Below are 72,089 nucleotides of genomic sequence, written 5' to 3'. Positions count from 1 at the left end.
TTTAGAGACTTGTTTGGGCTCATGAGAGGAGTAGAAAAACATCAAAAATTTCAGTCCTGCATGATTCTACCAAGAAATGTGTGTTCATTGAAACCGCTGGTTTTTGATAGTTTGGGCCCTATTGAATAATGAATGTTTTGAATTTTCTCCAAAAGTAAAGTAGTTGCAAACTCATCCTTTTAGAAACTTGTTTGGGCTGTTGAGAGGAGTAAAAAAACATCAAAAATTTCAATCCTGCATGATTCTACCAAGAAATGTGATTCTTCATTCAAAACCTGATTTTTGCTATTGGGCTCTATTGAATAATGAATGTTTTGAATTTTCTCCAAAAGTAAAGTAGTTGCAAACTCATGCTTTTAGAGACTTGTTTGGGCTCATGAGAGGAGTAGAAAAACATCAAAAATTTCAGTCCTGCATGATTCTACCAAGAAATGTGTGTTCATTGAAACCGCTGGTTTTTGATAGTTTGGGCCCTATTGAATAATGAATGTTTTGAATTTTCTCCAAAAGTAAAGTAGTTGCAAACTCATCCTTTTAGAAACTTGTTTGGGCTGTTGAGAGGAGTAAAAAACCATCAAAAATTTCAATCCTGCATGATTCTACCAAGAAATGTGATTCTTCATTCAAAACCTGATTTTTGCTATTGGGCTCTATTGAATAATGAATGTTTTGAATTTTCTCCAAAAGTAAAGTAGTTGCAAACTCATGCTTTTAGAGACTTGTTTGGGCTCATGAGAGGAGTAGAAAAACATCAAAAATTTCAGTCCTGCATGATTGTACCAAGAAATGTGTGTTCATTGAAACCGCTGGTTTTTGATAGTTTGGGCCCTATTGAATAATGAATGTTTTGAATTTTCTCCAAAAGTAAAGTAGTTGCAAACTCATCCTTTTAGAAACTTGTTTGGGCTGTTGAGAGGAGTAAAAAACCATCAAAAATTTCAATCCTGCATGATTCTACCAAGAAATGTGATTCTTCATTCAAAACCTGATTTTTGCTATTGGGCTCTATTGAATAATGAATGTTTTGAATTTTCTCCAAAAGTAAAGTAGTTGCAAACTCATGCTTTTAGAGACTTGTTTGGGCTCATGAGAGGAGTAGAAAAACATCAAAAATTTCAGTCCTGCATGATTCTACCAAGAAATGTGTGTTCATTGAAACCGCTGGTTTTTGATAGTTTGGGCCCTATTGAATAATGAATGTTTTGAATTTTCTCCAAAAGTAAAGTAGTTGCAAACTCATTCTTTTAGAAACTTGTCTGGGCTGTTGAGAGGAGTAAAAAACCATCAAAAATTTCAATCCTGCATGATTTTACCAAGAAATGTGATTCTTCATTCAAAACCTGATTTTTGCTATTGGGCTCTATTGAATAATGAATGTTTTGAATTTTCTCCAAAAGTAAAGTAGTTGCAAACTCATGCTTTTAGAGACTTGTTTGGGCTCATGAGAGGAGTAGAAAAACATCAAAAATTTCAGTCCTGCATGATTCTACCAAGAAATGTGTGTTCAATGAAACTGCTGGTTTTTGATAGTTTGGGCCCTATTGAATAATGAATGTTTTGAATTTTCTCCAAAAGTAAAGTAGTTGCAAACTCATCCTTTTAGAAACTTGTTTGGGCTGTTGAGAGGAGTAAAAAACCATCAAAAATTTCAATCCTGCATGATTCTACCAAGAAATGTGATTCTTCATTCAAAACGCTGGTTTTTGCTATTGGGCTCTTTTGAGTAATGAATGTTTTGAATTTTCTCCAAAAGTAAAGTAGTTGCAAACTCATGCTTTTAGAGACTTGTTTGGGCTCATGAGAGGAGTAGAAAAACATCAAAAATTTCAGTACTGCATGATTCTACCAAGAAATGTGTGTTCATTGAAACCGCTGGTTTTTGATAGTTTGGGCCCTATTGAATAATGAATGTTTTGAATTTTCTCCAAAAGTAAAGTAGTTGCAAACTCATCCTTTTAGAAACTTGTTTGGGCTGTTGAGAGGAGTAAAAAACCATCAAAAATTTCAATCCTGCATGATTCTACCAAGAAATGTGATTCTTCATTCAAAACCTGATTTTTGCTATTGGGCTCTATTGAATAATGAATGTTTTGAATTTTCTCCAAAAGTAAAGTGGTTGCAAACTCATGCTTTTAGAGACTTGTTTGGGCTCATGAGAGGAGTAGAAAAACATCAAAAATTTCAGTCCTGCATGATTCTACCAAGAAATGTGTGTTCATTGAAACCGCTGGTTTTTGATAGTTTGGGCCCTATTGAATAATGAATGTTTTGAATTTTCTCCAAAAGTAAAGTAGTTGCAAACTCATCCTTTTAGAAACTTGTTTGGGCTGTTAAGAGGAGTAAAAAACCATCAAAAATTTCAATCCTGCATGATTCTACCAAGAAATGTGATTCTTCATTCAAAACGCTGGTTTTTGCTATTGGGCTCTTTTGAGTAATGAATGTTTTGAATTTTCTCCAAAAGTAAAGTAGTTGCAAACTCATGCTTTTAGAGACTTGTTTGGGCTCATGAGAGTAGAAAAACATCAAAAATTTCAGTCCTGCATGATTCTACCAAGAAATGTGTGTTCATTCAAACAGCTGGTTTTTGATAGTTTGGGCCCTATTGAATAATGAATGTTTTGAATTTTCTCCAAAAGTAAAGTAGTTGCAAACTCATCCTTTTAGAAACTTGTTTAGGCTGTTGAGAGGAGTAAAAAACCATCAAAAATTTCAATCCTGCATGATTTTACCAAGAAATGTGATTCTTCATTCAAAACCTGATTTTTGCTATTGGGCTCTATTGAATAATGAATGTTTTGAATTTTCTCCAAAAGTAAAGTAGTTGCAAACTCATGCTTTTAGAGACTTGTTTGGGCTCATGAGAGGAGTAGAAAAACATCAAAAATTTCAGTCCTGCATGATTCTACCAAGAAATGTGTGTTCATTGAAACCGCTGGTTTTTGATAGTTTGGGCCCTATTGAATAATGAATGTTTTGAATTTTCTCCAAAAGTAAAGTAGTTGCAAACTCATCCTTTTAGAAACTTGTTTGGGCTGTTGAGAGGAGTAAAAAACCATCAAAAATTTCAATCCTGCATGATTCTACCAAGAAATGTGATTCTTCATTCAAAACGCTGGTTTTTGCTATTGGGCTCTTTTGAGTAATGAATGTTTTGAATTTTCTCCAAAAGTAAAGTAGTTGCAAACTCATGCTTTTAGAGACTTGTTTGGGCTCATGAGAGGAGTAGAAAAACATCAAAAATTTCAGTCCTGCATGATTCTACCAAGAAATGTGTGTTCATTGAAACCGCTGGTTTTTGATAGTTTGGGCCCTATTGAATAATGAATGTTTTGAATTTTCTCCAAAAGTAAAGTAGTTGCAAACTCATCCTTTTAGAAACTTGTTTGGGCTGTTGAGAGGAGTAAAAAACCATCAAAAATTTCAATCCTGCATGATTCTACCAAGAAATGTGATTCTTCATTCAAAACGCTGGTTTTTGCTATTGGGCTCTTTTGAGTAATGAATGTTTTGAATTTTCTCCAAAAGTAAAGTAGTTGCAAACTCATGTTTTTAGAGACTTGTTTGGGCTCATGAGAGGAGTAGAAAAACATCAAAAATTTCAGTCCTGCATGATTCTACCAAGAAATGTGTGTTCATTGAAACCGCTGGTTTTTGATAGTTTGGGCCCTATTGAATAATGAATGTTTTGAATTTTCTCCAAAAGTAAAGTAGTTGCAAACTCATCCTTTTAGAAACTTGTTTGGGCTGTTGAGAGGAGTAAAAAACCATCAAAAATTTCAATCCTGCATGATTCTACCAAGAAATGTGATTCTTCATTCAAAACCTGATTTTTGCTATTGGGCTCTATTGAATAATGAATGTTTTGAATTTTCTCCAAAAGTAAAGTAGTTGCAAACTCATGCTTTTAGAGACTTGTTTGGGCTCATGAGAGGAGTAGAAAAACATCAAAAATTTCAGTCCTGCATGATTCTACCAAGAAATGTGTGTTCATTGAAACCGCTGGTTTTTGATAGTTTGGGCCCTATTGAATAATGAATGTTTTGAATTTTCTCCAAAAGTAAAGTAGTTGCAAACTCATTCTTTTAGAAACTTGTTTGGGCTGTTGAGAGGAGTAAAAAACCATCAAAAATTTCAATCCTGCATGATTTTACCAAGAAATGTGATTCTTCATTCAAAACCTGATTTTTGCTATTGGGCTCTATTGAATAATGAATGTTTTGAATTTTCTCCAAAAGTAAAGTAGTTGCAAACTCATGCTTTTAGAGACTTGTTTGGGCTCATGAGAGGAGTAGAAAAACATCAAAAATTTCAGTCCTGCATGATTCTACCAAGAAATGTGTGTTCAATGAAACCGCTGGTTTTTGATAGTTTGGGCCCTATTGAATAATGAATGTTTTGAATTTTCTCCAAAAGTAAAGTAGTTGCAAACTCATCCTTTTAGAAACTTGTTTGGGCTGTTGAGAGGAGTAAAAAACCATCAAAAATTTCAATCCTGCATGATTCTACCAAGAAATGTGATTCTTCATTCAAAACGCTGGTTTTTGCTATTGGGCTCTTTTGAGTAATGAATGTTTTGAATTTTCTCCAAAAGTAAAGTAGTTGCAAACTCATGCTTTTAGAGACTTGTTTGGGCTCATGAGAGGAGTAGAAAAACATCAAAAATTTCAGTCCTGCATGATTCTACCAAGAAATGTGTGTTCATTGAAACCGCTGGTTTTTGATAGTTTGGGCCCTATTGAATAATGAATGTTTTGAATTTTCTCCAAAAGTAAAGTAGTTGCAAACTCATCCTTTTAGAAACTTGTTTGGGCTGTTGAGAGGAGTAAAAAACCATCAAAAATTTCAATCCTGCATGATTCTACCAAGAAATGTGATTCTTCATTCAAAACGCTGGTTTTTGCTATTGGGCTCTTTTGAGTAATGAATGTTTTGAATTTTCTCCAAAAGTAAAGTAGTTGCAAACTCATGCTTTTAGAGACTTGTTTGGGCTCATGAGAGTAGAAAAACATCAAAAATTTCAGTCCTGCATGATTCTACCAAGAAATGTGTGTTCATTCAAACAGCTGGTTTTTGATAGTTTGGGCCCTATTGAATAATGAATGTTTTGAATTTTCTCCAAAAGTAAAGTAGTTGCAAACTCATCCTTTTAGAAACTTGTTTAGGCTGTTGAGAGGAGTAAAAAACCATCAAAAATTTCAATCCTGCATGATTTTACCAAGAAATGTGATTCTTCATTCAAAACCTGATTTTTGCTATTGGGCTCTATTGAATAATGAATGTTTTGAATTTTCTCCAAAAGTAAAGTAGTTGCAAACTCATGCTTTTAGAGACTTGTTTGGGCTCATGAGAGGAGTAGAAAAACATCAAAAATTTCAGTCCTGCATGATTCTACCAAGAAATGTGTGTTCATTCAAACCGCTGGTTTTTGATAGTTTGGGCCCTATTGAATAATGAATGTTTTGATTTTTCTCCAAAAGTAAAGTAGTTGCAAACTCATTCTTTTAGAAACTTGTTTGGGCTGTTGAGAGGAGTAAAAAACCATCAAAAATTTCAATCCTGCATGATTTTACCAAGAAATGTGATTCTTCATTCAAAACCTGATTTTTGCTATTGGGCTCTATTGAATAATGAATGTTTTGAATTTTCTCCAAAAGTAAAGTAGTTGCAAACTCATGCTTTTAGAGACTTGTTTGGGCTCATGAGAGGAGTAGAAAAACATCAAAAATTTCAGTCCTGCATGATTCTACCAAGAAATGTGTGTTCAATGAAACCGCTGGTTTTTGATAGTTTGGGCCCTATTGAATAATGAATGTTTTGAATTTTCTCCAAAAGTAAAGTAGTTGCAAACTCATCCTTTTAGAAACTTGTTTGGGCTGTTGAGAGGAGTAAAAAACCATCAAAAATTTCAATCCTGCATGATTCTACCAAGAAATGTGATTCTTCATTCAAAACGCTGGTTTTTGCTATTGGGCTCTTTTGAGTAATGAATGTTTTGAATTTTCTCCAAAAGTAAAGTAGTTGCAAACTCATGCTTTTAGAGACTTGTTTGGGCTCATGAGAGGAGTAGAAAAACATCAAAAATTTCAGTCCTGCATGATTCTACCAAGAAATGTGTGTTCATTGAAACCGCTGGTTTTTGATAGTTTGGGCCCTATTGAATAATGAATGTTTTGAATTTTCTCCAAAAGTAAAGTAGTTGCAAACTCATCCTTTTAGAAACTTGTTTGGGCTGTTGAGAGGAGTAAAAAACCATCAAAAATTTCAATCCTGCATGATTTTACCAAGAAATGTGATTCTTCATTCAAAACCTGATTTTTGCTATTGGGCTCTATTGAATAATGAATGTTTTGAATTTTCTCCAAAAGTAAAGTAGTTGCAAACTCATGCTTTTAGAGACTTGTTTGGGCTCATGAGAGGAGTAGAAAAACATCAAAAATTTCAGTCCTGCATGATTCTACCAAGAAATGTGTGTTCATTGAAACCGCTGGTTTTTGATAGTTTGGGCCCTATTGAATAATGAATGTTTTGAATTTTCTCCAAAAGTAAAGTAGTTGCAAACTCATCCTTTTAGAAACTTGTTTGGGCTGTTGAGAGGAGTAAAAAACCATCAAAAATTTCAATCCTGCATGATTCTACCAAGAAATGTGATTCTCCATTCAAAACGCTGGTTTTTGCTATTTGGCTCTTTTGAGTAATGAATGTTTTGAATTTTCTCCAAAAGTAAAGTAGTTGCAAACTCATGCTTTTAGAGACTTGTTTGGGCTCATGAGAGGAGTAGAAAAACATCAAAAATTTCAGTCCTGCATGATTCTACCAAGAAATGTGTGTTCATTCAAACCGCTGGTTTTTGATAGTTTGGGCCCTATTGAATAAAGAATGTTTTGAATTTTCTCCAAAAGTAAAGTAGTTGCAAACTCATTCTTTTAGAAACTTGTCTGGGCTGTTGAGAGGAGTAAAAAACCATCAAAAATTTCAATCCTGCATGATTTTACCAAGAAATGTGATTCTTCATTCAAAACCTGATTTTTGCTATTGGGCTCTATTGAATAATGAATGTTTTGAATTTTCTCCAAAAGTAAAGTAGTTGCAAACTCATGCTTTTAGAGACTTGTTTGGGCTCATGAGAGGAGTAGAAAAACATCAAAAATTTCAGTCCTGCATGATTCTACCAAGAAATGTGTGTTCAATGAAACTGCTGGTTTTTGATAGTTTGGGCCCTATTGAATAATGAATGTTTTGAATTTTCTCCAAAAGTAAAGTAGTTGCAAACTCATCCTTTTAGAAACTTGTTTGGGCTGTTGAGAGGAGTAAAAAACCATCAAAAATTTCAATCCTGCATGATTCTACCAAGAAATGTGATTCTTCATTCAAAACGCTGGTTTTTGCTATTGGGCTCTTTTGAGTAATGAATGTTTTGAATTTTCTCCAAAAGTAAAGTAGTTGCAAACTCATGCTTTTAGAGACTTGTTTGGGCTCATGAGAGGAGTAGAAAAACATCAAAAATTTCAGTACTGCATGATTCTACCAAGAAATGTGTGTTCATTGAAACCGCTGGTTTTTGATAGTTTGGGCCCTATTGAATAATGAATGTTTTGAATTTTCTCCAAAAGTAAAGTAGTTGCAAACTCATCCTTTTAGAAACTTGTTTGGGCTGTTGAGAGGAGTAAAAAACCATCAAAAATTTCAATCCTGCATGATTCTACCAAGAAATGTGATTCTTCATTCAAAACCTGATTTTTGCTATTGGGCTCTATTGAATAATGAATGTTTTGAATTTTCTCCAAAAGTAAAGTAGTTGCAAACTCATGCTTTTAGAGACTTGTTTGGGCTCATGAGAGGAGTAGAAAAACATCAAAAATTTCAGTCCTGCATGATTCTACCAAGAAATGTGTGTTCATTGAAACCGCTGGTTTTTGATAGTTTGGGCCCTATTGAATAATGAATGTTTTGAATTTTCTCCAAAAGTAAAGTAGTTGCAAACTCATCCTTTTAGAAACTTGTTTGGGCTGTTGAGAGGAGTAAAAAACCATCAAAAATTTCAATCCTGCATGATTCTACCAAGAAATGTGATTCTTCATTCAAAACGCTGGTTTTTGCTATTGGGCTCTTTTGAGTAATGAATGTTTTGAATTTTCTCCAAAAGTAAAGTAGTTGCAAACTCATGCTTTTAGAGACTTGTTTGGGCTCATGAGAGTAGAAAAACATCAAAAATTTCAGTCCTGCATGATTCTACCAAGAAATGTGTGTTCATTCAAACAGCTGGTTTTTGATAGTTTGGGCCCTATTGAATAATGAATGTTTTGAATTTTCTCCAAAAGTAAAGTAGTTGCAAACTCATCCTTTTAGAAACTTGTTTAGGCTGTTGAGAGGAGTAAAAAACCATCAAAAATTTCAATCCTGCATGATTTTACCAAGAAATGTGATTCTTCATTCAAAACCTGATTTTTGCTATTGGGCTCTATTGAATAATGAATGTTTTGAATTTTCTCCAAAAGTAAAGTAGTTGCAAACTCATGCTTTTAGAGACTTGTTTGGGCTCATGAGAGGAGTAGAAAAACATCAAAAATTTCAGTCCTGCATGATTCTACCAAGAAATGTGTGTTCATTGAAACCGCTGGTTTTTGATAGTTTGGGCCCTATTGAATAATGAATGTTTTGAATTTTCTCCAAAAGTAAAGTAGTTGCAAACTCATCCTTTTAGAAACTTGTTTGGGCTGTTGAGAGGAGTAAAAAACCATCAAAAATTTCAATCCTGCATGATTCTACCAAGAAATGTGATTCTTCATTCAAAACGCTGGTTTTTGCTATTGGGCTCTTTTGAGTAATGAATGTTTTGAATTTTCTCCAAAAGTAAAGTAGTTGCAAACTCATGCTTTTAGAGACTTGTTTGGGCTCATGAGAGGAGTAGAAAAACATCAAAAATTTCAGTCCTGCATGATTCTACCAAGAAATGTGTGTTCATTGAAACCGCTGGTTTTTGATAGTTTGGGCCCTATTGAATAATGAATGTTTTGAATTTTCTCCAAAAGTAAAGTAGTTGCAAACTCATTCTTTTAGAAACTTGTTTGGGCTGTTGAGAGGAGTAAAAAACCATCAAAAATTTCAATCCTGCATGATTTTACCAAGAAATGTGATTCTTCATTCAAAACCTGATTTTTGCTATTGGGCTCTATTGAATAATGAATGTTTTGAATTTTCTCCAAAAGTAAAGTAGTTGCAAACTCATGCTTTTAGAGACTTGTTTGGGCTCATGAGAGGAGTAGAAAAACATCAAAAATTTCAGTCCTGCATGATTCTACCAAGAAATGTGTGTTCAATGAAACCGCTGGTTTTTGATAGTTTGGGCCCTATTGAATAATGAATGTTTTGAATTTTCTCCAAAAGTAAAGTAGTTGCAAACTCATCCTTTTAGAAACTTGTTTGGGCTGTTGAGAGGAGTAAAAAACCATCAAAAATTTCAATCCTGCATGATTCTACCAAGAAATGTGATTCTTCATTCAAAACGCTGGTTTTTGCTATTGGGCTCTTTTGAGTAATGAATGTTTTGAATTTTCTCCAAAAGTAAAGTAGTTGCAAACTCATGTTTTTAGAGACTTGTTTGGGCTCATGAGAGGAGTAGAAAAACATCAAAAATTTCAGTCCTGCATGATTCTACCAAGAAATGTGTGTTCATTGAAACCGCTGGTTTTTGATAGTTTGGGCCCTATTGAATAATGAATGTTTTGAATTTTCTCCAAAAGTAAAGTAGTTGCAAACTCATCCTTTTAGAAACTTGTTTGGGCTGTTGAGAGGAGTAAAAAACCATCAAAAATTTCAATCCTGCATGATTCTACCAAGAAATGTGATTCTTCATTCAAAACCTGATTTTTGCTATTGGGCTCTATTGAATAATGAATGTTTTGAATTTTCTCCAAAAGTAAAGTAGTTGCAAACTCATTCTTTTAGAAACTTGTCTGGGCTGTTGAGAGGAGTAAAAAACCATCAAAAATTTCAATCCTGCATGATTTTACCAAGAAATGTGATTCTTCATTCAAAACCTGATTTTTGCTATTGGGCTCTATTGAATAATGAATGTTTTGAATTTTCTCCAAAAGTAAAGTAGTTGCAAACTCATGCTTTTAGAGACTTGTTTGGGCTCATGAGAGGAGTAGAAAAACATCAAAAATTTCAGTCCTGCATGATTCTACCAAGAAATGTGTGTTCAATGAAACTGCTGGTTTTTGATAGTTTGGGCCCTATTGAATAATGAATGTTTTGAATTTTCTCCAAAAGTAAAGTAGTTGCAAACTCATCCTTTTAGAAACTTGTTTGGGCTGTTGAGAGGAGTAAAAAACCATCAAAAATTTCAATCCTGCATGATTCTACCAAGAAATGTGATTCTTCATTCAAAACGCTGGTTTTTGCTATTGGGCTCTTTTGAGTAATGAATGTTTTGAATTTTCTCCAAAAGTAAAGTAGTTGCAAACTCATGCTTTTAGAGACTTGTTTGGGCTCATGAGAGGAGTAGAAAAACATCAAAAATTTCAGTACTGCATGATTCTACCAAGAAATGTGTGTTCATTGAAACCGCTGGTTTTTGATAGTTTGGGCCCTATTGAATAATGAATGTTTTGAATTTTCTCCAAAAGTAAAGTAGTTGCAAACTCATCCTTTTAGAAACTTGTTTGGGCTGTTGAGAGGAGTAAAAAACCATCAAAAATTTCAATCCTGCATGATTCTACCAAGAAATGTGATTCTTCATTCAAAACGCTGGTTTTTGCTATTGGGCTCTTTTGAGTAATGAATGTTTTGAATTTTCTCCAAAAGTAAAGTAGTTGCAAACTCATGCTTTTAGAGACTTGTTTGGGCTCATGAGAGGAGTAGAAAAACATCAAAAATTTCAGTCCTGCATGATTCTACCAAGAAATGTGTGTTCATTCAAACCGCTGGTTTTTGATAGTTTGGGCCCTATTGAATAAAGAATGTTTTGAATTTTCTCCAAAAGTAAAGTAGTTGCAAACTCATTCTTTTAGAAACTTGTCTGGGCTGTTGAGAGGAGTAAAAAACCATCAAAAATTTCAATCCTGCATGATTTTACCAAGAAATGTGATTCTTCATTCAAAACCTGATTTTTGCTATTGGGCTCTATTGAATAATGAATGTTTTGAATTTTCTCCAAAAGTAAAGTAGTTGCAAACTCATGCTTTTAGAGACTTGTTTGGGCTCATGAGAGGAGTAGAAAAACATCAAAAATTTCAGTCCTGCATGATTCTACCAAGAAATGTGTGTTCAATGAAACTGCTGGTTTTTGATAGTTTGGGCCCTATTGAATAATGAATGTTTTGAATTTTCTCCAAAAGTAAAGTAGTTGCAAACTCATCCTTTTAGAAACTTGTTTGGGCTGTTGAGAGGAGTAAAAAACCATCAAAAATTTCAATCCTGCATGATTCTACCAAGAAATGTGATTCTTCATTCAAAACGCTGGTTTTTGCTATTGGGCTCTTTTGAGTAATGAATGTTTTGAATTTTCTCCAAAAGTAAAGTAGTTGCAAACTCATGCTTTTAGAGACTTGTTTGGGCTCATGAGAGGAGTAGAAAAACATCAAAAATTTCAGTACTGCATGATTCTACCAAGAAATGTGTGTTCATTGAAACCGCTGGTTTTTGATAGTTTGGGCCCTATTGAATAATGAATGTTTTGAATTTTCTCCAAAAGTAAAGTAGTTGCAAACTCATCCTTTTAGAAACTTGTTTGGGCTGTTGAGAGGAGTAAAAAACCATCAAAAATTTCAATCCTGCATGATTCTACCAAGAAATGTGATTCTTCATTCAAAACCTGATTTTTGCTATTGGGCTCTATTGAATAATGAATGTTTTGAATTTTCTCCAAAAGTAAAGTAGTTGCAAACTCATGCTTTTAGAGACTTGTTTGGGCTCATGAGAGGAGTAGAAAAACATCAAAAATTTCAGTCCTGCATGATTCTACCAAGAAATGTGTGTTCATTGAAACCGCTGGTTTTTGATAGTTTGGGCCCTATTGAATAATGAATGTTTTGAATTTTCTCCAAAAGTAAAGTAGTTGCAAACTCATCCTTTTAGAAACTTGTTTGGGCTGTTGAGAGGAGTAAAAAACCATCAAAAATTTCAATCCTGCATGATTCTACCAAGAAATGTGATTCTTCATTCAAAACGCTGGTTTTTGCTATTGGGCTCTTTTGAGTAATGAATGTTTTGAATTTTCTCCAAAAGTAAAGTAGTTGCAAACTCATGCTTTTAGAGACTTGTTTGGGCTCATGAGAGTAGAAAAACATCAAAAATTTCAGTCCTGCATGATTCTACCAAGAAATGTGTGTTCATTCAAACAGCTGGTTTTTGATAGTTTGGGCCCTATTGAATAATGAATGTTTTGAATTTTCTCCAAAAGTAAAGTAGTTGCAAACTCATCCTTTTAGAAACTTGTTTAGGCTGTTGAGAGGAGTAAAAAACCATCAAAAATTTCAATCCTGCATGATTTTACCAAGAAATGTGATTCTTCATTCAAAACCTGATTTTTGCTATTGGGCTCTATTGAATAATGAATGTTTTGAATTTTCTCCAAAAGTAAAGTAGTTGCAAACTCATGCTTTTAGAGACTTGTTTGGGCTCATGAGAGGAGTAGAAAAACATCAAAAATTTCAGTCCTGCATGATTCTACCAAGAAATGTGTGTTCATTGAAACCGCTGGTTTTTGATAGTTTGGGCCCTATTGAATAATGAATGTTTTGAATTTTCTCCAAAAGTAAAGTAGTTGCAAACTCATCCTTTTAGAAACTTGTTTGGGCTGTTGAGAGGAGTAAAAAACCATCAAAAATTTCAATCCTGCATGATTCTACCAAGAAATGTGATTCTTCATTCAAAACGCTGGTTTTTGCTATTGGGCTCTTTTGAGTAATGAATGTTTTGAATTTTCTCCAAAAGTAAAGTAGTTGCAAACTCATGCTTTTAGAGACTTGTTTGGGCTCATGAGAGGAGTAGAAAAACATCAAAAATTTCAGTCCTGCATGATTCTACCAAGAAATGTGTGTTCATTGAAACCGCTGGTTTTTGATAGTTTGGGCCCTATTGAATAATGAATGTTTTGAATTTTCTCCAAAAGTAAAGTAGTTGCAAACTCATTCTTTTAGAAACTTGTTTGGGCTGTTGAGAGGAGTAAAAAACCATCAAAAATTTCAATCCTGCATGATTTTACCAAGAAATGTGATTCTTCATTCAAAACCTGATTTTTGCTATTGGGCTCTATTGAATAATGAATGTTTTGAATTTTCTCCAAAAGTAAAGTAGTTGCAAACTCATGCTTTTAGAGACTTGTTTGGGCTCATGAGAGGAGTAGAAAAACATCAAAAATTTCAGTCCTGCATGATTCTACCAAGAAATGTGTGTTCAATGAAACCGCTGGTTTTTGATAGTTTGGGCCCTATTGAATAATGAATGTTTTGAATTTTCTCCAAAAGTAAAGTAGTTGCAAACTCATCCTTTTAGAAACTTGTTTGGGCTGTTGGGAGGAGTAAAAAACCATCAAAAATTTCAATCCTGCATGATTCTACCAAGAAATGTGATTCTTCATTCAAAACGCTGGTTTTTGCTATTGGGCTCTTTTGAGTAATGAATGTTTTGAATTTTCTCCAAAAGTAAAGTAGTTGCAAACTCATGTTTTTAGAGACTTGTTTGGGCTCATGAGAGGAGTAGAAAAACATCAAAAATTTCAGTCCTGCATGATTCTACCAAGAAATGTGTGTTCATTGAAACCGCTGGTTTTTGATAGTTTGGGCCCTATTGAATAATGAATGTTTTGAATTTTCTCCAAAAGTAAAGTAGTTGCAAACTCATCCTTTTAGAAACTTGTTTGGGCTGTTGAGAGGAGTAAAAAACCATCAAAAATTTCAATCCTGCATGATTCTACCAAGAAATGTGATTCTTCATTCAAAACCTGATTTTTGCTATTGGGCTCTATTGAATAATGAATGTTTTGAATTTTCTCCAAAAGTAAAGTAGTTGCAAACTCATTCTTTTAGAAACTTGTCTGGGCTGTTGAGAGGAGTAAAAAACCATCAAAAATTTCAATCCTGCATGATTTTACCAAGAAATGTGATTCTTCATTCAAAACCTGATTTTTGCTATTGGGCTCTATTGAATAATGAATGTTTTGAATTTTCTCCAAAAGTAAAGTAGTTGCAAACTCATGCTTTTAGAGACTTGTTTGGGCTCATGAGAGGAGTAGAAAAACATCAAAAATTTCAGTCCTGCATGATTCTACCAAGAAATGTGTGTTCAATGAAACTGCTGGTTTTTGATAGTTTGGGCCCTATTGAATAATGAATGTTTTGAATTTTCTCCAAAAGTAAAGTAGTTGCAAACTCATCCTTTTAGAAACTTGTTTGGGCTGTTGAGAGGAGTAAAAAACCATCAAAAATTTCAATCCTGCATGATTCTACCAAGAAATGTGATTCTTCATTCAAAACGCTGGTTTTTGCTATTGGGCTCTTTTGAGTAATGAATGTTTTGAATTTTCTCCAAAAGTAAAGTAGTTGCAAACTCATGCTTTTAGAGACTTGTTTGGGCTCATGAGAGGAGTAGAAAAACATCAAAAATTTCAGTACTGCATGATTCTACCAAGAAATGTGTGTTCATTGAAACCGCTGGTTTTTGATAGTTTGGGCCCTATTGAATAATGAATGTTTTGAATTTTCTCCAAAAGTAAAGTAGTTGCAAACTCATCCTTTTAGAAACTTGTTTGGGCTGTTGAGAGGAGTAAAAAACCATCAAAAATTTCAATCCTGCATGATTCTACCAAGAAATGTGATTCTTCATTCAAAACCTGATTTTTGCTATTGGGCTCTATTGAATAATGAATGTTTTGAATTTTCTCCAAAAGTAAAGTAGTTGCAAACTCATGCTTTTAGAGACTTGTTTGGGCTCATGAGAGGAGTAGAAAAACATCAAAAATTTCAGTCCTGCATGATTCTACCAAGAAATGTGTGTTCATTGAAACCGCTGGTTTTTGATAGTTTGGGCCCTATTGAATAATGAATGTTTTGAATTTTCTCCAAAAGTAAAGTAGTTGCAAACTCATCCTTTTAGAAACTTGTTTGGGCTGTTGAGAGGAGTAAAAAACCATCAAAAATTTCAATCCTGCATGATTCTACCAAGAAATGTGATTCTTCATTCAAAACGCTGGTTTTTGCTATTGGGCTCTTTTGAGTAATGAATGTTTTGAATTTTCTCCAAAAGTAAAGTAGTTGCAAACTCATGCTTTTAGAGACTTGTTTGGGCTCATGAGAGTAGAAAAACATCAAAAATTTCAGTCCTGCATGATTCTACCAAGAAATGTGTGTTCATTCAAACAGCTGGTTTTTGATAGTTTGGGCCCTATTGAATAATGAATGTTTTGAATTTTCTCCAAAAGTAAAGTAGTTGCAAACTCATCCTTTTAGAAACTTGTTTAGGCTGTTGAGAGGAGTAAAAAACCATCAAAAATTTCAATCCTGCATGATTTTACCAAGAAATGTGATTCTTCATTCAAAACCTGATTTTTGCTATTGGGCTCTATTGAATAATGAATGTTTTGAATTTTCTCCAAAAGTAAAGTAGTTGCAAACTCATGCTTTTAGAGACTTGTTTGGGCTCATGAGAGGAGTAGAAAAACATCAAAAATTTCAGTCCTGCATGATTCTACCAAGAAATGTGTGTTCATTGAAACCGCTGGTTTTTGATAGTTTGGGCCCTATTGAATAATGAATGTTTTGAATTTTCTCCAAAAGTAAAGTAGTTGCAAACTCATCCTTTTAGAAACTTGTTTGGGCTGTTGAGAGGAGTAAAAAACCATCAAAAATTTCAATCCTGCATGATTCTACCAAGAAATGTGATTCTTCATTCAAAACGCTGGTTTTTGCTATTGGGCTCTTTTGAGTAATGAATGTTTTGAATTTTCTCCAAAAGTAAAGTAGTTGCAAACTCATGCTTTTAGAGACTTGTTTGGGCTCATGAGAGGAGTAGAAAAACATCAAAAATTTCAGTCCTGCATGATTCTACCAAGAAATGTGTGTTCATTGAAACCGCTGGTTTTTGATAGTTTGGGCCCTATTGAATAATGAATGTTTTGAATTTTCTCCAAAAGTAAAGTAGTTGCAAACTCATTCTTTTAGAAACTTGTTTGGGCTGTTGAGAGGAGTAAAAAACCATCAAAAATTTCAATCCTGCATGATTTTACCAAGAAATGTGATTCTTCATTCAAAACCTGATTTTTGCTATTGGGCTCTATTGAATAATGAATGTTTTGAATTTTCTCCAAAAGTAAAGTAGTTGCAAACTCATGCTTTTAGAGACTTGTTTGGGCTCATGAGAGGAGTAGAAAAACATCAAAAATTTCAGTCCTGCATGATTCTACCAAGAAATGTGTGTTCAATGAAACCGCTGGTTTTTGATAGTTTGGGCCCTATTGAATAATGAATGTTTTGAATTTTCTCCAAAAGTAAAGTAGTTGCAAACTCATCCTTTTAGAAACTTGTTTGGGCTGTTGAGAGGAGTAAAAAACCATCAAAAATTTCAATCCTGCATGATTCTACCAAGAAATGTGATTCTTCATTCAAAACGCTGGTTTTTGCTATTGGGCTCTTTTGAGTAATGAATGTTTTGAATTTTCTCCAAAAGTAAAGTAGTTGCAAACTCATGTTTTTAGAGACTTGTTTGGGCTCATGAGAGGAGTAGAAAAACATCAAAAATTTCAGTCCTGCATGATTCTACCAAGAAATGTGTGTTCATTGAAACCGCTGGTTTTTGATAGTTTGGGCCCTATTGAATAATGAATGTTTTGAATTTTCTCCAAAAGTAAAGTAGTTGCAAACTCATCCTTTTAGAAACTTGTTTGGGCTGTTGAGAGGAGTAAAAAACCATCAAAAATTTCAATCCTGCATGATTCTACCAAGAAATGTGATTCTTCATTCAAAACCTGATTTTTGCTATTGGGCTCTATTGAATAATGAATGTTTTGAATTTTCTCCAAAAGTAAAGTAGTTGCAAACTCATGCTTTTAGAGACTTGTTTGGGCTCATGAGAGGAGTAGAAAAACATCAAAAATTTCAGTCCTGCATGATTCTACCAAGAAATGTGTGTTCATTGAAACCGCTGGTTTTTGATAGTTTGGGCCCTATTGAATAATGAATGTTTTGAATTTTCTCCAAAAGTAAAGTAGTTGCAAACTCATTCTTTTAGAAACTTGTTTGGGCTGTTGAGAGGAGTAAAAAACCATCAAAAATTTCAATCCTGCATGATTTTACCAAGAAATGTGATTCTTCATTCAAAACCTGATTTTTGCTATTGGGCTCTATTGAATAATGAATGTTTTGAATTTTCTCCAAAAGTAAAGTAGTTGCAAACTCATGCTTTTAGAGACTTGTTTGGGCTCATGAGAGGAGTAGAAAAACATCAAAAATTTCAGTCCTGCATGATTCTACCAAGAAATGTGTGTTCAATGAAACCGCTGGTTTTTGATAGTTTGGGCCCTATTGAATAATGAATGTTTTGAATTTTCTCCAAAAGTAAAGTAGTTGCAAACTCATCCTTTTAGAAACTTGTTTGGGCTGTTGAGAGGAGTAAAAAACCATCAAAAATTTCAATCCTGCATGATTCTACCAAGAAATGTGATTCTTCATTCAAAACGCTGGTTTTTGCTATTGGGCTCTTTTGAGTAATGAATGTTTTGAATTTTCTCCAAAAGTAAAGTAGTTGCAAACTCATGCTTTTAGAGACTTGTTTGGGCTCATGAGAGGAGTAGAAAAACATCAAAAATTTCAGTCCTGCATGATTCTACCAAGAAATGTGTGTTCATTGAAACCGCTGGTTTTTGATAGTTTGGGCCCTATTGAATAATGAATGTTTTGAATTTTCTCCAAAAGTAAAGTAGTTGCAAACTCATCCTTTTAGAAACTTGTTTGGGCTGTTGAGAGGAGTAAAAAACCATCAAAAATTTCAATCCTGCATGATTCTACCAAGAAATGTGATTCTTCATTCAAAACGCTGGTTTTTGCTATTGGGCTCTTTTGAGTAATGAATGTTTTGAATTTTCTCCAAAAGTAAAGTAGTTGCAAACTCATGCTTTTAGAGACTTGTTTGGGCTCATGAGAGTAGAAAAACATCAAAAATTTCAGTCCTGCATGATTCTACCAAGAAATGTGTGTTCATTCAAACAGCTGGTTTTTGATAGTTTGGGCCCTATTGAATAATGAATGTTTTGAATTTTCTCCAAAAGTAAAGTAGTTGCAAACTCATCCTTTTAGAAACTTGTTTAGGCTGTTGAGAGGAGTAAAAAACCATCAAAAATTTCAATCCTGCATGATTTTACCAAGAAATGTGATTCTTCATTCAAAACCTGATTTTTGCTATTGGGCTCTATTGAATAATGAATGTTTTGAATTTTCTCCAAAAGTAAAGTAGTTGCAAACTCATGCTTTTAGAGACTTGTTTGGGCTCATGAGAGGAGTAGAAAAACATCAAAAATTTCAGTCCTGCATGATTCTACCAAGAAATGTGTGTTCATTCAAACCGCTGGTTTTTGATAGTTTGGGCCCTATTGAATAATGAATGTTTTGATTTTTCTCCAAAAGTAAAGTAGTTGCAAACTCATTCTTTTAGAAACTTGTTTGGGCTGTTGAGAGGAGTAAAAAACCATCAAAAATTTCAATCCTGCATGATTTTACCAAGAAATGTGATTCTTCATTCAAAACCTGATTTTTGCTATTGGGCTCTATTGAATAATGAATGTTTTGAATTTTCTCCAAAAGTAAAGTAGTTGCAAACTCATGCTTTTAGAGACTTGTTTGGGCTCATGAGAGGAGTAGAAAAACATCAAAAATTTCAGTCCTGCATGATTCTACCAAGAAATGTGTGTTCAATGAAACCGCTGGTTTTTGATAGTTTGGGCCCTATTGAATAATGAATGTTTTGAATTTTCTCCAAAAGTAAAGTAGTTGCAAACTCATCCTTTTAGAAACTTGTTTGGGCTGTTGAGAGGAGTAAAAAACCATCAAAAATTTCAATCCTGCATGATTCTACCAAGAAATGTGATTCTTCATTCAAAACGCTGGTTTTTGCTATTGGGCTCTTTTGAGTAATGAATGTTTTGAATTTTCTCCAAAAGTAAAGTAGTTGCAAACTCATGCTTTTAGAGACTTGTTTGGGCTCATGAGAGGAGTAGAAAAACATCAAAAATTTCAGTCCTGCATGATTCTACCAAGAAATGTGTGTTCATTGAAACCGCTGGTTTTTGATAGTTTGGGCCCTATTGAATAATGAATGTTTTGAATTTTCTCCAAAAGTAAAGTAGTTGCAAACTCATCCTTTTAGAAACTTGTTTGGGCTGTTCAGAGGAGTAAAAAACCATCAAAAATTTCAATCCTGCATGATTTTACCAAGAAATGTGATTCTTCATTCAAAACCTGATTTTTGCTATTGGGCTCTATTGAATAATGAATGTTTTGAATTTTCTCCAAAAGTAAAGTAGTTGCAAACTCATGCTTTTAGAGACTTGTTTGGGCTCATGAGAGGAGTAGAAAAACATCAAAAATTTCAGTCCTGCATGATTCTACCAAGAAATGTGTGTTCATTGAAACCGCTGGTTTTTGATAGTTTGGGCCCTATTGAATAATGAATGTTTTGAATTTTCTCCAAAAGTAAAGTAGTTGCAAACTCATCCTTTTAGAAACTTGTTTGGGCTGTTGAGAGGAGTAAAAAACCATCAAAAATTTCAATCCTGCATGATTCTACCAAGAAATGTGATTCTCCATTCAAAACGCTGGTTTTTGCTATTTGGCTCTTTTGAGTAATGAATGTTTTGAATTTTCTCCAAAAGTAAAGTAGTTGCAAACTCATGCTTTTAGAGACTTGTTTGGGCTCATGAGAGGAGTAGAAAAACATCAAAAATTTCAGTCCTGCATGATTCTACCAAGAAATGTGTGTTCATTCAAACCGCTGGTTTTTGATAGTTTGGGCCCTATTGAATAAAGAATGTTTTGAATTTTCTCCAAAAGTAAAGTAGTTGCAAACTCATTCTTTTAGAAACTTGTCTGGGCTGTTGAGAGGAGTAAAAAACCATCAAAAATTTCAATCCTGCATGATTTTACCAAGAAATGTGATTCTTCATTCAAAACCTGATTTTTGCTATTGGGCTCTATTGAATAATGAATGTTTTGAATTTTCTCCAAAAGTAAAGTAGTTGCAAACTCATGCTTTTAGAGACTTGTTTGGGCTCATGAGAGGAGTAGAAAAACATCAAAAATTTCAGTCCTGCATGATTCTACCAAGAAATGTGTGTTCAATGAAACTGCTGGTTTTTGATAGTTTGGGCCCTATTGAATAATGAATGTTTTGAATTTTCTCCAAAAGTAAAGTAGTTGCAAACTCATCCTTTTAGAAACTTGTTTGGGCTGTTGAGAGGAGTAAAAAACCATCAAAAATTTCAATCCTGCATGATTCTACCAAGAAATGTGATTCTTCATTCAAAACGCTGGTTTTTGCTATTGGGCTCTTTTGAGTAATGAATGTTTTGAATTTTCTCCAAAAGTAAAGTAGTTGCAAACTCATGCTTTTAGAGACTTGTTTGGGCTCATGAGAGGAGTAGAAAAACATCAAAAATTTCAGTACTGCATGATTCTACCAAGAAATGTGTGTTCATTGAAACCGCTGGTTTTTGATAGTTTGGGCCCTATTGAATAATGAATGTTTTGAATTTTCTCCAAAAGTAAAGTAGTTGCAAACTCATCCTTTTAGAAACTTGTTTGGGCTGTTGAGAGGAGTAAAAAACCATCAAAAATTTCAATCCTGCATGATTCTACCAAGAAATGTGATTCTTCATTCAAAACCTGATTTTTGCTATTGGGCTCTATTGAATAATGAATGTTTTGAATTTTCTTCAAAAGTAAAGTAGTTGCAAACTCATGCTTTTAGAGACTTGTTTGGGCTCATGAGAGGAGTAGAAAAACATCAAAAATTTCAGTCCTGCATGATTCTACCAAGAAATGTGTGTTCATTGAAACCGCTGGTTTTTGATAGTTTGGGCCCTATTGAATAATGAATGTTTTGAATTTTCTCCAAAAGTAAAGTAGTTGCAAACTCATCCTTTTAGAAACTTGTTTGGGCTGTTGAGAGGAGTAAAAAACCATCAAAAATTTCAATCCTGCATGATTCTACCAAGAAATGTGATTCTTCATTCAAAACGCTGGTTTTTGCTATTGGGCTCTTTTGAGTAATGAATGTTTTGAATTTTCTCCAAAAGTAAAGTAGTTGCAAACTCATGCTTTTAGAGACTTGTTTGGGCTCATGAGAGTAGAAAAACATCAAAAATTTCAGTCCTGCATGATTCTACCAAGAAATGTGTGTTCATTCAAACAGCTGGTTTTTGATAGTTTGGGCCCTATTGAATAATGAATGTTTTGAATTTTCTCCAAAAGTAAAGTAGTTGCAAACTCATCCTTTTAGAAACTTGTTTAGGCTGTTGAGAGGAGTAAAAAACCATCAAAAATTTCAATCCTGCATGATTTTACCAAGAAATGTGATTCTTCATTCAAAACCTGATTTTTGCTATTGGGCTCTATTGAATAATGAATGTTTTGAATTTTCTCCAAAAGTAAAGTAGTTGCAAACTCATGCTTTTAGAGACTTGTTTGGGCTCATGAGAGGAGTAGAAAAACATCAAAAATTTCAGTCCTGCATGATTCTACCAAGAAATGTGTGTTCATTCAAACCGCTGGTTTTTGATAGTTTGGGCCCTATTGAATAATGAATGTTTTGATTTTTCTCCAAAAGTAAAGTAGTTGCAAACTCATTCTTTTAGAAACTTGTTTGGGCTGTTGAGAGGAGTAAAAAACCATCAAAAATTTCAATCCTGCATGATTTTACCAAGAAATGTGATTCTTCATTCAAAACCTGATTTTTGCTATTGGGCTCTATTGAATAATGAATGTTTTGAATTTTCTCCAAAAGTAAAGTAGTTGCAAACTCATGCTTTTAGAGACTTGTTTGGGCTCATGAGAGGAGTAGAAAAACATCAAAAATTTCAGTCCTGCATGATTCTACCAAGAAATGTGTGTTCAATGAAACCGCTGGTTTTTGATAGTTTGGGCCCTATTGAATAATGAATGTTTTGAATTTTCTCCAAAAGTAAAGTAGTTGCAAACTCATCCTTTTAGAAACTTGTTTGGGCTGTTGAGAGGAGTAAAAAACCATCAAAAATTTCAATCCTGCATGATTCTACCAAGAAATGTGATTCTTCATTCAAAACGCTGGTTTTTGCTATTGGGCTCTTTTGAGTAATGAATGTTTTGAATTTTCTCCAAAAGTAAAGTAGTTGCAAACTCATGCTTTTAGAGACTTGTTTGGGCTCATGAGAGGAGTAGAAAAACATCAAAAATTTCAGTCCTGCATGATTCTACCAAGAAATGTGTGTTCATTGAAACCGCTGGTTTTTGATAGTTTGGGCCCTATTGAATAATGAATGTTTTGAATTTTCTCCAAAAGTAAAGTAGTTGCAAACTCATCCTTTTAGAAACTTGTTTGGGCTGTTCAGAGGAGTAAAAAACCATCAAAAATTTCAATCCTGCATGATTTTACCAAGAAATGTGATTCTTCATTCAAAACCTGATTTTTGCTATTGGGCTCTATTGAATAATGAATGTTTTGAATTTTCTCCAAAAGTAAAGTAGTTGCAAACTCATGCTTTTAGAGACTTGTTTGGGCTCATGAGAGGAGTAGAAAAACATCAAAAATTTCAGTCCTGCATGATTCTACCAAGAAATGTGTGTTCATTGAAACCGCTGGTTTTTGATAGTTTGGGCCCTATTGAATAATGAATGTTTTGAATTTTCTCCAAAAGTAAAGTAGTTGCAAACTCATCCTTTTAGAAACTTGTTTGGGCTGTTGAGAGGAGTAAAAAACCATCAAAAATTTCAATCCTGCATGATTCTACCAAGAAATGTGATTCTCCATTCAAAACGCTGGTTTTTGCTATTTGGCTCTTTTGAGTAATGAATGTTTTGAATTTTCTCCAAAAGTAAAGTAGTTGCAAACTCATGCTTTTAGAGACTTGTTTGGGCTCATGAGAGGAGTAGAAAAACATCAAAAATTTCAGTCCTGCATGATTCTACCAAGAAATGTGTGTTCATTCAAACCGCTGGTTTTTGATAGTTTGGGCCCTATTGAATAAAGAATGTTTTGAATTTTCTCCAAAAGTAAAGTAGTTGCAAACTCATTCTTTTAGAAACTTGTCTGGGCTGTTGAGAGGAGTAAAAAACCATCAAAAATTTCAATCCTGCATGATTTTACCAAGAAATGTGATTCTTCATTCAAAACCTGATTTTTGCTATTGGGCTCTATTGAATAATGAATGTTTTGAATTTTCTCCAAAAGTAAAGTAGTTGCAAACTCATGCTTTTAGAGACTTGTTTGGGCTCATGAGAGGAGTAGAAAAACATCAAAAATTTCAGTCCTGCATGATTCTACCAAGAAATGTGTGTTCAATGAAACTGCTGGTTTTTGATAGTTTGGGCCCTATTGAATAATGAATGTTTTGAATTTTCTCCAAAAGTAAAGTAGTTGCAAACTCATCCTTTTAGAAACTTGTTTGGGCTGTTGAGAGGAGTAAAAAACCATCAAAAATTTCAATCCTGCATGATTCTACCAAGAAATGTGATTCTTCATTCAAAACGCTGGTTTTTGCTATTGGGCTCTTTTGAGTAATGAATGTTTTGAATTTTCTCCAAAAGTAAAGTAGTTGCAAACTCATGCTTTTAGAGACTTGTTTGGGCTCATGAGAGGAGTAGAAAAACATCAAAAATTTCAGTACTGCATGATTCTACCAAGAAATGTGTGTTCATTGAAACCGCTGGTTTTTGATAGTTTGGGCCCTATTGAATAATGAATGTTTTGAATTTTCTCCAAAAGTAAAGTAGTTGCAAACTCATCCTTTTAGAAACTTGTTTGGGCTGTTGAGAGGAGTAAAAAACCATCAAAAATTTCAATCCTGCATGATTCTACCAAGAAATGTGATTCTTCATTCAAAACCTGATTTTTGCTATTGGGCTCTATTGAATAATGAATGTTTTGAATTTTCTTCAAAAGTAAAGTAGTTGCAAACTCATGCTTTTAGAGACTTGTTTGGGCTCATGAGAGGAGTAGAAAAACATCAAAAATTTCAGTCCTGCATGATTCTACCAAGAAATGTGTGTTCATTGAAACCGCTGGTTTTTGATAGTTTGGGCCCTATTGAATAATGAATGTTTTGAATTTTCTCCAAAAGTAAAGTAGTTGCAAACTCATCCTTTTAGAAACTTGTTTGGGCTGTTGAGAGGAGTAAAAAACCATCAAAAATTTCAATCCTGCATGATTCTACCAAGAAATGTGATTCTTCATTCAAAACGCTGGTTTTTGCTATTGGGCTCTTTTGAGTAATGAATGTTTTGAATTTTCTCCAAAAGTAAAGTAGTTGCAAACTCATGCTTTTAGAGACTTGTTTGGGCTCATGAGAGTAGAAAAACATCAAAAATTTCAGTCCTGCATGATTCTACCAAGAAATGTGTGTTCATTCAAACAGCTGGTTTTTGATAGTTTGGGCCCTATTGAATAATGAATGTTTTGAATTTTCTCCAAAAGTAAAGTAGTTGCAAACTCATCCTTTTAGAAACTTGTTTAGGCTGTTGAGAGGAGTAAAAAACCATCAAAAATTTCAATCCTGCATGATTTTACCAAGAAATGTGATTCTTCATTCAAAACCTGATTTTTGCTATTGGGCTCTATTGAATAATGAATGTTTTGAATTTTCTCCAAAAGTAAAGTAGTTGCAAACTCATGCTTTTAGAGACTTGTTTGGGCTCATGAGAGGAGTAGAAAAACATCAAAAATTTCAGTCCTGCATGATTCTACCAAGAAATGTGTGTTCATTCAAACCGCTGGTTTTTGATAGTTTGGGCCCTATTGAATAATGAATGTTTTGATTTTTCTCCAAAAGTAAAGTAGTTGCAAACTCATTCTTTTAGAAACTTGTTTGGGCTGTTGAGAGGAGTAAAAAACCATCAAAAATTTCAATCCTGCATGATTTTACCAAGAAATGTGATTCTTCATTCAAAACCTGATTTTTGCTATTGGGCTCTATTGAATAATGAATGTTTTGAATTTTCTCCAAAAGTAAAGTAGTTGCAAACTCATGCTTTTAGAGACTTGTTTGGGCTCATGAGAGGAGTAGAAAAACATCAAAAATTTCAGTCCTGCATGATTCTACCAAGAAATGTGTGTTCAATGAAACCGCTGGTTTTTGATAGTTTGGGCCCTATTGAATAATGAATGTTTTGAATTTTCTCCAAAAGTAAAGTAGTTGCAAACTCATCCTTTTAGAAACTTGTTTGGGCTGTTGAGAGGAGTAAAAAACCATCAAAAATTTCAATCCTGCATGATTCTACCAAGAAATGTGATTCTTCATTCAAAACGCTGGTTTTTGCTATTGGGCTCTTTTGAGTAATGAATGTTTTGAATTTTCTCCAAAAGTAAAGTAGTTGCAAACTCATGCTTTTAGAGACTTGTTTGGGCTCATGAGAGGAGTAGAAAAACATCAAAAATTTCAGTCCTGCATGATTCTACCAAGAAATGTGTGTTCATTGAAACCGCTGGTTTTTGATAGTTTGGGCCCTATTGAATAATGAATGTTTTGAATTTTCTCCAAAAGTAAAGTAGTTGCAAACTCATCCTTTTAGAAACTTGTTTGGGCTGTTGAGAGGAGTAAAAAACCATCAAAAATTTCAATCCTGCATGATTCTACCAAGAAATGTGATTCTTCATTCAAAACCTGATTTTTGCTATTGGGCTCTATTGAATAATGAATGTTTTGAATTTTCTCCAAAAGTAAAGTAGTTGCAAACTCATGCTTTTAGAGACTTGTTTGGGCTCATGAGAGGAGTAGAAAAACATCAAAAATTTCAGTCCTGCATGATTCTACCAAGAAATGTGTGTTCATTGAAACCGCTGGTTTTTGATAGTTTGGGCCCTATTGAATAATGAATGTTTTGAATTTTCTCCAAAAGTAAAGTAGTTGCAAACTCATCCTTTTAGAAACTTGTTTGGGCTGTTGAGAGGAGTAAAAAACCATCAAAAATTTCAATCCTGCATGATTCTACCAAGAAATGTGATTCTTCATTCAAAACCTGATTTTTGCTATTGGGCTCTATTGAATAATGAATGTTTTGAATTTTCTCCAAAAGTAAAGTAGTTGCAAACTCATGCTTTTAGAGACTTGTTTGGGCTCATGAGAGGAGTAGAAAAACATCAAAAATTTCAGTCCTGCATGATTGTACCAAGAAATGTGTGTTCATTGAAACCGCTGGTTTTTGATAGTTTGGGCCCTATTGAATAATGAATGTTTTGAATTTTCTCCAAAAGTAAAGTAGTTGCAAACTCATCCTTTTAGAAACTTGTTTGGGCTGTTGAGAGGAGTAAAAAACCATCAAAAATTTCAATCCTGCATGATTCTACCAAGAAATGTGATTCTTCATTCAAAACCTGATTTTTGCTATTGGGCTCTATTGAATAATGAATGTTTTGAATTTTCTCCAAAAGTAAAGTAGTTGCAAACTCATGCTTTTAGAGACTTGTTTGGGCTCATGAGAGGAGTAGAAAAACATCAAAAATTTCAGTCCTGCATGATTCTACCAAGAAATGTGTGTTCATTGAAACCGCTGGTTTTTGATAGTTTGGGCCCTATTGAATAATGAATGTTTTGAATTTTCTCCAAAAGTAAAGTAGTTGCAAACTCATCCTTTTAGAAACTTGTTTGGGCTGTTGAGAGGAGTAAAAAACCATCAAAAATTTCAATCCTGCATGATTATACCAAGAAATGTGATTCTCCATTCAAAACGCTGGTTTTTGCTATTGGGCTCTTTTGAGTAATGAATGTTTTGAATTTTCTCCAAAAGTAAAGTAGTTGCAAACTCATGCTTTTAGAGACTTGTTTGGGCTCATGAGAGGAGTAGAAAAACATCAAAAATTTCAGTCCTGCATGATTCTACCAAGAAATGTGTGTTCATTCAAACCGCTGGTTTTTGATAGTTTGGGCCCTATTGAATAATGAATGTTTTGAATTTTCTCCAAAAGTAAAGTAGTTGCAAACTCATTCTTTTAGAAACTTGTCTGGGCTGTTGAGAGGAGTAAAAAACCATCAAAAATTTCAATCCTGCATGATTTTACCAAGAAATGTGATTCTTCATTCAAAACCTGATTTTTGCTATTGGGCTCTATTGAATAATGAATGTTTTGAATTTTCTCCAAAAGTAAAGTAGTTGCAAACTCATGCTTTTAGAGACTTGTTTGGGCTCATGAGAGGAGTAGAAAAACATCAAAAATTTCAGTCCTGCATGATTCTACCAAGAAATGTGTGTTCAATGAAACTGCTGGTTTTTGATAGTTTGGGCCCTATTGAATAATGAATGTTTTGAATTTTCTCCAAAAGTAAAGTAGTTGCAAACTCATCCTTTTAGAAACTTGTTTGGGCTGTTGAGAGGAGTAAAAAACCATCAAAAATTTCAATCCTGCATGATTCTACCAAGAAATGTGATTCTTCATTCAAAACGCTGGTTTTTGCTATTGGGCTCTTTTGAGTAATGAATGTTTTGAATTTTCTCCAAAAGTAAAGTAGTTGCAAACTCATGCTTTTAGAGACTTGTTTGGGCTCATGAGAGGAGTAGAAAAACATCAAAAATTTCAGTACTGCATGATTCTACCAAGAAATGTGTGTTCATTGAAACCGCTGGTTTTTGATAGTTTGGGCCCTATTGAATAATGAATGTTTTGAATTTTCTCCAAAAGTAAAGTAGTTGCAAACTCATCCTTTTAGAAACTTGTTTGGGCTGTTGAGAGGAGTAAAAAACCATCAAAAATTTCAATCCTGCATGATTCTACCAAGAAATGTGATTCTTCATTCAAAACCTGATTTTTGCTATTGGGCTCTATTGAATAATGAATGTTTTGAATTTTCTCCAAAAGTAAAGTAGTTGCAAACTCATGCTTTTAGAGACTTGTTTGGGCTCATGAGAGGAGTAGAAAAACATCAAAAATTTCAGTCCTGCATGATTCTACCAAGAAATGTGTGTTCATTGAAACCGCTGGTTTTTGATAGTTTGGGCCCTATTGAATAATGAATGTTTTGAATTTTCTCCAAAAGTAAAGTAGTTGCAAACTCATCCTTTTAGAAACTTGTTTGGGCTGTTAAGAGGAGTAAAAAACCATCAAAAATTTCAATCCTGCATGATTCTACCAAGAAATGTGATTCTTCATTCAAAACGCTGGTTTTTGCTATTGGGCTCTTTTGAGTAATGAATGTTTTGAATTTTCTCCAAAAGTAAAGTAGTTGCAAACTCATGCTTTTAGAGACTTGTTTGGGCTCATGAGAGTAGAAAAACATCAAAAATTTCAGTCCTGCATGATTCTACCAAGAAATGTGTGTTCATTCAAACAGCTGGTTTTTGATAGTTTGGGCCCTATTGAATAATGAATGTTTTGAATTTTCTCCAAAAGTAAAGTAGTTGCAAACTCATCCTTTTAGAAACTTGTTTAGGCTGTTGAGAGGAGTAAAAAACCATCAAAAATTTCAATCCTGCATGATTTTACCAAGAAATGTGATTCTTCATTCAAAACCTGATTTTTGCTATTGGGCTCTATTGAATAATGAATGTTTTGAATTTTCTCCAAAAGTAAAGTAGTTGCAAACTCATGCTTTTAGAGACTTGTTTGGGCTCATGAGAGGAGTAGAAAAACATCAAAAATTTCAGTCCTGCATGATTCTACCAAGAAATGTGTGTTCATTGAAACCGCTGGTTTTTGATAGTTTGGGCCCTATTGAATAATGAATGTTTTGAATTTTCTCCAAAAGTAAAGTAGTTGCAAACTCATCCTTTTAGAAACTTGTTTGGGCTGTTGAGAGGAGTAAAAAACCATCAAAAATTTCAATCCTGCATGATTCTACCAAGAAATGTGATTCTTCATTCAAAACGCTGGTTTTTGCTATTGGGCTCTTTTGAGTAATGAATGTTTTGAATTTTCTCCAAAAGTAAAGTAGTTGCAAACTCATGCTTTTAGAGACTTGTTTGGGCTCATGAGAGGAGTAGAAAAACATCAAAAATTTCAGTCCTGCATGATTCTACCAAGAAATGTGTGTTCATTGAAACCGCTGGTTTTTGATAGTTTGGGCCCTATTGAATAATGAATGTTTTGAATTTTCTCCAAAAGTAAAGTAGTTGCAAACTCATTCTTTTAGAAACTTGTTTGGGCTGTTGAGAGGAGTAAAAAACCATCAAAAATTTCAATCCTGCATGATTTTACCAAGAAATGTGATTCTTCATTCAAAACCTGATTTTTGCTATTGGGCTCTATTGAATAATGAATGTTTTGAATTTTCTCCAAAAGTAAAGTAGTTGCAAACTCATGCTTTTAGAGACTTGTTTGGGCTCATGAGAGGAGTAGAAAAACATCAAAAATTTCAGTCCTGCATGATTCTACCAAGAAATGTGTGTTCAATGAAACCGCTGGTTTTTGATAGTTTGGGCCCTATTGAATAATGAATGTTTTGAATTTTCTCCAAAAGTAAAGTAGTTGCAAACTCATCCTTTTAGAAACTTGTTTGGGCTGTTGAGAGGAGTAAAAAACCATCAAAAATTTCAATCCTGCATGATTCTACCAAGAAATGTGATTCTTCATTCAAAACGCTGGTTTTTGCTATTGGGCTCTTTTGAGTAATGAATGTTTTGAATTTTCTCCAAAAGTAAAGTAGTTGCAAACTCATGTTTTTAGAGACTTGTTTGGGCTCATGAGAGGAGTAGAAAAACATCAAAAATTTCAGTCCTGCATGATTCTACCAAGAAATGTGTGTTCATTGAAACCGCTGGTTTTTGATAGTTTGGGCCCTATTGAATAATGAATGTTTTGAATTTTCTCCAAAAGTAAAGTAGTTGCAAACTCATCCTTTTAGAAACTTGTTTGGGCTGTTGAGAGGAGTAAAAAACCATCAAAAATTTCAATCCTGCATGATTCTACCAAGAAATGTGATTCTTCATTCAAAACCTGATTTTTGCTATTGGGCTCTATTGAATAATGAATGTTTTGAATTTTCTCCAAAAGTAAAGTAGTTGCAAACTCATGCTTTTAGAGACTTGTTTGGGCTCATGAGAGGAGTAGAAAAACATCAAAAATTTCAGTCCTGCATGATTCTACCAAGAAATGTGTGTTCATTGAAACCGCTGGTTTTTGATAGTTTGGGCCCTATTGAATAATGAATGTTTTGAATTTTCTCCAAAAGTAAAGTAGTTGCAAACTCATTCTTTTAGAAACTTGTTTGGGCTGTTGAGAGGAGTAAAAAACCATCAAAAATTTCAATCCTGCATGATTTTACCAAGAAATGTGATTCTTCATTCAAAACCTGATTTTTGCTATTGGGCTCTATTGAATAATGAATGTTTTGAATTTTCTCCAAAAGTAAAGTAGTTGCAAACTCATGCTTTTAGAGACTTGTTTGGGCTCATGAGAGGAGTAGAAAAACATCAAAAATTTCAGTCCTGCATGATTCTACCAAGAAATGTGTGTTCAATGAAACCGCTGGTTTTTGATAGTTTGGGCCCTATTGAATAATGAATGTTTTGAATTTTCTCCAAAAGTAAAGTAGTTGCAAACTCATCCTTTTAGAAACTTGTTTGGGCTGTTGAGAGGAGTAAAAAACCATCAAAAATTTCAATCCTGCATGATTCTACCAAGAAATGTGATTCTTCATTCAAAACGCTGGTTTTTGCTATTGGGCTCTTTTGAGTAATGAATGTTTTGAATTTTCTCCAAAAGTAAAGTAGTTGCAAACTCATGCTTTTAGAGACTTGTTTGGGCTCATGAGAGGAGTAGAAAAACATCAAAAATTTCAGTCCTGCATGATTCTACCAAGAAATGTGTGTTCATTGAAACCGCTGGTTTTTGATAGTTTGGGCCCTATTGAATAATGAATGTTTTGAATTTTCTCCAAAAGTAAAGTAGTTGCAAACTCATTCTTTTAGAAACTTGTTTGGGCTGTTGAGAGGAGTAAAAAACCATCAAAAATTTCAATCCTGCATGATTTTACCAAGAAATGTGATTCTTCATTCAAAACCTGATTTTTGCTATTGGGCTCTATTGAATAATGAATGTTTTGAATTTTCTCCAAAAGTAAAGTAGTTGCAAACTCATGCTTTTAGAGACTTGTTTGGGCTCATGAGAGGAGTAGAAAAACATCAAAAATTTCAGTCCTGCATGATTCTACCAAGAAATGTGTGTTCAATGAAACCGCTGGTTTTTGATAGTTTGGGCCCTATTGAATAATGAATGTTTTGAATTTTCTCCAAAAGTAAAGTAGTTGCAAACTCATCCTTTTAGAAACTTGTTTGGGCTGTTGAGAGGAGTAAAAAACCATCAAAAATTTCAATCCTGCATGATTCTACCAAGAAATGTGATTCTTCATTCAAAACGCTGGTTTTTGCTATTGGGCTCTTTTGAGTAATGAATGTTTTGAATTTTCTCCAAAAGTAAAGTAGTTGCAAACTCATGCTTTTAGAGACTTGTTTGGGCTCATGAGAGGAGTAGAAAAACATCAAAAATTTCAGTCCTGCATGATTCTACCAAGAAATGTGTGTTCATTGAAACCGCTGGTTTTTGATAGTTTGGGCCCTATTGAATAATGAATGTTTTGAATTTTCTCCAAAAGTAAAGTAGTTGCAAACTCATCCTTTTAGAAACTTGTTTGGGCTGTTGAGAGGAGTAAAAAACCATCAAAAATTTCAATCCTGCATGATTCTACCAAGAAATGTGATTCTTCATTCAAAACCTGATTTTTGCTATTGGGCTCTATTGAATAATGAATGTTTTGAATTTTCTCCAAAAGTAAAGTAGTTGCAAACTCATGCTTTTAGAGACTTGTTTGGGCTCATGAGAGGAGTAGAAAAACATCAAAAATTTCAGTCCTGCATGATTCTACCAAGAAATGTGTGTTCATTGAAACCGCTGGTTTTTGATAGTTTGGGCCCTATTGAATAATGAATGTTTTGAATTTTCTCCAAAAGTAAAGTAGTTGCAAACTCATCCTTTTAGAAACTTGTTTGGGCTGTTGAGAGGAGTAAAAAACCATCAAAAATTTCAATCCTGCATGATTATACCAAGAAATGTGATTCTTCATTCAAAACGCTGGTTTTTGCTATTGGGCTCTTTTGAGTAATGAATGTTTTGAATTTTCTCCAAAAGTAAAGTAGTTGCAAACTCATGCTTTTAGAGACTTGTTTGGGCTCATGAGAGGAGTAGAAAAACATCAAAAATTTCAGTACTGCATGATTCTACCAAGAAATGTGTGTTCATTGAAACCGCTGGTTTTTGATAGTTTGGGCCCTATTGAATAATGAATGTTTTGAATTTTCTCCAAAAGTAAAGTAGTTGCAAACTCATCCTTTTAGAAACTTGTTTGGGCTGTTGAGAGGAGTAAAAAACCATCAAAAATTTCAATCCTGCATGATTCTACCAAGAAATGTGATTCTTCATTCAAAACCTGATTTTTGCTATTGGGCTCTATTGAATAATGAATGTTTTGAATTTTCTCCAAAAGTAAAGTAGTTGCAAACTCATGCTTTTAGAGACTTGTTTGGGCTCATGAGAGGAGTAGAAAAACATCAAAAATTTCAGTCCTGCATGATTCTACCAAGAAATGTGTGTTCATTGAAACCGCTGGTTTTTGATAGTTTGGGCCCTATTGAATAATGAATGTTTTGAATTTTCTCCAAAAGTAAAGTAGTTGCAAACTCATCCTTTTAGAAACTTGTTTGGGCTGTTGAGAGGAGTAAAAAACCATCAAAAATTTCAATCCTGCATGATTCTACCAAGAAATGTGATTCTTCATTCAAAACGCTGGTTTTTGCTATTGGGCTCTTTTGAGTAATGAATGTTTTGAATTTTCTCCAAAAGTAAAGTAGTTGCAAACTCATGCTTTTAGAGACTTGTTTGGGCTCATGAGAGTAGAAAAACATCAAAAATTTCAGTCCTGCATGATTCTACCAAGAAATGTGTTCATTCAAACAGCTGGTTTTTGATAGTTTGGGCCCTATTGAATAATGAATGTTTTGAATTTTCTCCAAAAGTAAAGTAGTTGCAAACTCATCCTTTTAGAAACTTGTTTAGGCTGTTGAGAGGAGTAAAAAACCATCAAAAATTTCAATCCTGCATGATTTTACCAAGAAATGTGATTCTTCATTCAAAACCTGATTTTTGCTATTGGGCTCTATTGAATAATGAATGTTTTGAATTTTCTCCAAAAGTAAAGTAGTTGCAAACTCATGCTTTTAGAGACTTGTTTGGGCTCATGAGAGGAGTAGAAAAACATCAAAAATTTCAGTCCTGCATGATTCTACCAAGAAATGTGTGTTCATTGAAACCGCTGGTTTTTGATAGTTTGGGCCCTATTGAATAATGAATGTTTTGAATTTTCTCCAAAAGTAAAGTAGTTGCAAACTCATCCTTTTAGAAACTTGTTTGGGCTGTTGAGAGGAGTAAAAAACCATCAAAAATTTCAATCCTGCATGATTTTACCAAGAAATGTGATTCTTCATTCAAAACCTGATTTTTGCTATTGGGCTCTATTGAATAGTGAATGTTTTGAATTTTCTCCAAAAGTAAAGTAGTTGCAAACTCATGCTTTTAGAGACTTGTTTGGGCTCATGAGAGGAGTAGAAAAACATCAAAAATTTCAGTCCTGCATGATTCTACCAAGAAATGTGTGTTCATTGAAACCGCTGGTTTTTGATAGTTTGGGCCCTATTGAATAATGAATGTTTTGAATTTTCTCCAAAAGTAAAGTAGTTGCAAACTCATCCTTTTAGAAACTTGTTTGGGCTGTTGAGAGGAGTAAAAAACCATCAAAAATTTCAATCCTGCATGATTCTACCAAGAAATGTGATTCTTCATTCAAAACGCTGGTTTTTGCTATTGGGCTCTTTTGAGTAATGAATGTTTTGAATTTTCTCCAAAAGTAAAGTAGTTGCAAACTCATGCTTTTAGAGACTTGTTTGGGCTCATGAGAGGAGTAGAAAAACATCAAAAATTTCAGTCCTGCATGATTCTACCAAGAAATGTGTGTTCATTGAAACCGCTGGTTTTTGATAGTTTGGGCCCTATTGAATAATGAATGTTTTGAATTTTCTCCAAAAGTAAAGTAGTTGCAAACTCATCCTTTTAGAAACTTGTTTGGGCTGTTGAGAGGAGTAAAAAACCATCAAAAATTTCAATCCTGCATGATTCTACCAAGAAATGTGATTCTTCATTCAAAACCTGATTTTTGCTATTGGGCTCTATTGAATAATGAATGTTTTGAATTTTCTCCAAAAGTAAAGTAGTTGCAAACTCATGCTTTTAGAGACTTGTTTGGGCTCATGAGAGGAGTAGAAAAACATCAAAAATTTCAGTCCTGCATGATTCTACCAAGAAATGTGTGTTCATTGAAACCGCTGGTTTTTGATAGTTTGGGCCCTATTGAATAATGAATGTTTTGAATTTTCTCCAAAAGTAAAGTAGTTGCAAACTCATCCTTTTAGAAACTTGTTTGGGCTGTAGAGAGGAGTAAAAAACCATCAAAAATTTCAATCCTGCATGATTCTACCAAGAAATGTGATTCTTCATTCAAAATGCTGGTTTTTGCTATTGGGCTCTTTTGAGTAATGAATGTTTTGAATTTTCTCCAAAAGTAAAGTAGTTGCAAACTCATGCTTTTAGAGACTTGTTTGGGCTCATGAGAGGAGTAGAAAAACATCAAAAATTTCAGTCCTGCATGATTCTACCAAGAAATGTGTGTTCATTCAAACCGCTGGTTTTTGATAGTTTGGGCCCTATTGAATAATGAATGTTTTGAATTTTCTCCAAAAGTAAAGTAGTTGCAAACTCATCCTTTTAGAAACTTGTTTAGGCTGTTGAGAGGAGTAAAAAACCATCAAAAATTTCAATCCTGCATGATTTTACCAAGAAATGTGATTCTTCATTCAAAACCTGATTTTTGCTATTGGGCTCTATTGAATAATGAATGTTTTGAATTTTCTCCAAAAGTAAAGTAGTTGCAAACTCATGCTTTTAGAGACTTGTTTGGGCTCATGAGAGGAGTAGAAAAACATCAAAAATTTCAGTCCTGCATGATTCTACCAAGAAATGTGTGTTCATTGAAACCGCTGGTTTTTGATAGTTTGGGCCCTATTGAATAATGAATGTTTTGAATTTTCTCCAAAAGTAAAGTAGTTGCAAACTCATCCTTTTAGAAACTTGTTTGGGCTGTTGAGAGGAGTAAAAAACCATCAAAAATTTCAATCCTGCATGATTCTACCAAGAAATGTGATTCTTCATTCAAAACGCTGGTTTTTGCTATTGGGCTCTTTTGAGTAATGAATGTTTTGAATTTTCTCCAAAAGTAAAGTAGTTGCAAACTCATGCTTTTAGAGACTTGTTGGGGCTCATGAGAGGAGTAGAAAAACATCAAAAATTTCAGTCCTGCATGATTCTACCAAGAAATGTGTGTTCATTCAAACCGCTGGTTTTTGATAGTTTGGGCCCTATTGAATAATGAATGTTTTGAATTTTCTCCAAAAGTAAAGTAGTTGCAAACTCATTCTTTTAGAAACTTGTTTGGGCTGTTGAGAGGAGTAAAAAACCATCAAAAATTTCAATCCTGCATGATTTTACCAAGAAATGTGATTCTTCATTCAAAACCTGATTTTTGCTATTGGGCTCTATTGAATAATGAATGTTTTGAATTTTCTCCAAAAGTAAAGTAGTTGCAAACTCATGCTTTTAGAGACTTGTTTGGGCTCATGAGAGGAGTAGAAAAACATCAAAAATTTCAGTCCTGCATGATTCTACCAAGAAATGTGTGTTCATTGAAACCGCTGGTTTTTGATAGTTTGGGCCCTATTGAATAATGAATGTTTTGAATTTTCTCCAAAAGTAAAGTAGTTGCAAACTCATCCTTTTAGAAACTTGTTTGGGCTGTTGAGAGGAGTAAAAAACCATCAAAAATTTCAATCCTGCATGATTCTACCAAGAAATGTGATTCTTCATTCAAAACGCTGGTTTTTGCTATTGGGCTCTTTTGAGTAATGAATGTTTTGAATTTTCTCCAAAAGTAAAGTAGTTGCAAACTCATGCTTTTAGAGACTTGTTTGGGCTCATGAGAGGAGTAGAAAAACATCAAAAATTTCAGTCCTGCATGATTCTACCAAGAAATGTGTGTTCATTCAATCCGCTGGTTTTTGATAGTTTGGGCCCTATTGAATAATGAATGTTTTGAATTTTCTCCAAAAGTAAAGTAGTTGCAAACTCATTCTTTTAGAAACTTGTTTGGGCTGTTGAGAGGAGTAAAAAACCATCAAAAATTTCAATCCTGCATGATTTTACCAAGAAATGTGATTCTTCATTCAAAACCTGATTTTTGCTATTGGGCTCTATTGAATAATGAATGTTTTGAATTTTCTCCAAAAGTAAAGTAGTTGCAAACTCATGCTTTTAGAGACTTGTTTGGGCTCATGAGAGGAGTAGAAAAACATCAAAAATTTCAGTCCTGCATGATTCTACCAAGAAATGTGTGTTCAATGAAACCGCTGGTTTTTGATAGTTTGGGCCCTATTGAATAATGAATGTTTTGAATTTTCTCCAAAAGTAAAGTAGTTGCAAACTCATCCTTTTAGAAACTTGTTTGGGCTGTTGAGAGGAGTAAAAAACCATCAAAAATTTCAATCCTGCATGATTCTACCAAGAAATGTGATTCTTCATTCAAAACGCTGGTTTTTGCTATTGGGCTCTTTTGAGTAATGAATGTTTTGAATTTTCTCCAAAAGTAAAGTAGTTGCAAACTCATGCTTTTAGAGACTTGTTTGGGCTCATGAGAGGAGTAGAAAAACATCAAAAATTTCAGTCCTGCATGATTCTACCAAGAAATGTGTGTTCATTGAAACCGCTGGTTTTTGATAGTTTGGGCCCTATTGAATAATGAATGTTTTGAATTTTCTCCAAAAGTAAAGTAGTTGCAAACTCATCCTTTTAGAAACTTGTTTGGGCTGTTGAGAGGAGTAAAAAACCATCAAAAATTTCAATCCTGCATGATTCTACCAAGAAATGTGATTCTTCATTCAAAACGCTGGTTTTTGCTATTGGGCTCTATTGAATAATGAATGTTTTGAATTTTCTCCAAAAGTAAAGTAGTTGCAAACTCATGCTTTTAGAGACTTGTTTGGGCTCATGAGAGGAGTAGAAAAACATCAAAAATTTCAGTCCTGCATGATTCTACCAAGAAATGTGTGTTCATTGAAACCGCTGTTTTTTGATAGTTTGGGCCCTATTGAATAATGAATGTTTTGAATTTTCTCCAAAAGTAAAGTAGTTGCAAACTCATCCTTTTAGAAACTTGTTTGGGCTGTTGAGAGGAGTAAAAAACCATCAAAAATTTCAATCCTGCTTGATTTTACCAAGAAATGTGATTCTTCATTCAAAACCTGATTTTTGCTATTGGGCTCTATTGAATAGTGAATGTTTTGAATTTTCTCCAAAAGTAAAGTAGTTGCAAACTCATGCTTTTAGAGACTTGTTTGGGCTCATGAGAGGAGTAGAAAAACATCAAAAATTTCAGTCCTGCATGATTCTACCAAGAAATGTGTGTTCATTGAAACCGCTGGTTTTTGATAGTTTGGGCCCTATTGAATAATGAATGTTTTGAATTTTCTCCAAAAGTAAAGTAGTTGCAAACTCATCCTTTTAGAAACTTGTTTGGGCTGTTGAGAGGAGTAAAAAACCATCAAAAATTTCAATCCTGCATGATTCTACCAAGAAATGTGATTCTTCATTCAAAACCTGATTTTTGCTATTGGGCTCTATTGAATAATGAATGTTTTGAATTTTCTCCAAAAGTAAAGTAGTTGCAAACTCATGCTTTTAGAGACTTGTTTGGGCTCATGAGAGGAGTAGAAAAACATCAAAAATTTCAGTCCTGCATGATTCTACCAAGAAATGTGTGTTCATTGAAACCGCTGGTTTTTGATAGTTTGGGCCCTATTGAATAATGAATGTTTTGAATTTTCTCCAAAAGTAAAGTAGTTGCAAACTCATCCTTTTAGAAACTTGTTTGGGCTGTTGAGAGGAGTAAAAAACCATCAAAAATTTCAATCCTGCATGATTCTACCAAGAAATGTGATTCTTCATTCAAAACGCTGGTTTTTGCTATTGGGCTCTTTTGAGTAATGAATGTTTTGAATTTTCTCCAAAAGTAAAGTAGTTGCAAACTCATGCTTTTAGAGACTTGTTGGGGCCCATGAGAGGAGTAGAAAAACATCAAAAATTTCAGTCCTGCATGATTCTACCAAGAAATGTGTGTTCATTCAAACCGCTGGTTTTTGATAGTTTGGGCCCTATTGAATAATGAATGTTTTGAATTTTCTCCAAAAGTAAAGTAGTTGCAAACTCATTCTTTTAGAAACTTGTTTGGGCTGTTGAGAGGAGTAAAAAACCATCAAAAATTTCAATCCTGCATGATTTTACCAAGAAATGTGATTCTTCATTCAAAACCTGATTTTTGCTATTGGGCTCTATTGAATAATGAATGTTTTGAATTTTCTCCAAAAGTAAAGTAGTTGCAAACTCATGCTTTTAGAGACTTGTTTGGGCTCATGAGAGGAGTAGAAAAACATCAAAAATTTCAGTCCTGCATGATTCTACCAAGAAATGTGTGTTCATTGAAACCGCTGGTTTTTGATAGTTTGGGCCCTATTGAATAATGAATGTTTTGAATTTTCTCCAAAAGTAAAGTAGTTGCAAACTCATCCTTTTAGAAACTTGTTTGGGCTGTTGAGAGGAGTAAAAAACCATCAAAAATTTCAATCCTGCATGATTCTACCAAGAAATGTGATTCTTCATTCAAAACGCTGGTTTTTGCTATTGGGCTCTTTTGAGTAATGAATGTTTTGAATTTTCTCCAAAAGTAAAGTAGTTGCAAACTCATGCTTTTAGAGACTTGTTTGGGCTCATGAGAGGAGTAGAAAAACATCAAAAATTTCAGTCCTGCATGATTCTACCAAGAAATGTGTGTTCATTCAATCCGCTGGTTTTTGATAGTTTGGGCCCTATTGAATAATGAATGTTTTGAATTTTCTCCAAAAGTAAAGTAGTTGCAAACTCATTCTTTTAGAAACTTGTTTGGGCTGTTGAGAGGAGTAAAAAACCATCAAAAATTTCAATCCTGCATGATTTTACCAAGAAATGTGATTCTTCATTCAAAACCTGATTTTTGCTATTGGGCTCTATTGAATAATGAATGTTTTGAATTTTCTCCAAAAGTAAAGTAGTTGCAAACTCATGCTTTTAGAGACTTGTTTGGGCTCATGAGAGGAGTAGAAAAACATCAAAAATTTCAGTCCTGCATGATTCTACCAAGAAATGTGTGTTCAATGAAACCGCTGGTTTTTGATAGTTTGGGCCCTATTGAATAATGAATGTTTTGAATTTTCTCCAAAAGTAAAGTAGTTGCAAACTCATCCTTTTAGAAACTTGTTTGGGCTGTTGAGAGGAGTAAAAAACCATCAAAAATTTCAATCCTGCATGATTCTACCAAGAAATGTGATTCTTCATTCAAAATGCTGGTTTTTGCTATTGGGCTCTTTTGAGTAATGAATGTTTTGAATTTTCTCCAAAAGTAAAGTAGTTGCAAACTCATGCTTTTAGAGACTTGTTTGGGCTCATGAGAGGAGTAGAAAAACATCAAAAATTTCAGTCCTGCATGATTCTACCAAGAAATGTGTGTTCATTGAAACCGCTGGTTTTTGATAGTTTGGGCCCTATTGAATAATGAATGTTTTGAATTTTCTCCAAAAGTAAAGTAGTTGCAAACTCATCCTTTTAGAAACTTGTTTGGGCTGTTGAGAGGAGTAAAAAACCATCAAAAATTTCAATCCTGCATGATTCTACCAAGAAATGTGATTCTTCATTCAAAACGCTGGTTTTTGCTATTGGGCTCTATTGAATAATGAATGTTTTGAATTTTCTCCAAAAGTAAAGTAGTTGCAAACTCATGCTTTTAGAGACTTGTTTGGGCTCATGAGAGGAGTAGAAAAACATCAAAAATTTCAGTCCTGCATGATTCTACCAAGAAATGTGTGTTCATTGAAACCGCTGTTTTTTGATAGTTTGGGCCCTATTGAATAATGAATGTTTTGAATTTTCTCCAAAAGTAAAGTAGTTGCAAACTCATCCTTTTAGAAACTTGTTTGGGCTGTTGAGAGGAGTAAAAAACCATCAAAAATTTCAATCCTGCTTGATTTTACCAAGAAATGTGATTCTTCATTCAAAACCTGATTTTTGCTATTGGGCTCTATTGAATAGTGAATGTTTTGAATTTTCTCCAAAAGTAAAGTAGTTGCAAACTCATGCTTTTAGAGACTTGTTTGGGCTCATGAGAGGAGTAGAAAAACATCAAAAATTTCAGTCCTGCATGATTCTACCAAGAAATGTGTGTTCATTGAAACCGCTGGTTTTTGATAGTTTGGGCCCTATTGAATAATGAATGTTTTGAATTTTCTCCAAAAGTAAAGTAGTTGCAAACTCATCCTTTTAGAAACTTGTTTGGGCTGTTGAGAGGAGTAAAAAACCATCAAAAATTTCAATCCTGCATGATTCTACCAAGAAATGTGATTCTTCATTCAAAACCTGATTTTTGCTATTGGGCTCTATTGAATAATGAATGTTTTGAATTTTCTCCAAAAGTAAAGTAGTTGCAAACTCATGCTTTTAGAGACTTGTTTGGGCTCATGAGAGGAGTAGAAAAACATCAAAAATTTCAGTCCTGCATGATTCTACCAAGAAATGTGTGTTCATTGAAACCGCTGGTTTTTGATAGTTTGGGCCCTATTGAATAATGAATGTTTTGAATTTTCTCCAAAAGTAAAGTAGTTGCAAACTCATCCTTTTAGAAACTTGTTTGGGCTGTTGAGAGGAGTAAAAAACCATCAAAAATTTCAATCCTGCATGATTTTACCAAGAAATGTGATTCTTCATTCAAAACCTGATTTTTGCTATTGGGCTCTATTGAATAATGAATGTTTTGAATTTTCTCCAAAAGTAAAGTAGTTGCAAACTCATGCTTTTAGAGACTTGTTTGGGCTCATGAGAGGAGTAGAAAAACATCAAAAATTTCAGTCCTGCATGATTCTACCAAGAAATGTGTGTTCATTGAAACCGCTGGTTTTTGATAGTTTGGGCCCTATTGAATAATGAATGTTTTGAATTTTCTCCAAAAGTAAAGTAGTTGCAAACTCATCCTTTTAGAAACTTGTTTGGGCTGTTGAGAGGAGTAAAAAACCATCAAAAATTTCAATCCTGCATGATTCTACCAAGAAATGTGATTCTTCATTCAAAACGCTGGTTTTTGCTATTGGGCTCTTTTGAGTAATGAATGTTTTGAATTTTCTCCAAAAGTAAAGTAGTTGCAAACTCATGCTTTTAGAGACTTGTTTGGGCTCATGAGAGGAGTAGAAAAACATCAAAAATTTCAGTCCTGCATGATTCTACCAAGAAATGTGTGTTCATTCAAACCGCTGGTTTTTGATAGTTTGGGCCCTATTGAATAATGAATGTTTTGAATTTTCTCCAAAAGTAAAGTAGTTGCAAACTCATTCTTTTAGAAACTTGTTTGGGCTGTTGAGAGGAGTAAAAAACCATCAAAAATTTCAATCCTGCATGATTTTACCAAGAAATGTGATTCTTCATTCAAAACCTGATTTTTGCTATTGGGCTCTATTGAATAATGAATGTTTTGAATTTTCTCCAAAAGTAAAGTAGTTGCAAACTCATGCTTTTAGAGACTTGTTTGGGCTCATGAGAGGAGTAGAAAAACATCAAAAATTTCAGTCCTGCATGATTCTACCAAGAAATGTGTGTTCATTGAAACCGCTGGTTTTTGATAGTTTGGGCCCTATTGAATAATGAATGTTTTGAATTTTCTCCAAAAGTAAAGTAGTTGCAAACTCATCCTTTTAGAAACTTGTTTGGGCTGTTGAGAGGAGTAAAAAACCATCAAAAATTTCAATCCTGCATGATTCTACCAAGAAATGTGATTCTTCATTCAAAACCTGATTTTTGCTATTGGGCTCTATTGAAGAATGAATGTTTTGAATTTTCTCCAAAAGTAAAGTAGTTGCAAACTCATGCTTTTAGAGACTTGTTTGGGCTCATGAGAGGAGTAGAAAAACATCAAAAATTTCAGTCCTGCATGATTCTACCAAGAAATGTGTGTTCATTGAAACCGCTGGTTTTTGATAGTTTGGGCCCTATTGAATAATGAATGTTTTGAATTTTCTCCAAAAGTAAAGTAGTTGCAAACTCATCCTTTTAGAAACTTGTTTGGGCTGTTGAGAGGAGTAAAAAACCATCAAAAATTTCAATCCTGCATGATTATACCAAGAAATGTGATTCTTCATTCAAAACGCTGGTTTTTGCTATTGGGCTCTTTTGAGTAATGAATGTTTTGAATTTTCTCCAAAAGTAAAGTAGTTGCAAACTCATGCTTTTAGAGACTTGTTTGGGCTCATGAGAGGAGTAGAAAAACATCAAAAATTTCAGTCCTGCATGATTCTACCAAGAAATGTGTGTTCATTGAAACCGCTGGTTTTTGATAGTTTGGGCCCTATTGAATAATGAATGTTTTGAATTTTCTCCAAAAGTAAAGTAGTTGCAAACTCATCCTTTTAGAAACTTGTTTGGGCTGTTGAGAGGAGTAAAAAACCATCAAAAATTTCAATCCTGCATGATTTTACCAAGAAATGTGATTCTTCATTCAAAACCTGATTTTTGCTATTGGGCTCTATTGAATAATGAATGTTTTGAATTTTCTCCAAAAGTAAAGTAGTTGCAAACTCATGCTTTTAGAGACTTGTTTGGGCTCATGAGAGGAGTAGAAAAACATCAAAAATTTCAGTCCTGCATGATTCTACCAAGAAATGTGTGTTCATTGAAACCGCTGGTTTTTGATAGTTTGGGCCCTATTGAATAATGAATGTTTTGAATTTTCTCCAAAAGTAAAGTAGTTGCAAACTCATCCTTTTAGAAACTTGTTTGGGCTGTTGAGAGGAGTAAAAAACCATCAAAAATTTCAATCCTGCATGATTCTACCAAGAAATGTGATTCTTCATTCAAAACGCTGGTTTTTGCTATTGGGCTCTTTTGAGTAATGAATGTTTTGAATTTTTTCCAAAAGTAAAGTAGTTGCAAACTCATGCTTTTAGAGACTTGTTTGGGCTCATGAGAGGAGTAGAAAAACATCAAAAATTTCAGTCCTGCATGATTCTACCAAGAAATGTGTGTTCATTGAAACCGCTGGTTTTTGATAGTTTGGGCCCTATTGAATAATGAATGTTTTGAATTTTCTCCAAAAGTAAAGTAGTTGCAAACTCATCCTTTTAGAAACTTGTTTGGGCTGTTGAGAGGAGTAAAAAACCATCAAAAATTTCAATCCTGCATGATTTCACCAAGAAATGTGATTCTTCATTCAAAACCTGATTTTTGCTATTGGGCTCTATTGAATAGTGAATGTTTTGAATTTTCTCCAAAAGTAAAGTAGTTGCAAACTCATGCTTTTAGAGACTTGTTTGGGCTCATGAGAGGAGTAGAAAAACATCAAAAATTTCAGTCCTGCATGATTCTACCAAGAAATGTGTGTTCATTGAAACCGCTGGTTTTTGATAGTTTGGGCCCTATTGAATAATGAATGTTTTGAATTTTCTCCAAAAGTAAAGTAGTTGCAAACTCATCCTTTTAGAAACTTGTTTGGGCTGTTGAGAGGAGTAAAAAACCATCAAAAATTTCAATCCTGCATGATTCTACCAAGAAATGTGATTCTTCATTCAAAACGCTGGTTTTTGCTATTGGGCTCTTTTGAGTAATGAATGTTTTGAATTTTCTCCAAAAGTAAAGTAGTTGCAAACTCATGCTTTTAGAGACTTGTTTGGGCTCATGAGAGTAGAAAAACATCAAAAATTTCAGTCCTGCATGATTCTACCAAGAAATGTGTGTTCATTCAAACAGCTGGTTTTTGATAGTTTGGGCCCTATTGAATAATGAATGTTTTGAATTTTCTCCAAAAGTAAAGTAGTTGCAAACTCATCCTTTTAGAAACTTGTTTAGGCTGTTGAGAGGAGTAAAAAACCATCAAAAATTTCAATCCTGCATGATTTTACCAAGAAATGTGATTCTTCATTCAAAACCTGATTTTTGCTATTGGGCTCTATTGAATAATGAATGTTTTGAATTTTCTCCAAAAGTAAAGTAGTTGCAAACTCATGCTTTTAGAGACTTGTTTGGGCTCATGAGAGGAGTAGAAAAACATCAAAAATTTCAGTCCTGCATGATTCTACCAAGAAATGTGTGTTCATTGAAACCGCTGGTTTTTGATAGTTTGGGCCCTATTGAATAATGAATGTTTTGAATTTTCTCCAAAAGTAAAGTAGTTGCAAACTCATCCTTTTAGAAACTTGTTTGGGCTGTTGAGAGGAGTAAAAAACCATCAAAAATTTCAATCCTGCATGATTCTACCAAGAAATGTGATTCTTCATTCAAAACGCTGGTTTTTGCTATTGGGCTCTTTTGAGTAATGAATGTTTTGAATTTTCTCCAAAAGTAAAGTAGTTGCAAACTCATGCTTTTAGAGACTTGTTTGGGCTCATGAGAGGAGTAGAAAAACATCAAAAATTTCAGTCCTGCATGATTCTACCAAGAAATGTGTGTTCATTGAAACCGCTGGTTTTTGATAGTTTGGGCCCTATTGAATAATGAATGTTTTGAATTTTCTCCAAAAGTAAAGTAGTTGCAAACTCATCCTTTTAGAAACTTGTTTGGGCTGTTGAGAGGAGTAAAAAACCATCAAAAATTTCAATCCTGCATGATTCTACCAAGAAATGTGATTCTTCATTCAAAACCTGATTTTTGCTATTGGGCTCTATTGAATAATGAATGTTTTGAATTTTCTCCAAAAGTAAAGTAGTTGCAAACTCATGCTTTTAGAGACTTGTTTGGGCTCATGAGAGGAGTAGAAAAACATCAAAAATTTCAGTCCTGCATGATTCTACCAAGAAATGTGTGTTCATTGAAACCGCTGGTTTTTGATAGTTTGGGCCCTATTGAATAATGAATGTTTTGAATTTTCTCCAAAAGTAAAGTAGTTGCAAACTCATCCTTTTAGAAACTTGTTTGGGCTGTTGAGAGGAGTAAAAAACCATCAAAAATTTCAATCCTGCATGATTCTACCAAGAAATGTGATTCTTCATTCAAAACCTGATTTTTGCTATTGGGCTCTATTGAAGAATGAATGTTTTGAATTTTCTCCAAAAGTAAAGTAGTTGCAAACTCATGCTTTTAGAGACTTGTTTGGGCTCATGAGAGGAGTAGAAAAACATCAAAAATTTCAGTCCTGCATGATTCTACCAAGAAATGTGTGTTCATTGAAACCGCTGGTTTTTGATAGTTTGGGCCCTATTGAATAATGAATGTTTTGAATTTTCTCCAAAAGTAAAGTAGTTGCAAACTCATCCTTTTAGAAACTTGTTTGGGCTGTTGAGAGGAGTAAAAAACCATCAAAAATTTCAATCCTGCATGATTATACCAAGAAATGTGATTCTTCATTCAAAACGCTGGTTTTTGCTATTGGGCTCTTTTGAGTAATGAATGTTTTGAATTTTCTCCAAAAGTAAAGTAGTTGCAAACTCATGCTTTTAGAGACTTGTTTGGGCTCATGAGAGGAGTAGAAAAACATCAAAAATTTCAGTCCTGCATGATTCTACCAAGAAATGTGTGTTCATTGAAACCGCTGGTTTTTGATAGTTTGGGCCCTATTGAATAATGAATGTTTTGAATTTTCTCCAAAAGTAAAGTAGTTGCAAACTCATCCTTTTAGAAACTTGTTTGGGCTGTTGAGAGGAGTAAAAAACCATCAAAAATTTCAATCCTGCATGATTTTACCAAGAAATGTGATTCTTCATTCAAAACCTGATTTTTGCTATTGGGCTCTATTGAATAATGAATGTTTTGAATTTTCTCCAAAAGTAAAGTAGTTGCAAACTCATGCTTTTAGAGACTTGTTTGGGCTCATGAGAGGAGTAGAAAAACATCAAAAATTTCAGTCCTGCATGATTCTACCAAGAAATGTGTGTTCATTGAAACCGCTGGTTTTTGATAGTTTGGGCCCTATTGAATAATGAATGTTTTGAATTTTCTCCAAAAGTAAAGTAGTTGCAAACTCATCCTTTTAGAAACTTGTTTGGGCTGTTGAGAGGAGTAAAAAACCATCAAAAATTTCAATCCTGCATGATTCTACCAAGAAATGTGATTCTTCATTCAAAACGCTGGTTTTTGCTATTGGGCTCTTTTGAGTAATGAATGTTTTGAATTTTTTCCAAAAGTAAAGTAGTTGCAAACTCATGCTTTTAGAGACTTGTTTGGGCTCATGAGAGGAGTAGAAAAACATCAAAAATTTCAGTCCTGCATGATTCTACCAAGAAATGTGTGTTCATTGAAACCGCTGGTTTTTGATAGTTTGGGCCCTATTGAATAATGAATGTTTTGAATTTTCTCCAAAAGTAAAGTAGTTGCAAACTCATCCTTTTAGAAACTTGTTTGGGCTGTTGAGAGGAGTAAAAAACCATCAAAAATTTCAATCCTGCATGATTTCACCAAGAAATGTGATTCTTCATTCAAAACCTGATTTTTGCTATTGGGCTCTATTGAATAGTGAATGTTTTGAATTTTCTCCAAAAGTAAAGTAGTTGCAAACTCATGCTTTTAGAGACTTGTTTGGGCTCATGAGAGGAGTAGAAAAACATCAAAAATTTCAGTCCTGCATGATTCTACCAAGAAATGTGTGTTCATTGAAACCGCTGGTTTTTGATAGTTTGGGCCCTATTGAATAATGAATGTTTTGAATTTTCTCCAAAAGTAAAGTAGTTGCAAACTCATCCTTTTAGAAACTTGTTTGGGCTGTTGAGAGGAGTAAAAAACCATCAAAAATTTCAATCCTGCATGATTCTACCAAGAAATGTGATTCTTCATTCAAAACGCTGGTTTTTGCTATTGGGCTCTTTTGAGTAATGAATGTTTTGAATTTTCTCCAAAAGTAAAGTAGTTGCAAACTCATGCTTTTAGAGACTTGTTTGGGCTCATGAGAGTAGAAAAACATCAAAAATTTCAGTCCTGCATGATTCTACCAAGAAATGTGTGTTCATTCAAACAGCTGGTTTTTGATAGTTTGGGCCCTATTGAATAATGAATGTTTTGAATTTTCTCCAAAAGTAAAGTAGTTGCAAACTCATCCTTTTAGAAACTTGTTTAGGCTGTTGAGAGGAGTAAAAAACCATCAAAAATTTCAATCCTGCATGATTTTACCAAGAAATGTGATTCTTCATTCAAAACCTGATTTTTGCTATTGGGCTCTATTGAATAATGAATGTTTTGAATTTTCTCCAAAAGTAAAGTAGTTGCAAACTCATGCTTTTAGAGACTTGTTTGGGCTCATGAGAGGAGTAGAAAAACATCAAAAATTTCAGTCCTGCATGATTCTACCAAGAAATGTGTGTTCATTGAAACCGCTGGTTTTTGATAGTTTGGGCCCTATTGAATAATGAATGTTTTGAATTTTCTCCAAAAGTAAAGTAGTTGCAAACTCATCCTTTTAGAAACTTGTTTGGGCTGTTGAGAGGAGTAAAAAACCATCAAAAATTTCAATCCTGCATGATTCTACCAAGAAATGTGATTCTTCATTCAAAACGCTGGTTTTTGCTATTGGGCTCTTTTGAGTAATGAATGTTTTGAATTTTCTCCAAAAGTAAAGTAGTTGCAAACTCATGCTTTTAGAGACTTGTTTGGGCTCATGAGAGGAGTAGAAAAACATCAAAAATTTCAGTCCTGCATGATTCTACCAAGAAATGTGTGTTCATTGAAACCGCTGGTTTTTGATAGTTTGGGCCCTATTGAATAATGAATGTTTTGAATTTTCTCCAAAAGTAAAGTAGTTGCAAACTCATCCTTTTAGAAACTTGTTTGGGCTGTTGAGAGGAGTAAAAAACCATCAAAAATTTCAATCCTGCATGATTCTACCAAGAAATGTGATTCTTCATTCAAAACCTGATTTTTGCTATTGGGCTCTATTGAATAATGAATGTTTTGAATTTTCTCCAAAAGTAAAGTAGTTGCAAACTCATGCTTTTAGAGACTTGTTTGGGCTCATGAGAGGAGTAGAAAAACATCAAAAATTTCAGTCCTGCATGATTCTACCAAGAAATGTGTGTTCATTGAAACCGCTGGTTTTTGATAGTTTGGGCCCTATTGAATAATGAATGTTTTGAATTTTCTCCAAAAGTAAAGTAGTTGCAAACTCATCCTTTTAGAAACTTGTTTGGGCTGTTGAGAGGAGTAAAAAACCATCAAAAATTTCAATCCTGCATGATTATACCAAGAAATGTGATTCTTCATTCAAAACGCTGGTTTTTGCTATTGGGCTCTTTTGAGTAATGAATGTTTTGAATTTTCTCCAAAAGTAAAGTAGTTGCAAACTCATGCTTTTAGAGACTTGTTTGGGCTCATGAGAGGAGTAGAAAAACATCAAAAATTTCAGTCCTGCATGATTCTACCAAGAAATGTGTGTTCATTAGTGTTGAGCATTCCGATACCGCAAGTATCGGGTATCGGCCGATATCAGCGGTATCGGAATTCCGATACTTAATTCCGATACTTTTTTCATATCGGATTCCGGGATCGGAATCGGAATAGGAAGTTCCCATCATGCTATGAGCCTGCTTGCTTTGATTAAGCCAATGGGAATCCTCCGAAGTGTGGGCACATCCTGTTAGGCATGTAGGCATGTTAACTATTGGCATGGCTGTGATTGGCTGCCGAAATGATGTCATGATGCACTATAAAAGCCACCGCAGCCGCCATTTCTGGTCACTCTGCTGTGAATTCAGTTAGGGACAGGCTGCTGTAGAAGACTGTGAGGGACAGTTAGAAATAGCGATTCTAAAAACAATATTGTGCTTTATCCAGGCTACATAAACCACCACTGTAGCTTGCTTTTCCCTAGCAGCGCTGTTTTCACAGCTGTCTGCAAGGGCTGTGTGAGTGCAGCTCACGCTGTGGAGTGGGTCCTGCAGCCACGTCAGGCTGTAGGCCACCCAGTGTGATCACTGCTGCCTCATACATCTTTTATTTTTTGAGCTGCATTTTTTAAATAATTTCAATCTAGTGTGCTTCCATCCGTATCCATATACGTTGGTTGCAAACACTAGTAGTAGACAGCGGAGCCTTTCTGCAGCCTTTCAGTGCTAGTGTCCACTTTGCTGCACTGTTCACGGCTGTCTGAGAGGTCTCTGACTGTGTGTGAGTGCAGCTCACGCTGAGTAGTGTGTCCTGCAGCTACGTCTGGCTGTAGGACGCTCAGCGTGCGTCACTGCCTCACACATATTTTTATTTGAGTGCAGCTCATTTTTTCTTCTATTAGTGTGCATCCATCCGTCTCCATCTACGGTGGTTGCAAACACTATATAGGAGTACACAGCGGAGCCTTTCTGCAGCCTGTCAGTGCCAGTGCCCACTTAGCTGCACTGTTGACGGCTGTCTGAGAGGTCTCTGACTGTGTGTGAGTGCAGCTCACGCTGAGTAGAGTGTCCTGCAGCTACGTCTGGTTGTAGGACGCTCAACGTGCGTCACTGCCTCACACATATTTGTCTCTGAGTGCAGCTCATTTTTTCTTCTCCTATTAGTGTGCATCCATCCGTATCCATCAACATTGGTTGGTTGCAAACACTATATAGGAGTAGATAGAGGAGCCTTTTTTTCTGGCTTGTGCCCTGCCGGCGCAGCCAGATTAGTATTACCCAATTTTTTTGGAGCCTCATCTTTTGCATTGTAGGTTACCTGCCTGCATTGTAATAGCTCCAAAAAGTTGGTGATACTATCAGTTTCAATTCTTTGTTCTCATACTTTGAGTTTGTTTCAAACAAAGAAACCACATAAAAAGTTCACCAAACACTACATTTTGAACTTGTGTAGGCCACATCAGCTCCTATTAAAGTCTAGTCCACACACACACACTTCATAAAATTAGTGTTTCTTGTACCTGTAACCAGCTGTTCAGGAATAAGCACACTAAGGCCCCCCTTTGTCCTTTTTTGCCTATCTTAAGCAGTCTTGCAAGATGAAGAAGGCAGGGAGTAAGGCGCGGGGGCGTGGGCGTGGGCGTGGAGTTTCAGCAGGGAGAGGACGTGGGGATTCTGCAGGGAGAGGACGTGGGGATTCTACAGGTAGAGGACGTGGGGATTCTGGGCCTGCTGCGGGCACCAGTGGATCAGCATCCCCCAGTTTTAGCAGGCAACAGTCCTTTATGCGCAGCTTTGTAGGACCTCAACGTACCCCACTGCTGCGGGAGAAACAAATTGAAGCCGTTGTCGGATGGATGGCAGCTAACGCATCGACTTCAATTACTTCCGCATCCTCTCAGGGTCAGAGCACCGAAGAGCAACCATCTGTCTCTTCACCACCTGCCAAAGTGCCCAGGCAGTCAGAGAGACATGGACAGGAGCCATCACAATCTCTACTTCTGTTCTCGGAATCTGTTGGCTTGGAAAGAGGGGGCCAGCCAAGCAGCATTCCTGAATGTGAAGAAGAGGGAGTATGCAGTGATGCGCAACTTCTTTGTCCCTCTGAATCTGAAGAGGCGAGTGGGCCAGTGCCTATGGTCAGCACACCTCAGTACGCATCAGATGATGACGAGACTCAGTTGCCACTTTCTGGTGCGTACGGTGCTGGCGAGACAACCCCGGAGAAGCAGCTGTTTGAAGAGGGGAGGGAAGATGATGAGGTCCTTGACCCATCATGGCGTGAGCAACAGGAAGGTGGTGGGAGCAGCTCGGAGGAAGAGATTCCCCTACCGGCCAAAACAGGAGGCAGAGGGAGGGGGAAGACTTGGTTGCCTGTACCCTCCACTTCGGCACCCGTTAGGAGCATTCCTCCTTCCAAAGGCAAACCGGGCGCTCACAAGAGTTGCAGTGCGTGGTCCTTTTTTGACACAGTTGCAGATGACATTTGCTTTGTCAAATGCAAGCTGTGTCATCAGAGAGTCAAAAGAGGGAGAAATGTCAGCAACCTCAATACCACAAATATGTGGAAACATGTGCGCACCAAGCACGAGTTGGAGTTGCATAGACACCCTCAAGACGTAGGCCAACGTACAGCACCACCTACCACCTCTTCAGTTCGTGTTGGGCCCTCTTCCTCCAGCTCACACACTGCTGGTTCGGCTTCCTCACAGGATCGCCAAGGAAGAACCTCTGCCACTGTTGTCCGGAGACCCTGTCAGATTCCACCCATAACAGCACGTTCCCATCCATCACAGCCATCGGTAGCACAGGCATGGGATAAAAGGCGCCCTTACTCGGCAAACCATCCCCGAGCACAGTCTCTGAATGCTGGCATTGCCAAACTTCTGGCAGTTGAAATGCTGTCATTCAGGCTGGAGGACACTGACACCTTCCGGGACTTAATGGCATTGGCAGTCCCCCAATACAACGTGCCCAGCCGCTTTTATTTCAGCAGGCGAGCCGTCCCTGCCCTGCCGAAACATGTTGAGGGCAAAATAAAACATGCGCTACTAAACGCTGTTAGTAGCAAGGTCCACCTGACCACCGATGCGTGGACCAGTAACCATGGACAGGGACGATACCTTTCCCTCACTGCCCACTGGGTCAATGTTGTGGAGCCGGGTACGGATCTGGAGAGTGGCGCTGTACGTGTTCTTCCAACGCCACGGATTGCAGGACTCCAGTCTGTACACATAGACTCCTCCTCCTACTCAAGTTCCTCAGAAACAGCAGAGCAGGAGCCTGTTACGACCGATATGAGCACAGCCGTGGCCAAACGTCAACAGGCTGTACTCAAATTAATTTCTTTGGGGAATCGAAGCCACACAGCGCAAGAGCTCTGGAATGCTATCAAGCTGGAGAGCGATGTGTGGTTTGGGCCAGCGAATCTCCAGCCGGGCTTGGTAGTGTGTGACAATGGCCGAAATCTGGTGGCAGCTCTTGGCCTAGGCAACCTCACACACATCCCATGTCTGGCACATGTTCTTAACTTGGTCGTGCAGAGCTTTCTGAGGGACTATCCGGATCTTGATGCACTGTTGCACAAGGTCCGCATAGAGTGCGCTCACTTGCGACGTTCCAGCACGGCAAGATCGCGCCTCGCTGCTCTGCAGCGACGATTTGGCCTTCCAGAACATCGCATCATATGTGACCTACCCACCCGGTGGAATTCAACGTTACATATGTTGGAGCGGTTGTGTGAGCAGCAGGCAGCAGTCATGGAGTACCAGCTGCATCAGGCGCAAACAAGTCGCACTGTGCGCCGTTCACACTTCAGCACCATTGAGTGGGCCTCTATGAAGGACATCTGCCTCGTTTTGCGTGCCTTCGATGAATCCACGCGGATGGCGAGTGCAGATGATGCACTAGTCAGCATGACTGTCCCCCTTATCTGCCTGCTTCAACAAACACTGCAAGCACTAAGGGATGAGGTTTCAGAAGAGGTGGAGGATGAGGAGTCCCAAATGCCATCTGCTTCTGGACAGTCTGCGCTACGTGTTTCCTCACAAAGGCCTAGGCAGGGGACACTTTGTGAGGAGGATGAGGAGGAGTCGATGGAGGAGGAAGACATCTCTCCAGAGGAGGGAGGTACACAAACCTCTACTCAGTATGTACAGCGAGGGTGGGGTGATGCAGAGCAGGTCGAGGTCACGCCTCAAACAGGGGACAGCGGTTCTTTGGCAGTTGGGAGTCTGCAGCACATGGTTGATTTCATGCTGCAGTGCCTGAGAAACGACCGCCGCATCGCCCACATTCTCGTCTCGGCTGATTATTGGGTGTACACCCTCCTAGATCCTCGCTACCGGGACAGCGTACAAAGGCTCATACCAACGTTGAACCGGGAGCGTAAAATGCGGGAGTACGAAGAGTCACTGGTGCAGTCCATAATGTTTTCCATTCCACCCGACAGCATTGTTGCAAGTGCTTTACAAAGCAGCTCTGTGCGTCGAGGCAGTGGAGGAAACTCTGCACAAAGAGGGAGCAGAGGCAGTGCCGCAGCACAAGGCAAGACCACTATGGCCCAAATGTGGCAAAGTTTTGTGTGTCCACCACAATTGTCTACACCATCAGCGACGCCTCGAGTCAGCAGGAGGCAACGCTTCCGTCAGATGGTGTCAGACTACATGTCTTGCCCTGTCGCTGTACTCCCAGATGGCTCTTCCCCCTTCAAGTTTTGGGTCTCTAAGCTGGATACATGGCCAGAGCTTAGCCAGTATGCATTGGAGGTGCTGGCTTGCCCTGCTGCCAGTGTATTATCGGAACGTGTCTTTAGTGCCGCAGGTGGTGTACTAACAGACCGTCGCACGCGACTATCTTCCGATAATGTTGACCGGCTGACTTTTCTGAAAATGAACAAGGCCTGGATCTCCAAAGACTTTGCCATTCCTCTTACAGACTAAATTAGTGGTTGGCAACTGTATCCAGGTCTGCTGGTGTGTTCATTTTTCTACCACCTGAACTATAATCCCTGTGCTTCAACACAGCCAGTTGTCGCTCAGATGTGTCGTCTGCACAGAGAAACACACTAGCTCCTGTGTTACTGGGGTTCAGTAATGCCAGCTGATCCCCTGCTGTGTGGACGGCAGAGTCACCAGCTCCATCAACATTCAAACCACTACTGATTTTTAACCGTGCCCAACTTAGGTCTCTGGCTCCACTGTCTCTACTATTTCCCCTGACCTCCAACCCCGCCATCTACATCTCTGAAGTGGCGTCAGCACAATCTACACTTGTTCCTGTGTTCCTGTGGCTCAGTCCCATCAGTTTATCCCCTGATGTGTGTCCGGCAAGGTCTCCTGCTCTGTCCACATTCCCATAACCAGTAGTGGGAATGAGGACAGAGCTGGCGAACTTGCCGGACAAACATCAGGGGATCAACTGATGGGACTGAGCACCAGTAACACAGGAACAAGTGTAGATTGTGCTGACGCCACTTCAGAGATGTAGCTGGCGGGGTTGGAGGCCAGGGTAAATAGTAGAGACAGTGGAGCCAGAGGCCTAAGTGGAGCATGGTTAGAATCAGTAGTAGTCCACAACCTCCATAAAAACCGCTGCCCATTGGCCTCTGCATGCGGCATGCGTAATCCTGGGCACCAACAGCGTCAGTTGGTGTTCAGAAGTGTCGTCTCCACAGAGCCAAACACATTCGTTCAAGTGTTAGTGGGGTTCAGCACTGCCAGCTGTTCCCCTGCTGTGGAGATGGCAAGTCTCCTGCTGCCTTCACCTGCCCAAATCCAGTAGGCCCCAGCCTGCTCCTCGCCTAATCCTGGGCTCCAACAGCGTCAGTTGGTGTTCAGAAGTGTCGTCTCCACAGAGCCAAACACATTCGTTCAAGTGTTAGTGGGGTTCAGCACTGCCAGCTGTTCCCCTGCTGTGGAGATGGCAAGTCTCCTGCTGCATTCACCTGCCAAAATCCAGTAGGCCCCAGCCTGCTCCTCGCCTAATCCTGGGCTCCAACAGCGTCAGTTGGTGTTCAGAAGTGTCGTCTCCACAGAGCCAAACACATTCGTTCAAGTGTTAGTGGGGTTCAGCACTGCCAGCTGTTCCCCTGCTGTGGAGATGGCAAGTCTCCTGCTGCCTTCACCTGCCAAAATCCAGTAGGCCCCAGCCTGCTCCTCGCCTAATCCTGGGCTCCAACAGCGTCAGTTGGTGTTCAGAAGTGTCGTCTCCACAGAGCCAAACACGTTCGTTCAAGTGTTAGTGGGGTTCAGCACTGCCAGCTGTTCCCCTGCTGTGGAGATGGCAAGTCTCCTGCTGCATTCACCTGCCAAAATCCAGTAGGCCCCAGCCTGCTCCTCGCCTAATCCTGGGCTCCAACAGCGTCAGTTGGTGTTCAGAAGTGTCGTCTCCACAGAACCAAACACATTCGTTCAAGTGTTAGTGGGGTTCAGCACTGCCAGCTGTTCCCCTGCTGTGGAGATGGCAAGTCTCCTGCTGCCTTCACCTGCCAAAATCCAGTAGGCCCCAGCCTGCTCCTCGCCTAATCCTGGGCTCCAACAGCGTCAGTTGGTGTTCAGAAGTGTCGTCTCCACAGAACCAAACACATTCGTTCAAGTGTTAGTGGGGTTCAGCACTGCCAGCTGTTCCCCTGCTGTGGAGATGGCAAGTCTCCTGCTGCCTTCACCTGCCAAAATCCAGTAGGCCCCAGCCTGCTCCTCGCCTAATCCTGGGCTCCAACAGCGTCAGTTGGTGTTCAGAAGTGTCGTCTCCACAGAGCCAAACACATTCGTTCAAGTGTTAGTGGGGTTCAGCACTGCCAGCTGTTCCCCTGCTGTGGAGATGGCAAGTCTCCTGCTGCCTTCACCTGCCAAAATCCAGTAGGCCCCAGCCTGCTCCTCGCCTAATCCTGGGCTCCAACAGCGTCAGTTGGTGTTCAGAAGTGTCGTCTCCACAGAACCAAACACATTCGTTCAAGTGTTAGTGGGGTTCAGCACTGCCAGCTGTTCCCCTGCTGTGGAGATGGCAAGTCTCCTGCTGCCTTCACCTGCCAAAATCCAGTAGGCCCCAGCCTGCTCCTCGCCTAATCCTGGGCTCCAACAGCGTCAGTTGGTGTTCAGAAGTGTCGTCTCCACAGAACCAAACACATTCGTTCAAGTGTTAGTGGGGTTCAGCACTGCCAGCTGTTCCCCTGCTGTGGAGATGGCAAGTCTCCTGCTGCCTTCACCTGCCAAAATCCAGTAGGCCCCAGCCTGCTCCTCGCCTAATCCTGGGCTCCAACAGCGTCAGTTGGTGTTCAGAAGTGTCGTCTCCACAGAACCAAACACATTCGTTCAAGTGTTAGTGGGGTTCAGCACTGCCAGCTGTTCCCCTGCTGTGGAGATGGCAAGTCTCCTGCTGCCTTCACCTGCCAAAATCCAGTAGGCCCCAGCCTGCTCCTCGCCTAATCCTGGGCTCCAACAGCGTCAGTTGGTGTTCAGAAGTGTCGTCTCCACAGAACCAAACACATTCGTTCAAGTGTTAGTGGGGTTCAGCACTGCCAGCTGTTCCCCTGCTGTGGAGATGGCAAGTCTCCTGCTGCCTTCACCTGCCAAAATCCAGTAGGCCCCAGCCTGCTCCTCGCCTAATCCTGGGCTCCAACAGCGTCAGTTGGTGTTCAGAAGTGTCGTCTCCACAGAACCAAACACATTCGTTCAAGTGTTAGTGGGGTTCAGCACTGCCAGCTGTTCCCCTGCTGTGGAGATGGCAAGTCTCCTGCTGCCTTCACCTGCCAAAATCCAGTAGGCCCCAGCCTGCTCCTCGCCTAATCCTGGGCTCCAACAGCGTCAGTTGGTGTTCAGAAGTGTCGTCTCCACAGAACCAAACACATTCGTTCAAGTGTTAGTGGGGTTCAGCACTGCCAGCTGTTCCCCTGCTGTGGAGATGGCAAGTCTCCTGCTGCCTTCACCTGCCAAAATCCAGTAGGCCCCAGCCTGCTCCTCGCCTAATCCTGGGCTCCAACAGCGTCAGTTGGTGTTCAGAAGTGTCGTCTCCACAGAACCAAACACATTCGTTCAAGTGTTAGTGGGGTTCAGCACTGCCAGCTGTTCCCCTGCTGTGGAGATGGCAAGTCTCCTGCTGCCTTCACCTGCCAAAATCCAGTAGGCCCCAGCCTGCTCCTCGCCTAATCCTGGGCTCCAACAGCGTCAGTTGGTGTTCAGAAGTGTCGTCTCCACAGAGCCAAACACATTCGTTCAAGTGTTAGTGGGGTTCAGCACTGCCAGCTGTTCCCCTGCTGTGGAGATGGCAAGTCTCCTGCTGCCTTCACCTGCCAAAATCCAGTAGGCCCCAGCCTGCTCCTCGCCTAATCCTGGGCTCCAACAGCGTCAGTTGGTGTTCAGAAGTGTCGTCTCCACAGAGCCAAACACGTTCGTTCAAGTGTTAGTGGGGTTCAGCACTGCCAGCTGTTCCCCTGCTGTGGAGATGGCAAGTCTCCTGCTGCATTCACCTGCCAAAATCCAGTAGGCCCCAGCCTGCTCCTCGCCTAATCCTGGGCTCCAACAGCGTCAGTTGGTGTTCAGAAGTGTCGTCTCCACAGAACCAAACACATTCGTTCAAGTGTTAGTGGGGTTCAGCACTGCCAGCTGTTCCCCTGCTGTGGAGATGGCAAGTCTCCTGCTGCCTTCACCTGCCAAAATCCAGTAGGCCCCAGCCTGCTCCTCGCCTAATCCTGGGCTCCAACAGCGTCAGTTGGTGTTCAGAAGTGTCGTCTCCACAGAGCCAAACACATTCGTTCAAGTGTTAGTGGGGTTCAGCACTGCCAGCTGTTCCCCTGCTGTGGAGATGGCAGTCTCTCCTGCTGTCTCCGCATTACAAAGACAGTAGGCCTCTGCCTACACCCTCCTATTTCCTGGGCTTCAACACAGCCAGTTGTAGTTCGGAAGTGCCGTCCACACGGAAAGAGATACTTGCTCCCGTGTCTCAGTGGGGTTCAGTAACGTCAGCTGATCCCCTGCTGTGTGGATGGCAGTCTCTCCTGCTGTAAACTCATTCAAAATACAGTAGGCCTCTGCCTACACCCTCCTATTTCCTGGGCTTCAACACAGCCAGTTGTAGTTCGGAAGTGCCGTCCACACGGAAAGAGACACTTGCTCCCGTGTCTCAGTGGGGTTCAGTAACGTCAGCTGATCCCCTGCTGTGTGGATGGCAGTCTCTCCTGCTGTAAACTCATTCAAAATACAGTAGGCCTCTGCCTACACCCTCCTATTTCCTGGGCTTCAACACAGCCAGTTGTAGTTCGGAAGTGCCGTCCACACGGAAAGAGACACTTGCTCCCGTGTCTCAGTGGGGTTCAGTAACGTCAGCTGATCCCCTGCTGTGTGGATGGCAGTCTCTCCTGCTGTAAACTCATTCAAAATACAGTAGGCCTCTGCCTACACCCTCCTATTTCCTGGGCTTCAACACAGCCAGTTGTAGTTCGGAAGTGCCGTCCACACGGAAAGAGATACTTGCTCCCGTGTCTCAGTGGGGTTCAGTAACGTCAGCTGATCCCCTGCTGTGTGGATGGCAGTCTCTCCTGCTGTCACCTCATTCAAAATTCAGTAGGCCTCTGCCTACACCCTCCTATTTCCTGGGCTTCAACACAGCCAGTTGTAGTTCGGAAGTGCCGTCCACACGGAAAGAGATACTTGCTCCCGTGTCTCAGTGGGGTTCAGTAACGTCAGCTGATCCCCTGCTGTGTGGATGGCAGTCTCTCCTGCTGTAAACTCATTCAAAATACAGTAGGCCTCTGCCTACACCCTCCTATTTCCTGGGCTTCAACACAGCCAGTTGTAGTTCGGAAGTGCCGTCCACACGGAAAGAGACACTTGCTCCTGTGTCTCAGTGGGGTTCAGTAACGTCAGCTGATCCCCTGCTGTGTGGATGGCAGTCTCTCCTGCTGTAAACTCATTCAAAATACAGTAGGCCTCTGCCTACACCCTCCTATTTCCTGGGCTTCAACACAGCCAGTTGTAGTTCGGAAGTGCCGTCCACACGGAAAGAGATACTTGCTCCCGTGTCTCAGTGGGGTTCAGTAACGTCAGCTGATCCCCTGCTGTGTGGATGGCAGTCTCTCCTGCTGTCACCTCATTCAAAATTCAGTAGGCCTCTGCCTACACCCTCCTATTTCCTGGGCTTCAACACAGCCAGTTGTAGTTCGGAAGTGCCGTCCACACGGAAAGAGATACTTGCTCCCGTGTCTCAGTGGGGTTCAGTAACGTCAGCTGATCCCCTGCTGTGTGGATGGCAGTCTCTCCTGCTGTCACCTCATTCAAAATTCAGTAGGCCTCTGCCTACACCCTCCTATTTCCTGGGCTTCAACACAGCCAGTTGTAGTTCGGAAGTGCCGTCCACACGGAAAGAGACACTTGCTCCTGTGTCTCAGTGGGGTTCAGTAACGTCAGCTGATCCCCTGCTGTGTGGATGGCAGTCTCTCCTGCTGTAAACTCATTCAAAATACAGTAGGCCTCTGCCTACACCCTCCTATTTCCTGGGCTTCAACACAGCCAGTTGTAGTTCGGAAGTGCCGTCCACACGGAAAGAGATACTTGCTCCCGTGTCTCAGTGGGGTTCAGTAACGTCAGCTGATCCCCTGCTGTGTGGATGGCAGTCTCTCCTGCTGTCACCTCATTCAAAATTCAGTAGGCCTCTGCCTACACCCTCCTATTTCCTGGGCTTCAACACAGCCAGTTGTAGTTCGGAAGTGCCGTCCACACGGAAAGAGACACTTGCTCCCGTGTCTCAGTGGGGTTCAGTAACGTCAGCTGATCCCCTGCTGTGTGGATGGCAGTCTCTCCTGCTGTCACCTCATTCAAAATTCAGTAGGCCTCTGCCTACACCCTCCTATTTCCTGGGCTTCAACACAGCCAGTTGTAGTTCGGAAGTGCCGTCCACACGGAAAGAGATACTTGCTCCCGTGTCTCAGTGGGGTTCAGTAATGTCAGCTGATCCCCTGCTGTGTGGATGGCAAAGTCTCCTGCTGCCTACACAGTCGTACCACTACTGATTTTTAACCGTGCTCCAATTAGGCCTGTGGCTCCACTGTCTCTCGTATTTCCCCTGTCCTCCAACCCTGCCAGTTACAGCTCCGAAGTGGCGTCTGCACAATCCACACTTGTTCCTGTGTTACAGGTGTTCAGTCCGATCAGTTAATCCCCTGATGTGTGTCCGGCAATGTCGCCTGCTCTGTCCACATTCCCATTATCGGAATGTGGACAGAGCAGGCGACATTGCCGGACACACATCAGGGGATTAACTGACCGGACTGAACACCTGTAACACAGGAACGAGTGTGGATTGTGCAGACGCCACTTCGGAGCTGTAACTGGCGGGGTTGGAGGACAGGGGAAATACGAAAATCAGTGAATCCACAGGCCTAAGTGGAGCTTGGTTCAAATTAGTAGTCTACAACCGATCTTAAAATTTCTTCAATGCAGCCTAAGCCTGCTCCGTGCTTGTCCCTGGGCTTCAACACAGCCAGTTGTTGCTCGGAAGTGCCGTCTTCACAGAGTAAAACACTAGCTCCTGTGTTTGTGGGGTTCAGTAACGTCAGCTGTTCCCCTGCTGTTTTGATGGCAATCTGTCCTGCTGCCTCCCAATTGACAGCACATCAGGCCTCAGCCTGCTAAGTGCTTGTCCTGGGCTCCAACATCGCCAGTTGCTGCTCATAACTGACTTTGGCACGGGTACTCCCTCCTGCCCAGCTTGGTTCCAGCCCTGCCTGCTGTTTCCGGGAAGTGTCAATGTCAGTTTGCCACCCCAAGTTGCCATGTCGTGTTGCGGTTGGGTTAGCCGAGGCTAGGGTGCCAGCAGTTTAGGTGCTTCCTATGTGGACTGCGGGTTCTGGTAAGAAAGGTTTGTTCCATAGTGCCAGTAGGACAAGCACCCCCTGTAGGACTGTGTGATTCGGTAACTGCGGCCAGCTTGCGGCATGCCAACTTTGCTTTTCAGGGGTAACTTCTGATACCCCTCCGGGTTCCAGCACCGTCAGCTGGTTCTCATCAGAGCCTTTGGCCTAGGTGCCTCCATCTCGGTATCCGAGTTCCAGCAACGTCTGCTGGTCCTTGGTAGTGCTTTGTAGCACAGGTACCTCCTGCTTAGTAACCGGGTTCCAGCACCGTCAGCTGGTCCTCGGTTGTGCCATTGGCTCTTATTCCTTCTGCTGCCCCTCCGGGTGCCAGCACTGTCAGCTGGTCCTCGCTATTTCCATTTGCTCTTGCAGCTTATGCTACCCCTCCGGGTTCCAGCACCGTCAGCTGGTTCTCGTCAGAGCCTTTGGCCTAGGTGCCTCCATCTCGGTATCCGAGTTCCGGCAACGTCTGCTGGTCCTTGGTAGTGCTTTGTAGCACAGGTACCTCCTGCTTAGTAACCGGGTTCCAGCACCGTCAGCTGGTCCTCGGTTGTGCCATTGGCTCTTATTCCTTCTGCTGCCCCTCCGGGTGCCAGCACTGTCAGCTGGTCCTCGCTATTTCCATTTGCTCTTGCAGCTTATGCTACCCCTCCGGGTTCCAGCACCGTCAGCTGGTTCTCGTCAGAGCGTTTGGCCTAGGTGCCTCCATCTCGGTATCCGAGTTCCGGCAACGTCTGCTGGTCCTTGGTAGTGCTTTGTAGCACAGGTACCTCCTGCTTAGTAACCGGGTTCCAGCACCGTCAGCTGGTCCTCGGTAGTGCCATTGGCTCTTGTTCCTTCTGCTGCCCCTCCGGGTGCCAGTACCGTCAGCTGGTTCAAGAGGACAAAGAACAGGAAGACAACCACCAAGATGCAGAACAACAAGAGAGAGAAGACAAAGAAGCATAAAAAAAACAAAGCAGAAGAACATTAAGCATAAGACTAATACTCTGAGCAAATGATATTATCTTATTTATAAGCAGAAGAAGACTAAGCAGTGTATGGGGGTGAGTCCGTTCCTCCTCGTGGTGCCCCTGGAAAAGGCCTGCTTCTGCAGGCCAAACTGAACGCGGACAAATCCTGTTGTAAATCTTTTGTGACAGGCAGAACGGAAGGTGTAAACTTCTAACTTTTCTAGATAACAACTACAGGAATGCCTGACACAAACAAGAATATGATGAAGAAGAATAGGAAGAAGATGAAGAAGCTGAATATGTAGAATAATAATTGTTGAATAAGAAGAATATGAAGAATGTAAGAAAAGGAAGAAGAAGAAGAAGAAGAAGAAGAAGAAGAAGAATGTAAAAAAAGGAAGTAGAAGAAGAAGAAGAAGAATGTAAAAAAAGGAATAAGAAGAAGAATGTAAAAAAAGGAAGTAGAAGAAGAAGAAGAAGAATGTAAAAAAAGGAAGTAGAAGAAGAAGAAGAAGAATGTAAAAAAAGGAAGTAGAAGAAGAAGACATACATGTCTGGCAAAATATAAATGAGGCTAACATAGTCAATATCTTTGTAACTCCTAACATCTTTAAAAAAAAAAGTTTAATTCCTGCTATTCCATTTGATTGGGCTAAACCTCTATGGCTTTAATGTCTCCTCCACCTCCCACAATACATTCTACATTATTCTTAGTTGTTTTTCTTCATGTAGAATTAACCTACAAGGAAAGAAAGGTTTTTTTTTAATTCCGATATTTTGGCCCCATTGACTTGCATTGGTTCCCGGTATCGGAATCGGCGATACCGATACTTTTTTTTAAGATCGGCCGATCCATTCCGATCCGATATTTTCAAGTATCGGCTGGTATCGCTCAACTCTAGTGTTCATTGAAACCGCTGGTTTTTGATAGTTTGGGCCCTATTGAATAATGAATGTTTTGAATTTTCTCCAAAAGTAAAGTAGTTGCAAACTCATCCTTTTAGAAACTTGTTTGGGCTGTTGAGAGGAGTAAAAAACCATCAAAAATTTCAATCCTGCATGATTCTACCAAGAAATTTTATTCTTCATTCAAAACCTGATTTTTGCTATTGGGCTCTATTGAATAATGAATGTTTTGAATTTTCTCCAAAAGTAAAGTAGTTGCAAACTCATGCTTTTAGAGACTTGTTTGGGCTCATGAGAGGAGTAGAAAAACATCAAAAATTTCAGTCCTGCATGATTCTACCAAGAAATGTGTGTTCATTGAAACCGCTGGTTTTTGATAGTTTGGGCCCTATTGAATAATGAATGTTTTGAATTTTCTCCAAAAGTAAAGTAGTTGCAAACTCATCCTTTTAGAAACTTGTTTGGGCTGTTGAGAGGAGTAAAAAACCATCAAAAATTTCAATCCTGCATGATTCTACCAAGAAATGTGATTCTTCATTCAAAACGCTGGTTTTTGCTATTGGGCTCTTTTGAGTAATGAATGTTTTGAATTTTCTCCAAAAGTAAAGTAGTTGCAAACTCATGCTTTTAGAGACTTGTTTGGGCTCATGAGAGTAGAAAAACATCAAAAATTTCAGTCCTGCATGATTCTACCAAGAAATGTGTGTTCATTCAAACCGCTGGTTTTTGATAGTTTGGGCCCTATTGAATAATGAATGTTTTGAATTTTCTCCAAAAGTAAAGTAGTTGCAAACTCATCCTTTTAGAAACTTGTTTAGGCTGTTGAGAGGAGTAAAAAACCATCAAAAATTTCAATCCTGCATGATTTTACCAAGAAATGTGATTCTTCATTCAAAACCTGATTTTTGCTATTGGGCTCTATTGAATAATGAATGTTTTGAATTTTCTCCAAAAGTAAAGTAGTTGCAAACTCATGCTTTTAGAGACTTGTTTGGGCTCATGAGAGGAGTAGAAAAACATCAAAAATTTCAGTCCTGCATGATTCTACCAAGAAATGTGTGTTCATTGAAACCGCTGGTTTTTGATAGTTTGGGCCCTATTGAATAATGAATGTTTTGAATTTTCTCCAAAAGTAAAGTAGTTGCAAACTCATCCTTTTAGAAACTTGTTTGGGCTGTTGAGAGGAGTAAAAAACCATCAAAAATTTCAATCCTGCATGATTCTACCAAGAAATGTGATTCTCCATTCAAAACGCTGGTTTTTGCTATTGGGCTCTTTTGAGTAATGAATGTTTTGAATTTTCTCCAAAAGTAAAGTAGTTGCAAACTCATGCTTTTAGAGACTTGTTTGGGCTCATGAGAGGAGTAGAAAAACATCAAAAATTTCAGTCCTGCATGATTCTACCAAGAAATGTGTGTTCATTGAAACCGCTGGTTTTTGATAGTTTGGGCCCTATTGAATAATGAATGTTTTGAATTTTCTCCAAAAGTAAAGTAGTTGCAAACTCATTCTTTTAGAAACTTGTTTGGGCTGTTGAGAGGAGTAAAAAACCATCAAAAATTTCAATCCTGCATGATTCTACCAAGAAATGTGATTCTTCATTCAAAACCTGATTTTTGCTATTGGGCTCTATTGAATAATGAATGTTTTGAATTTTCTCCAAAAGTAAAGTAGTTGCAAACTCATGCTTTTAGAGACTTGTTTGGGCTCATGAGAGGAGTAGAAAAACATCAAAAATTTCAGTCCTGCATGATTCTACCAAGAAATGTGTGTTCATTGAAACCGCTGGTTTTTGATAGTTTGGGCCCTATTGAATAATGAATGTTTTGAATTTTCTCCAAAAGTAAAGTAGTTGCAAACTCATCCTTTTAGAAACTTGTTTGGGCTGTTAAGAGGAGTAAAAAACCATCAAAAATTTCAATCCTGCATGATTCTACCAAGAAATGTGATTCTTCATTCAAAACGCTGGTTTTTGCTATTGGGCTCTTTTGAGTAATGAATGTTTTGAATTTTCTCCAAAAGTAAAGTAGTTGCAAACTCATGCTTTTAGAGACTTGTTTGGGCTCATGAGAGTAGAAAAACATCAAAAATTTCAGTCCTGCATGATTCTACCAAGAAATGTGTGTTCATTCAAACAGCTGGTTTTTGATAGTTTGGGCCCTATTGAATAATGAATGTTTTGAATTTTCTCCAAAAGTAAAGTAGTTGCAAACTCATCCTTTTAGAAACTTGTTTAGGCTGTTGAGAGGAGTAAAAAACCATCAAAAATTTCAATCCTGCATGATTTTACCAAGAAATGTGATTCTTCATTCAAAACCTGATTTTTGCTATTGGGCTCTATTGAATAATGAATGTTTTGAATTTTCTCCAAAAGTAAAGTAGTTGCAAACTCATGCTTTTAGAGACTTGTTTGGGCTCATGAGAGGAGTAGAAAAACATCAAAAATTTCAGTCCTGCATGATTCTACCAAGAAATGTGTGTTCATTGAAACCGCTGGTTTTTGATAGTTTGGGCCCTATTGAATAATGAATGTTTTGAATTTTCTCCAAAAGTAAAGTAGTTGCAAACTCATCCTTTTAGAAACTTGTTTGGGCTGTTGAGAGGAGTAAAAAACCATCAAAAATTTCAATCCTGCATGATTCTACCAAGAAATGTGATTCTTCATTCAAAACGCTGGTTTTTGCTATTGGGCTCTTTTGAGTAATGAATGTTTTGAATTTTCTCCAAAAGTAAAGTAGTTGCAAACTCATGCTTTTAGAGACTTGTTTGGGCTCATGAGAGGAGTAGAAAAACATCAAAAATTTCAGTCCTGCATGATTCTACCAAGAAATGTGTGTTCATTCAAACCGCTGGTTTTTGATAGTTTGGGCCCTATTGAATAATGAATGTTTTGAATTTTCTCCAAAAGTAAAGTAGTTGCAAACTCATTCTTTTAGAAACTTGTTTGGGCTGTTGAGAGGAGTAAAAAACCATCAAAAATTTCAATCCTGCATGATTTTACCAAGAAATGTGATTCTTCATTCAAAACCTGATTTTTGCTATTGGGCTCTATTGAATAATGAATGTTTTGAATTTTCTCCAAAAGTAAAGTAGTTGCAAACTCATGCTTTTAGAGACTTGTTTGGGCTCATGAGAGGAGTAGAAAAACATCAAAAATTTCAGTCCTGCATGATTCTACCAAGAAATGTGTGTTCAATGAAACCGCTGGTTTTTGATAGTTTGGGCCCTATTGAATAATGAATGTTTTGAATTTTCTCCAAAAGTAAAGTAGTTGCAAACTCATCCTTTTAGAAACTTGTTTGGGCTGTTGAGAGGAGTAAAAAACCATCAAAAATTTCAATCCTGCATGATTCTACCAAGAAATGTGATTCTTCATTCAAAACGCTGGTTTTTGCTATTGGGCTCTTTTGAGTAATGAATGTTTTGAATTTTCTCCAAAAGTAAAGTAGTTGCAAACTCATGCTTTTAGAGACTTGTTTGGGCTCATGAGAGTAGAAAAACATCAAAAATTTCAGTCCTGCATGATTCTACCAAGAAATGTGTGTTCATTGAAACCGCTGGTTTTTGATAGTTTGGGCCCTATTGAATAATGAATGTTTTGAATTTTCTCCAAAAGTAAAGTAGTTGCAAACTCATCCTTTTAGAAACTTGTTTGGGCTGTTGAGAGGAGTAAAAAACCATCAAAAATTTCAATCCTGCATGATTCTACCAAGAAATGTGATTCTTCATTCAAAACCTGATTTTTGCTATTGGGCTCTATTGAATAATGAATGTTTTGAATTTTCTCCAAAAGTAAAGTAGTTGCAAACTCATGCTTTTAGAGACTTGTTTGGGCTCATGAGAGGAGTAGAAAAACATCAAAAATTTCAGTCCTGCATGATTCTACCAAGAAATGTGTGTTCATTGAAACCGCTGGTTTTTGATAGTTTGGGCCCTATTGAATAATGAATGTTTTGAATTTTCTCCAAAAGTAAAGTAGTTGCAAACTCATCCTTTTAGAAACTTGTTTGGGCTGTTGAGAGGAGTAAAAAACCATCAAAAATTTCAATCCTGCATGATTCTACCAAGAAATGTGATTCTTCATTCAAAACGCTGGTTTTTGCTATTGGGCTCTTTTGAGTAATGAATGTTTTGAATTTTTTCCAAAAGTAAAGTAGTTGCAAACTCATGCTTTTAGAGACTTGTTTGGGCTCATGAGAGGAGTAGAAAAACATCAAAAATTTCAGTCCTGCATGATTCTACCAAGAAATGTGTGTTCATTGAAACCGCTGGTTTTTGATAGTTTGGGCCCTATTGAATAATGAATGTTTTGAATTTTCTCCAAAAGTAAAGTAGTTGCAAACTCATTCTTTTAGAAACTTGTTTGGGCTGTTGAGAGGAGTAAAAAACCATCAAAAATTTCAATCCTGCATGATTTTACCAAGAAATGTGATTCTTCATTCAAAACCTGATTTTTGCTATTGGGCTCTATTGAATAATGAATGTTTTGAATTTTCTCCAAAAGTAAAGTAGTTGCAAACTCATGCTTTTAGAGACTTGTTTGGGCTCATGAGAGGAGTAGAAAAACATCAAAAATTTCAGTCCTGCATGATTCTACCAAGAAATGTGTGTTCAATGAAACCGCTGGTTTTTGATAGTTTGGGCCCTATTGAATAATGAATGTTTTGAATTTTCTCCAAAAGTAAAGTAGTTGCAAACTCATCCTTTTAGAAACTTGTTTGGGCTGTTGAGAGGAGTAAAAAACCATCAAAAATTTCAATCCTGCATGATTCTACCAAGAAATGTGATTCTTCATTCAAAACGCTGGTTTTTGCTATTGGGCTCTTTTGAGTAATGAATGTTTTGAATTTTCTCCAAAAGTAAAGTAGTTGCAAACTCATGCTTTTAGAGACTTGTTTGGGCTCATGAGAGGAGTAGAAAAACATCAAAAATTTCAGTCCTGCATGATTCTACCAAGAAATGTGTGTTCATTGAAACCGCTGGTTTTTGATAGTTTGGGCCCTATTGAATAATGAATGTTTTGAATTTTCTCCAAAAGTAAAGTAGTTGCAAACTCATCCTTTTAGAAACTTGTTTGGGCTGTTGAGAGGAGTAAAAAACCATCAAAAATTTCAATCCTGCATGATTCTACCAAGAAATGTGATTCTTCATTCAAAACCTGATTTTTGCTATTGGGCTCTATTGAATAATGAATGTTTTGAATTTTCTCCAAAAGTAAAGTAGTTGCAAACTCATGCTTTTAGAGACTTGTTTGGGCTCATGAGAGGAGTAGAAAAACATCAAAAATTTCAGTCCTGCATGATTCTACCAAGAAATGTGTGTTCATTGAAACCGCTGGTTTTTGATAGTTTGGGCCCTATTGAATAATGAATGTTTTGAATTTTCTCCAAAAGTAAAGTAGTTGCAAACTCATTCTTTTAGAAACTTGTTTGGGCTGTTGAGAGGAGTAAAAAACCATCAAAAATTTCAATCCTGCATGATTTTACCAAGAAATGTGATTCTTCATTCAAAACCTGATTTTTGCTATTGGGCTCTATTGAATAATGAATGTTTTGAATTTTCTCCAAAAGTAAAGTAGTTGCAAACTCATGCTTTTAGAGACTTGTTTGGGCTCATGAGAGGAGTAGAAAAACATCAAAAATTTCAGTCCTGCATGATTCTACCAAGAAATGTGTGTTCAATGAAACCGCTGGTTTTTGATAGTTTGGGCCCTATTGAATAATGAATGTTTTGAATTTTCTCCAAAAGTAAAGTAGTTGCAAACTCATCCTTTTAGAAACTTGTTTGGGCTGTTGAGAGGAGTAAAAAACCATCAAAAATTTCAATCCTGCATGATTCTACCAAGAAATGTGATTCTTCATTCAAAACGCTGGTTTTTGCTATTGGGCTCTTTTGAGTAATGAATGTTTTGAATTTTCTCCAAAAGTAAAGTAGTTGCAAACTCATGCTTTTAGAGACTTGTTTGGGCTCATGAGAGGAGTAGAAAAACATCAAAAATTTCAGTCCTGCATGATTCTACCAAGAAATGTGTGTTCATTGAAACCGCTGGTTTTTGATAGTTTGGGCCCTATTGAATAATGAATGTTTTGAATTTTCTCCAAAAGTAAAGTAGTTGCAAACTCATCCTTTTAGAAACTTGTTTGGGCTGTTGAGAGGAGTAAAAAACCATCAAAAATTTCAATCCTGCATGATTCTACCAAGAAATGTGATTCTTCATTCAAAACCTGATTTTTGCTATTGGGCTCTATTGAATAATGAATGTTTTGAATTTTCTCCAAAAGTAAAGTAGTTGCAAACTCATGCTTTTAGAGACTTGTTTGGGCTCATGAGAGGAGTAGAAAAACATCAAAAATTTCAGTCCTGCATGATTCTACCAAGAAATGTGTGTTCATTGAAACCGCTGGTTTTTGATAGTTTGGGCCCTATTGAATAATGAATGTTTTGAATTTTCTCCAAAAGTAAAGTAGTTGCAAACTCATCCTTTTAGAAACTTGTTTGGGCTGTTGAGAGGAGTAAAAAACCATCAAAAATTTCAATCCTGCATGATTATACCAAGAAATGTGATTCTTCATTCAAAACGCTGGTTTTTGCTATTGGGCTCTTTTGAGTAATGAATGTTTTGAATTTTCTCCAAAAGTAAAGTAGTTGCAAACTCATGCTTTTAGAGACTTGTTTGGGCTCATGAGAGGAGTAGAAAAACATCAAAAATTTCAGTACTGCATGATTCTACCAAGAAATGTGTGTTCATTGAAACCGCTGGTTTTTGATAGTTTGGGCCCTATTGAATAATGAATGTTTTGAATTTTCTCCAAAAGTAAAGTAGTTGCAAACTCATCCTTTTAGAAACTTGTTTGGGCTGTTGAGAGGAGTAAAAAACCATCAAAAATTTCAATCCTGCATGATTCTACCAAGAAATGTGATTCTTCATTCAAAACCTGATTTTTGCTATTGGGCTCTATTGAATAATGAATGTTTTGAATTTTCTCCAAAAGTAAAGTAGTTGCAAACTCATGCTTTTAGAGACTTGTTTGGGCTCATGAGAGGAGTAGAAAAACATCAAAAATTTCAGTCCTGCATGATTCTACCAAGAAATGTGTGTTCATTGAAACCGCTGGTTTTTGATAGTTTGGGCCCTATTGAATAATGAATGTTTTGAATTTTCTCCAAAAGTAAAGTAGTTGCAAACTCATCCTTTTAGAAACTTGTTTGGGCTGTTGAGAGGAGTAAAAAACCATCAAAAATTTCAATCCTGCATGATTCTACCAAGAAATGTGATTCTTCATTCAAAACGCTGGTTTTTGCTATTGGGCTCTTTTGAGTAATGAATGTTTTGAATTTTCTCCAAAAGTAAAGTAGTTGCAAACTCATGCTTTTAGAGACTTGTTTGGGCTCATGAGAGGAGTAGAAAAACATCAAAAATTTCAGTCCTGCATGATTCTACCAAGAAATGTGTGTTCATTGAAACCGCTGGTTTTTGATAGTTTGGGCCCTATTGAATAATGAATGTTTTGAATTTTCTCCAAAAGTAAAGTAGTTGCAAACTCATCCTTTTAGAAACTTGTTTGGGCTGTTGAGAGGAGTAAAAAACCATCAAAAATTTCAATCCTGCATGATTCTACCAAGAAATGTGATTCTTCATTCAAAACGCTGGTTTTTGCTATTGGGCTCTTTTGAGTAATGAATGTTTTGAATTTTCTCCAAAAGTAAAGTAGTTGCAAACTCATGCTTTTAGAGACTTGTTTGGGCTCATGAGAGGAGTAGAAAAACATCAAAAATTTCAGTCCTGCATGATTCTACCAAGAAATGTGTGTTCATTGAAACCGCTGGTTTTTGATAGTTTGGGCCCTATTGAATAATGAATGTTTTGAATTTTCTCCAAAAGTAAAGTAGTTGCAAACTCATCCTTTTAGAAACTTGTTTGGGCTGTTGAGAGGAGTAAAAAACCATCAAAAATTTCAATCCTGCATGATTCTACCAAGAAATGTGATTCTTCATTCAAAACGCTGGTTTTTGCTATTGGGCTCTTTTGAGTAATGAATGTTTTGAATTTTTTCCAAAAGTAAAGTAGTTGCAAACTCATGCTTTTAGAGACTTGTTTGGGCTCATGAGAGGAGTAGAAAAACATCAAAAATTTCAGTCCTGCATGATTCTACCAAGAAATGTGTGTTCATTGAAACCGCTGGTTTTTGATAGTTTGGGCCCTATTGAATAATGAATGTTTTGAATTTTCTCCAAAAGTAAAGTAGTTGCAAACTCATTCTTTTAGAAACTTGTTTGGGCTGTTGAGAGGAGTAAAAAACCATCAAAAATTTCAATCCTGCATGATTTTACCAAGAAATGTGATTCTTCATTCAAAACCTGATTTTTGCTATTGGGCTCTATTGAATAATGAATGTTTTGAATTTTCTCCAAAAGTAAAGTAGTTGCAAACTCATGCTTTTAGAGACTTGTTTGGGCTCATGAGAGGAGTAGAAAAACATCAAAAATTTCAGTCCTGCATGATTCTACCAAGAAATGTGTGTTCAATGAAACCGCTGGTTTTTGATAGTTTGGGCCCTATTGAATAATGAATGTTTTGAATTTTCTCCAAAAGTAAAGTAGTTGCAAACTCATCCTTTTAGAAACTTGTTTGGGCTGTTGAGAGGAGTAAAAAACCATCAAAAATTTCAATCCTGCATGATTCTACCAAGAAATGTGATTCTTCATTCAAAACGCTGGTTTTTGCTATTGGGCTCTTTTGAGTAATGAATGTTTTGAATTTTCTCCAAAAGTAAAGTAGTTGCAAACTCATGCTTTTAGAGACTTGTTTGGGCTCATGAGAGGAGTAGAAAAACATAAAAAATTTCAGTCCTGCATGATTCTACCAAGAAATGTGTGTTCATTGAAACCGCTGGTTTTTGATAGTTTGGGCCCTATTGAATAATGAATGTTTTGAATTTTCTCCAAAAGTAAAGTAGTTGCAAACTCATCCTTTTAGAAACTTGTTTGGGCTGTTGAGAGGAGTAAAAAACCATCAAAAATTTCAATCCTGCATGATTCTACCAAGAAATGTGATTCTTCATTCAAAACCTGATTTTTGCTATTGGGCTCTATTGAATAATGAATGTTTTGAATTTTCTCCAAAAGTAAAGTAGTTGCAAACTCATGCTTTTAGAGACTTGTTTGGGCTCATGAGAGGAGTAGAAAAACATCAAAAATTTCAGTCCTGCATGATTCTACCAAGAAATGTGTGTTCATTGAAACCGCTGGTTTTTGATAGTTTGGGCCCTATTGAATAATGAATGTTTTGAATTTTCTCCAAAAGTAAAGTAGTTGCAAACTCATTCTTTTAGAAACTTGTTTGGGCTGTTGAGAGGAGTAAAAAACCATCAAAAATTTCAATCCTGCATGATTTTACCAAGAAATGTGATTCTTCATTCAAAACCTGATTTTTGCTATTGGGCTCTATTGAATAATGAATGTTTTGAATTTTCTCCAAAAGTAAAGTAGTTGCAAACTCATGCTTTTAGAGACTTGTTTGGGCTCATGAGAGGAGTAGAAAAACATCAAAAATTTCAGTCCTGCATGATTCTACCAAGAAATGTGTGTTCAATGAAACCGCTGGTTTTTGATAGTTTGGGCCCTATTGAATAATGAATGTTTTGAATTTTCTCCAAAAGTAAAGTAGTTGCAAACTCATCCTTTTAGAAACTT

The sequence above is a fragment of the Dendrobates tinctorius genome, unplaced genomic scaffold (genome assembly GCF_039654945.1).
Source record: "Dendrobates tinctorius isolate UK_male_01 unplaced genomic scaffold, ASM3965494v1 ptg000033l, whole genome shotgun sequence".
Taxonomy (NCBI): Eukaryota; Metazoa; Chordata; class Amphibia; order Anura; family Dendrobatidae; genus Dendrobates; species Dendrobates tinctorius.
Note: the sequence above shows the minus strand (reverse complement) of the source record.